Genomic DNA, 61,006 nt, shown 5'->3' with positions numbered 1-61,006 from the left:
ACTCTACACACCTCCACTCTACACACCTCCACTCTACACACCTCCACTCTACACACCTCCACTCTACACACCTCCACTCTACACACCTCCACTCTACACACCTCCACTCTACACACCTCCACTCTACACACCTCCACTCTACACACCTTCACTCTACACACCTACACACCTCCACTCTACACACCTCCACTCTACACACCTCCACTCTACACACCTCCACTCTACACACCTCCACTCTACACACCTCCACTCTACACACCTCCACTCTACACACCTCCACTCTACACACATCCACACCTCCACTCTACACACCTCCACTCTACACACCTCCACTCTACACACCTCCACTCTACACACCTCCACTCTACACACCTCCACTCTACACACCTCCACTCTACACACCTCCACTCTACACACCTCCACTCTACACACCTCCACTCTACACACCTCCACTCTACACACCTCCACTCTACACACCTCCACTCTACACACCTCCACTCTACACACCTCCACTCTACACACCTCCACTCTACACACCTCCACTCTACACACCTCCACTCTACACACCTCCACTCTACACACCTCCACTCTACACACCTTCACTCTACACACCTCCACTCTACACACCTCCACTCTACACACCTCCACTCTACACACCTTCACTCTACACACCTACACACCTCCACTCTACACACCTCCACTCTACACACCTCCACTCTACACACCTCCACTCTACACACCTCCACTCTACACACCTCCACTCTACACACCTCCACTCTACACACCTACACACCTCCACTCTACACACCTCCACTCTACACACCTCCACTCTACACACCTCCACTCTACACACCTCCACTCTACACACCTCCACTCTACACACCTTCACTCTACACACCTTCACTCTACACACCTCCACTCTACACACCTCCACTCTACACACCTCCACTCTACACACCTCCACTCTACACACCTCCACTCTACACACCTCCACTCTACACACCTCCACTCTACACACCTCCACTCTACACACCTCCACTCTACACACCTCCACTCTACACACCTCCACTCTACACACCTTCACTCTACACACCTACACACCTCCACTCTACACACCTCCACTCTACACACCTCCACTCTACACACCTCCACTCTACACACCTCCACTCTACACACCTCCACTCTACACACCTCCACTCTACACACCTCCACACCTCCACTCTACACACCTCCACTCTACACACCTCCACTCTACACACCTCCACTCTACACACCTCCACTCTACACACCTCCACTCTACACACCTCCACTCTACACACCTCCACTCTACACACCTCCACTCTACACACCTCTACTCTACATTTTCCAAGTTCTAGTCCGTCCTTCTGTATTCAGTCGTCAAGGCTACGACAAAAATATTTGGGAAAACCCGATCAGAAAAATATCTTTTGAGAGAAAATTATCTGCCCCTCTTAAGTCCATTTTGGTCTAGAAAAAAATCAGTGAACCGTGACCCACAGTTGACCCTTGATGGCTTCTTATTGAGCTTTTGCTCCATAGAATCGTCTTACCTCCCCTTGAATTTAGGAGTTTTTAAATTAAATTTTAATGAAGAAAAAAACGAATGTCTAATCAGATTAAAATAGATATTCTTGCATTGTAATCGGAGAAACTGAGAAGATTTTCACAAGCCACAGGCAAACAGCGTGAACTCAATCAGAAGGTATCAACTAAGTACAGGTTGGGAGGGAGGGGCAGGTGTGGGGTGGGGGGGGGGGGGAGTGCGACTGTCCGCAGACGTCGAGGTCTCGTCTGCTGTCGTCCACACGGCTTACCCGCCCCATCTCCTAATTAAATATTCATGAGCTTCAGCCTTATTTTCAATCTGGGAATCACAAGATTGGTGGATCATTGGTGGCATGGGGGTTAGAAGTTAAGGTAGTTGGTCGTAGTTGTCTCAATGTTTATGGTAGTTGTGTCAATCTATGTGGTAGTTGTCTCAATTTTTATGGTAGTTGTGTCAATCTATGTGGTAGTTGTCTCAATGTTGTGTGTGGTAGTTCTGTCAGTTACTTAGCTGAACTTAAAAAGTAAAGTTCCCTTTTAAACCTGGCGGTCTATAGAGCAAGTGAAGTAGAGTTCACTTGATTCTGTGAGTTAGGTACCCATCAGAGTTGGGTGGTCTCAGGGACGGTCTACTGACTTGAACCCGGATTCAAACTCGAGACTCACGGGTTAGCAGTCCAGCCCTCTACCATTAGACCACTCCTTCCCTGAGCTGAACTTGCAAAGAGTTTAACGCCCATCGCTGTAGGGACGGGGGAACGGGAGGGGTAGACAGGGGGGGTGAGGGGAGACAGAGGGGGGGGGGGGCAGGTGCGTCATGACGTCATCTGAGATCTGTGAATCTTTTATTATCACGTGACAGTTATTTGAATCAAACAGTCAACTACTGATGACTGTATCAAACAGTCAACTACTGATGACTGTATCAAACAGTCAACTACTAATGATGTAATTTGAATGTGGTCTGACACAGATGTCTTATGACTGTCTTGTGAACCAGCTGTCTTGTGACTGTCTCATGTCTTAAATCCATTATCCCAGGGCTTGTTTAGGTTAGCAGCTGCTTTCATTAATTAATTAATTTATTTATTTATTCATTAATTAACCACTTGGCGATGGTAAACACTTCTATTCATTAGCCTTACGAACTCCACCCCGCCAGCCCTGTTCCACCCCTGCTCCACCCCTCTCTCCTCCCTGCCCTCAGCTGTTGTCCTGGGGTGATCACAAGGTGACTATGACGTCACACAGATGACCATATGACGTCACACAGATGACCATATGACGCCACACAGATGACCAAATGACGTCACACAGATGACCATATGACATTCTGTAGTGGACACAGTGGGAGGGCATAAGTCCGTTGGCACTCCTGACCCTAACTCATCCCACACCAACACTCCCCAACATACACACATCATACACACCACACACATGCCACACACACCACACACACCATACACCACACCACACACACCACACACACACCACACACACACACCACACACACACCATACACCACACCACACACACCACACACACACACCACACACACACCACACACACACCACACACACACACCACACACACCACACACACCATACACCACACACACACACCACACACCGCCACACAAACCACACACACACACCACACACACACCACACACACCGCCACACAACACACACACACACCGCCACACACTCCACACACACAACACACACACACCACACACACACCATACACCACACCACACACACCACACACACACACACCACACACACACCACACACACACCACACACACACACCACACACACCACACACACCATACACCACACACACACCACACACCGCCACACAAACCACACACACACACCACACACACACCACACACACCGCCACACAACACACACACACCGCCACACACACCACACACACCGCAATACACACACACACCATAAGATAAAGTTATCGAAAAGACAAAAAAGACTAGATTTAACAATTTAATCTAATGGTACAGTACTTTATCAAGAAAAGTACTTTGACGTCAGCGCAGTACTTTATCAAGAAAGACGTCTTTGGGACTGGAGGCAATGTAAGCCGCAATAAATGTCACATCCGTTAAAGTATTGCAATAAATGTCACATCCGTTAAAGTATTGCCACATTCAAACAATGTCTCTTGTCATCCAGAGCTATTCGCACATTCCCCTGGATGTTTAATCGGCCGTGGTGCGCATGCGTGGATTTGGCCGCCATATTAGAGAACAGCTTTCATTTCTAGCCGAACAAAGAGCCACATATGTCAGGCTTACCGCGGGATGTCTGGTGGTTGGGTCTAGGGAGGCCGATTTTTCCTAGCACCTAGCATCATCTCACCTGGCACCATCTCACCATCTCACTTAGCACCATCTCACTTAGCACCATCTCACCTAGCACCATCTCACCTAGCACCATTTCACCTAGCATCATCTCACCTGGCACCATCTCACCTAGCACCATCTCACCTGTCACCATCTCACCTAGCATCATCTCACCTGGCACCATCTCACCATCTCACTTAGCACCATCTCACTTAGCACCATCTCACCTAGCACCATCTCACCTAGCACCATCTCACCTAGCACCATCTCACTTAGCACCATCTCACCTGTCACTATCTCACCTAGCACCATCTCACCTAGCACCATCTCACTTAGCACCATCTCACCTGTCACCATCTCACCTAGCACCATCTCACCTAGCACCATCTCACCTAGCACCTAGCACCATCTCACCTGTCACCATCCCACTTAGCACCATCTCACCTAGCACCATCTCACCTAGCACTTACCATCATCTCACCTAGCACCATCTCACCTGTCACCATCTCACCTAGCACCATCTCACCTAGCACCATCTCACCTAGCACCTAACACCATCTCACCTGTCGCCATCCCACTTAGCACCATCTCACCTAGCACCATCTCACCTAGCACCATCTCACCTAGCACCATCTCACCTAGCACCATCTCACCTGTCACTATCTCACCTAGCACCCAGCACCATCTCACCTAGCACCATCTCACCTAGCACCATCTCACCTGTCACTATCTCACCTAGCACCATCTCACCTAGCACCATCTCACCTGTCACTATCTCACCTAGCACCATCTCACCTAGCACCATCTCACCATCTCACCTAGCACCATCTCACCTAGCACCATCTCACCTAGCACCATCTCACCTGTCACCATCTCACTTAGCATCATCTCACCTAGCACCATCTTACCTAGCACCATCTCACCTAGCACCATCTCACCTGTCACCATCTCACCTAGCACCATCTCACCTAGCACCTAGCACCATCTCACCTAGCACCATCTCACCTAGCACCATCTCACCTAGCACCATCTCACCCAGCACCATCTCACCTAGCACCATCTCACCTAGCACCATCTCACTTAGCACCATCTCACCCAGCACCATCTCACCTAGCACCATCTCATCTAGCACCATCTCACCTAACACCTAGCACCATCTCACCTAGCACCTAGCACCATCTCACCTAGCACCATCTCACCTAGCACCATCTCACCTAGCACCATCTCACCTAGCACCATCTCACCTAGCACCATCTCACCTAGCACCATCTCACCTAGCACCATCTCACTTAGCACCATCTCACCTGTCACCATCTCACCTAGCACCATCTCACCTAGCACCATCTCACCTAGCACCATCTCACCTAGCACCATCTCACCTGTCACCATCTCACCTAGCACCATCTCACCTAGCACCATCTCACCTAGCACCATCTCACCTAGCACCATCTCACCTAGCACCATCTCACTTAGCACCATCTCACCTAGCACCATCTCACTTAGCACCAACTCACCTATCACAATCTAATCTGACACCTAGCATCATCTCACCTGGCATCATCTTACCAGGCACCATTACATGACCATCATTAACATAACAAGAAATCGATCATTAGAAGAATCAGGAGGCGGTTTGAAACTTGATATTTGTGACATTTGAAACTTGATGAAATAGCTGACATCAAGAATACCTGACAGATGTAACAATCAGACCGGCAGCTTGAAATATGACCGGTAGACCTGGCCGGCAAATTCCGGTTATTTATCTAGAAATCGAAATTCTAATAAAACTAATTTCGTTATCTTCAGGCCAGAGATGTGAAGCATCGATTGTCGTGCGATTTCATTGTGTGTGGGGCTCCCACACCCGACCCCACACATAGCCCACACCCGACCCCACACATAGCCCACACCCGACCCCACACCCGACCCCACACATAGCCCACACCCGACCCCACACATAGCCCACACCCGACCCCACACCCGACCCCACACATAGCCCACACCCGACCCCACACATAGCCCACACCCGACCCCACACATAGCCCACACCCGACCCCACACCCGACCCCACACATAGCCCACACCCGACCCCACACATAACCCACACCCGACCCCACACATAACCCACACCCGACCCCACACATAGCCCACACCCGACCCCACACATAACCCACACCCGACCCCACACATAGCCCACACCCGACCCCACACCCGACCCCACACCTGACCCCACGTATAGCCCACACCCACGTCCCCCACACGTTCTCTTTCCCCCCCCCCCTCCCCCTCTCCCGCCCCACCACATCACTGCTCTCGAGTTTCAGTGAAAAATTGCGATTCTGGCTGTCTGTGATTGTAGCTGTCCTGTCTGTGATTGTAGCTGTCCTGTCTGTGATTTTAGCTGTTCTTTTTATGATTGTAGCTGTCCTGACTGTGATTGTAGCTGTCCTGACTGTGATTGTAATTGTACTGACTGTGATTGTAGCTTTCCTGTCTGTGATTGTAGCTGTCCTCTTTGTGATTGTAGCTTTCCTGACTGTGATTGTAGCTTTCCTGTCTGTGATTTTAGCTGTTCTCTTTATGATTGTAGCTGTCCTGACTGTGATTGTAGCTGTCCTGACTGTGATTGTAGCTGTCCTGACTGTGATCGAGCCCTTGGTGCCAGATTCAAAGGATCGTGGCTAGGACTGGCCAACACGCTTAGTTGACCTAAGTGACCTCGACACTTGACCTATGTAACCTCCAATTTTGACCTAAGTAACCTTGACACCAAAGTTTCTGATTTATAACTATTTCGCCATTGTCTAGCCACTAAAGGCAATCTTTTCTCCCCCCCCCCCCCCCCCACCCACAGCGCCAGGCGACCATGACCGTGATGACCCGAGGGCCAGAGGTCATCACAAGTTTGCTCAAAGACGTCAAGCACAAAATGGAGAACATGCTGAGTAAGAAGGAAAAGGCTGTTTTGGTAGGTGAACCCGTGACCCCAACAATTGTAACATGACCCCCATGACCCGAGCAAATGATTGCGATAGGACAACCATAACCCCATTGCACCTGTGCGAAATGTGTGGCATGTGTGTGGTAGATTGTGTGGGGGCGTGTGTGGTAGATTGTGTGGGGGACGTGTGTGGTAGATTGTGTGGGGGATGTGTGTGGTAGATTGTGTGGGGGATGTGTGTGGTAGATTGTGTGGGGGATGTGTGTGGTAGATTGTGTGGGGGATGTGTGTGGTAGATTGTGTGGTAGATTGTGTGGGGGACGTTTGTGGTAGATTGTGTGGGGGATGTGTGGGGGATGTGTGTGGTAGATTGTGTGGGGGACGTTTGTGGTAGATTGTGTGGGGGATGTGTGTGGTAGATTGTGTGGGGCATGTGTGTGGTAGATTGTGTGGTAGATTGTGTGGGGGATGTGTGTGGTAGATTGTGTGGGGGATGTGTGTGGTAGATTGTGTGGGGGATGTGTGTGGTAGATTGTGTGGGGGATGTGTGTGGTAGATTGTGTGGGGGATGTGTGTGGTAGATTGTGTGGGGCATGTGTGTGGTAGATTGTGTGGTAGATTGTGTGGGGGATGTGTGTGGTAGATTGTGTGGGGGATGTGTGTGGTAGATTGTGTGGGGGATGTGTGTGGTAGATTGTGTGGGGGATGTGTGTGGTAGATTGTGTGGGGGATGTGTGTGGTAGATTGTGTGGGGGATGTGTGTGGTAGATTGTGTGGGGGCGTGTGTGGTAGATTGTGTGGGGGATGTGTGTGGTAGATTGTGTGGGGGACGTTTGTGGTAGATTGTGTGGGGGATGTGTGGGGGATGTGTGTGGTAGATTGTGTGGGGGATGTGTGTGGTAGATTGTGTGGGGGATGTGTGTGGTAGATTGTGTGGGGGATGTGTGTGGTAGATTGTGTGGGGGATTGTGTGGGGGATGTGTGTGGTAGATTGTGTGGGGGATGTGTGTGGTAGATTGTGTGGGGGACGTGTGTGGTAGATTGTGTGGTAGATTGTGTGGGGGATGTGTGTGGTAGATTGTGTGGGGGATGTGTGTGGTAGATTGTGTGGGGGACGTGTTCGGTAGATTGTGTGGGAGATTGTGTGGGGGACGTTTGTGGGAGATTGTGTGGGGGATGTGTGTGGTAGATTGTGTGGGGGATGTGTGTGGTAGATTGTGTGGGGGATGTGTGGGGTAGATTGTGTGGGGGATGTGTGTGGTAGATTGTGTGGGGGATGTGTGGGGTAGATTGTGTGGTAGATTGTGTGGGGGACGTGTGTGGTAGATTGTGTGGGGGATGTGTGGGGGATGTGTGTGGTAGATTGTGTGGTAGATTGTGTGAGGGACTTGTGTGGTAGATTGTGTGGGGGATGTGTGTGGTAGATTGTGTGGGGGATGTGTGTGGTAGATTGTGTGGGGGATGTGTGTGGTAGATTGTGTGGGGGATGTGTGTGGTAGATTGTGTGGGGGATGTGTGTGGTAGATTGTGTGGGGCATGTGTGTGGTAGATTGTGTGGGGGATGTGTGTTGTAGATTGTGTGGGGGCGTGTGTGGTAGATTGTGTGGGGGATATGTGTGGTAGATTGTGGGGGGGACGTGTGTGGTAGATTGTGTGGGGGATGTGTGTGGTAGATTGTGTGGGGGATGTGTGTGGTAGATTGTGTGGTAGATTGTGTGGGGGATTTGTGTAGTAGATTTATGGGGGATGTGTGTGGTTGATTGTGTGGGGGACGTGTGTGGTAGATTGTGTGGGGGATGTGTGGGGTAGATTGTGTGGGGGATGTGTGGGGTAGATTGTGTGGTAGATTGTGTGGGGGATGTGTGTGGTAGATTGTGTGGGGGATGTGTGTGGTAGATTGTGTGGGGCATGTGTGTGGTAGATTGTGTGGGGGATGTGTGTTGTAGATTGTGTGGGGGCGTGTGTGGTAGATTGTGTGGGGGATATGTGTGGTAGATTGTGGGGGGACGTGTGTGGTAGATTGTGTGGGGGATGTGTGTGGTAGATTGTGTGGTAGATCGTGTGGGGGACGTGTGTGGTAGAATGTGTGGGTGATGTGTGTGGTAGATTGTGTGGGGGATGTGTGTTGTAGATTGTGTGGGGGCATGTGAGGTAGACTGTGTGGGGGATGTGTGTGGTAGATTGTGTGGGGGCGTGTGTGGTAGATTGTGTGGGGGATATGTGTGGTAGATTGTGTGGGGGACGTGTGTGGTAGATTGTGTGGGGGCGTGTGTGGTAGATTGTGTGGGGGATGTGTGTGGTAGATTGTGTGGGGGATGTGTGTGGTAGATTGTGTGGGGGACGTGTGTGGTAGATTGTGTGGGGGCGTGTGTGGTAGATTGTGTGGGGGATGTGTGTGGTAGATTGTGTGGGGGATGTGTGTGGTAGATTGTGTGGGGGATGTGTGTGGTAGATTGTGTGGGGGATGTGTGTGGTAGATTGTGTGGGGGATGTGTGTGGTAGATTGTGTGGGGCATGTGTGTGGTAGATTGTGTGGGGGATGTGTGTAGTAGATTGTATGGGGGATGTGTGTGGTAGATTGTGTGGGGGATGTGTGTGGTAGATTGTGTGGGGGACGTGTGTGGTAGATTGTGTGGGGGATGTGTGTAGTAGATTGTATGGGGGATGTGTGTGGTTGATTGTGTGGGGGACGTGTGTGGTAGATTGTGTGGTAGATTGTGTGGGGGATGTGTGTGGTAGATTGTGTGGGGGATGTGTGTGGTAGATTGTGTGGGGAAAGTGTGTGGTAGATTGTGTGGGGGATGTGTGTGGTAGATTGTGTGGGGGATGTGTGTGGTTGATTGTGTGGGGGACGTGTGTGGTAGATTGTGTGGTAGATTGTGTGGGGGATGTGTGTGGTAGATTGTGTGGGGGATGTGTGTGGTAGATTGTGTGGGGGATGTGTGTGGTAGATTGTGGATTGTGTGGGGTATGTGTGTGGTAGATTGTGTGGGGGATGTGTGGGGTAGATTGTGTGGGGGATTTGTGTGGGGGCGTGTGTGGTAGATTGTGTGGGGTCTGTGTGTGGTAGATTGTGTGGGGGATGTGTGTGGTAGATTGTGTGGGGGCGTGTGTGGTAGATTGTGTGGGGTGTGTGTGTGGTAGATTATGTGGGGGATGTATGTGGTAGATTGTGGATTGTGTGGGGTATGTGTGTGGTAGATTGTGTGGGGGATGTGTGGGGTAGATTGTGTGGGGGATGTGTGTGGTAGCTTGTGTGGTAGCTTGTGTGGGGGATGTGTGTGGTTGATTGTGACTCTAACTTTCACTGCAGGCGCTAAAGAAAGTGGCCGAGGAATCCCTCCGACAGTACGGTCCATACAGCGAGTCTATCACCTTCAAAGTAAGTTGCTCTTATGTGTGCATGGCTATGTTCGTATGTGTGCATGGATATATTCGTATGTTTGCATGGCTGTGTTCGTATGTGTGCATGGCTATGTTCGTATGTGTGCATGGATATGTTCGTATGTTTGCATGGCTATGTTTGTATGTGTACTTGGATATGTATCCACTGTGTGGACAGGATTTAATTAAATGTGTCTTGTTCTAATTTAATTATATCGTAGTTTTGGTTTTTATCTCTGTGTTGCTATAGTGGATATAGTTTTTCTCTCACAGAAGGTTCCCTACTAATCCCCATTATGTTCCCCACTAATCCCCACGATGTTCCCCACTAATCCCAGGATGTTCCCCACTAATCCCCAGGATGTTCCCCACAAATCCGCAGGATGTTCCCCACTAATCCGCAGGATGTTCCCCACTAATCCTCAGGATGTTCCCCAGGATGTTCCCCACTAATCCCCATGATGTTCCCCACTAATCCCCATGATGTTCCCCACTAATCCCCACGATGTTCCCCACTAATCCGCAGGATGTTCCCCACTAATCCTCAGGATGTTCTCCAGGATGTTCCCCACTAATCCCCATGATGTTCCCCACTAATCCGCAGGATGTTCCCCACTAATCCTCAGGATGTTCCCCAGGATGTTCCCCACTAATCCCCATGATGTTCCCCACTAATCCCCAGGATGTTCCCCACTAATCCCCAGGATGTTCCCCACTAATCCCCATGATGTTCCCCACTAATCCCCATGATGTTCCCCACTAATCCCCCAGGATGTTCCCCACTAATCCCCACGATGTTCCCCACTAATCCCCATGATGTTCCCCACTAATCCTCAGGATGTTCCCAACGATGTTCCCCACTAATCCACAGGATGTTCTCCACTAATCCCCAGTATGTTCCCACTAATCCCCAGGATGTTCCCCACTAATCCGCAGGATGTTGCCCACTAATCCTCAGGATGTTCCCCACTAATCCCAATGATGTTCCCCACTAATCCCCAGGATGTTCCCACTAATCCCCAGGATGTTCCCCACTAATCCTCAGGATGTTCCCCACTAATCCCAATGATGTTCCCCACTAATCCCCAGGATGTTCCCCACTAATCCCCAGGATGTTCCCCACTAATCCCCATGATGTTCCCCACTAATCCCAGGATGTTCCCCACTAATCCCCATGATGTTCCCTACTAATCCCCAGGATGTTCCCCAGGATGTTCCCCACTAATCCCCATGATGTTCCCTACTAATCCCCAGGATGTGAGCTACTACAACGCCAAGAAGATTGTCATCGACACGGACCTAAAGAACATGGAGAACGCCTCCATCAGTGCCATCAAGGAGACGATCCACTACCTGCCCACAGACTCCAGCAACCCGTGGCCATTTCAGACACAGAAAGGCCGGCAACTCTTCAACACCAACTTTAGCTCCATTCACGTGCCGACAAACATCTACGACAAATGTAAGTCAGATCTTAAGCCTTGGTGTTTCGTATGTCGTGACATTATGTACCTGATTCACCCCCCCCACCTCCCCCACTTGTTCTGCCTGTCCCAGCCCCCCCCCCTCCCCTCCCCCCACTGATGCCCTGCCTGTCTTAGCCCCCCAGATCCTGAATGGTGTCAAGTGGAGCGCGAACATGACTCAGCAGTTTATCACCAACAGTCGCGCTGACCCCAGCCTGGCCTGGCAGTATTTTTGTAGCTCGGACGGTTTTTTCCGGATCTACCCAGGTACGTCACTACAGGTCTGCTACACATCAATCTAGAACATTCTCTGTACGTCACTACAGGTCTGCTACACATCAATCTAGAACAATCTCTGTACGTCACTACAGGTCTGCTACACATCAATCTAGAACATTCTCTGTACGTCACTACAGGTCTGCTACACATCAATCTAGAACATTCTCTGTACGTCACTACAGGTCTGCTACACATCAATCTAGAATATTCTCTGTACGTCACTACAGGTCTGCTACACATCAATCTAGAACATTCTCTGTACGTCACTACAGGTCTGCTACACATCAATCTAGAACATTCTCTGTACGTCACTACAGGTCTGCTACACATCAATCTAGAACATTCTCTGTACGTCACTACAGGTCTGCTACACATCAATCTAGAACATTCTCTGTACGTCACTACAGGTCTGCTACACATCAATCTAGAACATTCTCTGTACGTCACTACAGGTCTGCTACACATCAATCTAGAACATTCTCTGTACGTCACTACAGGTCTGCTACACATCAATCTAGAACATTCTCTGTACGTCACTACAGGTCTGCTACACATCAATCTAGAACATTCTCTGTACGTCACTACAGGTCTGCTACACATCAATCTAGAACATTCTCTGTACGTCACTACAGGTCTGCTTCACATCAATCTAGAACATTCTCTGTACGTCACTACAGGTCTGCTACACATCAATCTAGAACATTCTCTGAACCAAGGGACACAATCCAAAAAATATTTTTCCTTATACCGTCTGTTGTCAGTCACCTGTCCAAAATGTCATATATATATATATATATATATATATATATATATATATATATATATATATATATATATATATATATATATATATATATATATATATATATATATATATATATAATATATGTGTGTGTGTGTGTGTTTGTGTTTGTGTGTAACATGGAAAACATTTTTTACCGTGGCGCCTTTTTTGTGGTTCCGCCACTGTTTGTGACGTTATTCATGTGATTCAAACGTTATTGTCGCGTGATTCAAATGTTATAGTCACGTGATTCAAATGTTATAGTCACGCGATTCAAATGTTATAGTCACGCGATTCAAATGTTATAGTCACGTGATTCAAATGTTATTGTCACGTGATTCAAATGTTATTGTCACGTGGTTCCCATCTCTCTCCAGCCATGAAGTGGCCCAGTAACGTCAACGTTATAGACACCTACGACTGCAGAATGCGGAAATGGTGAGTTCATTGACCCCTTCTTGACGTCATTTGGCCGGTTTTAATCTGGTTCAACTTTTTTTCTCATGTGTGACACTCATCTTGGCCCTCCCCTCCCCCCCTCCCCCTCCACCAGGTACATCCAGGCGTCCTCCTCCCCCAAGAACGTCCTGATTCTGCTAGACGCCAGCGGCTCCATGAAGGGCCTGAGGTTTGTCATCGCTACAAGTACTGTCAGCAAAATACTCGAGACGCTTAGTGATGAGGACTACTTCAACATTATAACGGTGGGTGTCACCTTTATAACGGTGGGTGTCACCTTTATAGCGGTGGGTGTCACCTTTATAACGGTGTAACGGTGGGTGTCACTTTTATAAAGGTGTGTCACCTTTATAACGGTGGGTGTCACCTTTATAACGGTGGGTGTCACCTTTATAACGGTGTAACGGTGGGTGTCACTTTTATAAAGGTGTGTCACCTTTATAACGGTGTAACGGTGGGTGTCAACTTTATAACGGTGGGTGTCACCCTTATAACGGTGGGTGTCACCTTTATAGCGGTGGGTGTCACCTTTATAACGGTGGGTGTCACCTTTATAACGGTTGGTGTCACCTTTATAGCGGTGGGTGTCACCTTTTTAACGGTGGGTGTCACCTTTAAAACGGTGGGTGTCACCTTTATAACGGTGTAATGGTGGGTGTCACTTTTATAACGGTGTAACAGTGGGTGTCACATTTATAACGGTGTAACGGTGGGTGTCACCTTTATAACGGTGTAACAGTGGATGTCTGGTGTCACCTTGATAGCGGTGGGTGTCACCTTTATAACCGTGTAACGGTGGGTATCACCTTTATAACGATATAACGGTGGGTGTCTGGTGTCACCTTTATAGCGGTGGATGTCACCGTTATAGCGGTGGGTGTCACCTTTATTACGGTGGGTGTCACCTTTATAACGGTGTAACGGTGGGTATCACCTTTATAACGGTGTAACAGTGGATGTCTGGTGTCACCTTTATAGCGGTGGGTGTCACCTTTATAGCGGTGGGTGTCACCTTTATAACGGTGGGTGTCACCTTTATAACGGTGTAACGGTGGGTATCACCTTTATAACGGTGTAATAGTGGATGTCTGGTGTCACCTTTATAGCGGTGGGTGTCACCTTTATAGCGGTGGGTGTCACCTTTATAACGGTGGGTGTCCATTTTATGGCATTCATTGTGTCACCACCACAGCGTATCACCACTGTGTCACCAGTCGCAGCTCTTATCCCCAGTTCTCTGACGAAGCCCGCTATGTTGACGAGTGTTTCAACGACACCCTCATCTCTGCCAACGCCGACAACATCAAACTGCTGGAGGAGAAGATCGACAACATCATGCCCCGCGCCAACGCCAACTTCGAGAAAGCTTTAACCAAAGCCTTCCAGCTGTTCTTAAAGGTACGGTTAGTGCAGGGGTTCTCAACCTTTTTTTACTGTAGAGCACATTCTAAAATATCGGTAGGGTGGCGGGCACCACCTATTTTAAATCGACAAACTCCTCCCAGAGGCTTAGCGACCCTTCCCGTCACCCGGGGACAAAACTTTCGATTTGTAACCCCACCCCCTAAAATTTTCGATTTGCACCTCCCCCCCCCCCCCCCCCCCCTCAAACTTTCGATTTCCATCCCCTTCAACCTTTCAATAAGTTTTATGAAAAAAATTCTGTCTCTGTTTAATAGTGAGAGGCGGGCACATGCGAATCGTTCGGCGGGCGCCATGGCGCCCGCGGGCACGGGGTTGGGAACCCCTGGGTTAGGGGAACTCTTGACCTAAGCCTTTCAATAAACACTCACATTGTGTCTGTATTTAAGTCCCTAACTTTGTCTGTATTTAAGTCCCTAACTTTGTCTGTATTTATGGACCCAACTTTGTCTGTATTTAAGTCCCTAACTTTGTCTGTATTTAAGTCCCTAACTTTGTCTGTATTTAAGTCCCCAACTTTGTCTGTATTTAAGTCCCTAACTTTGTCTGTATTTAAGTCCCTAACTTTGTCTGTATTTAAGTCCCCAACTTTGTCTGTATTTAAGTCCCCAACTTTGTCTGTATTTAAGTCCCTAACTTTGTCTGTATTTAAGTCCCTAACTTTGTCTGTATTTAAGTCCCCAACTTTGTCTGTATTTATGGACCCAACTTTGTCTGTATTTAAGTCCCCAACTTTGTATTTAAGTCCCTAACTTTGTCTGTATTTAAGTCCCTAACTTTGTCTGTATTTAAGTCCATAACTTTGTCTGTATTTAAGTCCCTAACTTTGTCTGTATTTAAGTCCCTAACTTTGTCTGTATTTTAGTCCCTAACTTTGTCTGTATTTGACCCCTGACAGGAGGAGGCAGAGTTCGGAGGTCAGACGCTGTGTAACAGAGCAATTATCATCGTCACTGACGGAGCGCCGGAAAATTTTGAACAAGTTTTTTATAGATTCAACTGGCCTCACAAACTGGTCAGTTGTCTTAGACGTTTTGTTTAGAGATTAGATGACCACTTGGTTGTCTTAGACGTTTTGTTTAGAGATTAGATGACCACTTGGTTGTCTTAGACGTTTTGTTTAGAGATTAGATGACCACTTGGTTGTCTTAGACGTTTTGTTTAGAGATTAGATGACCACTTGGTTGTCTTAGACGTTTTGTTTAGAGATTAGATGACCACTTGGTTGTCTTAGACGTTTTGTTTAGAGATTAGATGACCACTTGGTTGTCTTAGACGTTTTGTTTAGAGATTAGATGACCACTTGGTTGTCTTAGACGTTTTGTTTAGAAATGATCCGGTTGGTGACTGAAAATTCTCACTCAAGATATTAGACTTAATTGACTAAAATGACTATATCTGTTGAATTCATGAAAAAAAGTATTATTAATTATTAATATACTTTATATATTTTGAAGATATTTTGTCTTACGATATTATGAATTCAAGATATTTTGACCTCTGACTGAAGATATGTTGACACATGACTAAAGATATGTTGACTTATCACTAGAGATATTTTGACTTATGTCTGGAGATATTTTGACTTATGTCTGGAGATATTTTGACTTATGACTGGAGATATTTTGACTTATGTCTGGAGATATTTTGACTTATGACTGAAGATATTTTGCAGACTCGTGTTTTCACATTTCTCATCGGCAAGGAAGTCCCAGAGAATCGGCAGACCAAATGGATGGCGTGTGTCAACAAAGGTGTGTGGTCGTGTGGGTGTGGTTGTGTGTGTGTGGTTGTGTGTGTGTGGTTGCGGTGTGTGGTTGTGGTGTGTGGTTGTGGTGTGTGGTTGTGTGTGTGTGGTTGTGTGTGTGGTTGTGTGTGTGTGTGGTTGTGTGTGTGTGGTTGTGTGGTTGTGTGTGTGTGGTTGTGTGTGTGGTTGTGTGTGTGTGGTTGTGTGTAGTTGTGTATGTGTGGTTGTGTGTAGTTGTGTATGTGTGGTTGTGTGTGTGTGGTTGTGTGTGTGTGTGTGTGTGTGGTCGTGTGTGTGTGGTTGTGTGTAGTTGTGTATGTGTGGTTGTGTGTGTGTGGTTGTGTTTGTGTGTGGTTGTGGTTGTGTGTGTGTGGTTGTGGTTGTGTGTGTGGTTGTGTATGTTTGGTTGTGTGTTGTGTATGTGTGGTTGTGTGTGGTTGTGTGTGGTAGTGTATGTGTGGTTGTGTATGAATGATTGTGTGTTTAGTTGTCTGTGTGTGTGTGTGTGCTTGTGTGTGTGGTGTATGTGGTTTCGTCTGAGTTTGTTGTGTAATGCTCTATGTCAATAAAGGTGTGTGGCTTTTGGTGTGTGTTTGTGGGGGTGTGGTGTGTTTAAGTGTGTGTTTAAGTGTGTGTTTACTGAAGTAATTCGACCATTTTCTATTCAGGGGAGTTTACTCACATATCAACGCGAGCAGACGTTCAAGAAAATGTTCAGGTAGATTTTCTTCTGGTACATTCGAAACGATGTATTCTAAAAATAGATCTATATATCTGTGGGGTTTATTTATTTTTTTCTCTCTCTCTCTCTCCCTCTCTCTCTCTCTCTCCCTCTCTCTCACCCATGTTATCAGCTAGACCTGTGGGTTACCACATTTCTCTCACCCATGTTACCAGCTAGACACGTGGGTTACCACATTTCTCTCACCCATGTTACCAGTTAGACCCGTGGGTAACCCCCCTCCCACCTGTGACTGTTGGGTTTGTTAGCGTGCCACCCTGCCCTACATGCACCCCATCTCCTCAGCTGTTGTCCCCGGGTTTATCAACAATCGAAAACAAAATGGCATCAGATTCAGCCATTTTAGTTTGGGGGACATTTAAAAGGGACAAACTTTGGGGGACATTTAAAAGGGACACACTTTGGGGGACATTTAAAAGGGACAAACTTTGGGGGACATTTAAAAGGGACACACTTTGGGGGGCATTTAAAAGGGACAAACTTTGGGGGACATTTAAAATGGACAAACTTTGGGGACATTTAAAAGGGACAAACTTTGGGGGACATTTAAAAGGGATAAACTTTGGGGACATTTAAAAGGGACAATTTGACCGGATCGAAAGGTCAAGGTCAGGTTTTCCAATCGATCGAGGCCCAAAAAACTTTGTCCTGTCCAACAACAGAAATACATCAAACTTTGCCCAACAGAAATACATCAAACTTTGCCCAACAGAAATACATCAAACTTTGTCCAACAGAAATACATCAAACTTTGCCCAACAGAAATACATCAAACTTTGCCCAACAGAAATACATCAAACTTTGTCCAACAGAAATACATCAAACTTTGCCCAACAGAAATACATCAAACTTTGTCCAACAGAAATACATCAAACTTTGCCCAACAGAAATACATCAAACTTTGTCCAACAGAAATACATCAAACTTTGCCCAACAGAAATACATCAAACTTTGCCCAACAGAAATACATCAAACTTTGCCCAACAGAAATACATCAAACTTTGTCCAACAGAAATACATCAAACTTTGCCCAACAGAAATACATCAAACTTTGCCCAACAGAAATACATCAAACTTTGCCCAACAGAAATACATCAAAGTGTTGAGCCGGCCCCTGGCACTGAAGAAGGTCGAACATAAGGTGTGGAGCTCGGTCTACCTGGACTACATGACCGAGAAGAATCCCATCAAGATCCCCATCTCACGACCTCACCATCTGGACGCTAACTACGACGACCAGTCGACATACGAGGTGAGAGTTCCTGGTTCAAATCCCACCCAGACGTCAACCAACTCACAAAATACACATACATATATCATAGACTCACATATACAGAAAGATACACATACATACATTCATACAATACATACACATATATACACATACATACATACACAAATAGCCACACAAATAGGCGCACATACAGAAACATACACACATACAATATATACACATACATACTTAGACCTACACAGTATCCGCCCCCCCCCCCTTTTTTTAAACATTACATGTCCGTACCTACAACTTTAACTTGATCTTTAGAATTGTCATTTGTTGATATAAACTTGTTGTTCGTGCACTTGATATAAACTTGTACATGTAGCCTACTTGATATAAACTTGTTGTTGGTGCACCTGATGTAAACTTGTTGTTCGTGCAACTGATATAAACTTGTTGTTCGTGCACTTGATATAAACTTGTTCATGTATTTGATATAAACGTGTGGTGTGCACCTGATATAAACATGTTGTTGTTGCAACTGATATAAACTTGTTGTTGGTCCACCTGATATCAACTTGTTGTTGGTGCACCTGATGTTAACTTGATGTTGGTGCACCTTATGTTAACTTGATGTTGGTGCGCCTGATGTTAACTTGATGTTGGTGCACCCGATGTTAACTTGATGTTGGTGCACCTGATGTTAACTTGATGTTGGTGCACCTGATGTTAACTTGATGTTGGTGCCCCTGATGTTAACTTGATGTTGGTGCACCTGATGTTAACTTGATGTTTGAAATGTCCCTAGGGTCTAGGTCTAGTGATGTCCTTCTCGATGCCCGTCTATGACGTCAGAGATAAAGTGGTAGGAATTATTTTCTTATTTTAATTCTTTCTTGAAATTTTAGGAATTCTTTTCTCATTTTAATTCTTTCTTGAAATTTTAGGAATTCTTTTCTCATTTTAATTCTTTCTTGAAATTTTAGGAATTCTTTTCTCATTTTAATTCTTTCTTGAAATTTTAGGAATTCTTTTCTCATTTTAATTCTTTCTTGAAATTTTAGGAATTCTTTTCTCATTTTAATTCTTTGTTGAAATTTTAGGATTTCTTTTCTCATTTTAATTCTTTGTTGAAATTTTAGGAATTCTTTTCTCATTTTAATTATTTGTTGAAATTTTAGGAATTCTTTTCTCATTTTTATTCTTTCTTGAAATTTTCTAAATTTGTAATTCTATCTAACACTTTATTTTTATCTTTGTAAATTTTAAAATTTATCAAATACTTTCTGAATAATAATTTTTAGAATTTAAATGTTTCAACAAATCAGAATTTTCTTTATCTACTAGACGACCCGTTATTCTCGAATAGCCGGAGGTTTTGGGAGTAATCTATAAATGACGTCATGTTTGTTTGACAATTTTTATCTTTCCCCTTCCTTCCCACTGTCGCATATCTTTACAAAAAGTCAGACCCCACATTCAAAAAGACGTCACACCTCTGGCAACATGTTTTTGTCTTTTAAAAACTTCGATTTCTGCTGAGCATGGGTCTGATCACGCTATCCCTTTATATGCTGATAACTCTACTTCACCTGCCCCGTGTCCCGCCAAGTCCCTATAGGCAACGTTATCATTCACATCTATAAAAAATATTTAATATAGACACCATGTGTCTCGAACCCGTACCACCCGTATGGCAACTATTACACTATCATCTCAGCTAGCTGGTATTACGTAACTCCCGAATTCTTTTGGAATGGTTCTAGGAACAAAAACTCTTCGTAGACTCGAATCTAATGTCTAGGGTTAAATACAATTACGAAGATCTTCTGAAACCAATAAAACTTTTAATCAATCTAAAACCTTCTTAAAAGCAAACAAGTCTAAATAATAAAATACTATGCAAAAAATATAAAATAATGAAAAACCGAACTTACAATTTCAGAAATAAAACACTTAAGATACTGACATTGGATAAGATACCTAAGTTATCACCACAACCAACACGTTATTAAAATAAAACACAGAAAAAATACTGAATACACTGGAACTTGGAGATAATTACTGCTTAATCTCTCTCTCTCTCTCTCTCTCTGTGGGTGTCTATTGGGCTCCTCGTGCTAAGAAAATTCCTCCTTTATGTACTACTCTAAAATTATGGGATGTTGACACCAATGTTAAGGACCATTGGTGATGGAGCCACAGCACGAGTCACACGAACACAGTTGTGAATACTATCACATGAGTCTAGTGGAAAAATAAGACTTAAGTAGGTCACACTGGGCACTTCCGATTATGTGCAAAATGAGTGGGATACTTCACGTAGGGTCAGCGTAATAAACGTGAGTTACGCGAATAGGCCCTATTGTTTCAAATTAAATTCTATCCCAAATAAGCCAATTCCATAGCTAAACAAACAAAGATTTATATAAAATAACTGAAATAGTTAAGTATAGAAACTCATTATTGACATTGATTCTAGATCCAGATAACGGTAGATCTAGATATCTAGATCTAGATAACGGTAGATCTAGATATGTAGATCTAGAATCTACGGCTGGCTTAAGCCTAGTGTTACGGTAGCTCTAGACCAGGGGTCTCCAAACTACGGCCCGCGGGCCGAATGCGGCCCGCGAGGTCCTCTCATCCGGCCCGCGGAGATCTTTTTGTCCACGGAAAAAAACGTTTGTTAGTGATGGCTGAGGAACTTTTGCTCAGAAAAATCACGACATGCCTGGAAGAAACTGGCCCCCGAACTGAAATTCGATAGTTAATGCGGCCCTCGGACTGAAAAGTTTGGAGACCCCTGCTCTAGACCTAGATAAAGAATACAATCCTTGAATTTTTTAATTACATGATCTGTGAAGCTAAACAAATTTCATAAAAAACGTTGTAATAACAAACTTTTATGTAACCATGCACTAAAAAAAGTAAAAAATAAATTATACACTACTATTTAAATAACTATAAAGAAAAGCGTGGGTCATTTTAGTATCTATTGGATACCTTACTAATATTGAGGGGATGACATCAAAATGTCCATACCATCAAAATGTCCATAACATCAAAATGTCCATAACATTAAAATGTCCATACACCAGGGTGAGCTAGAAGAGGTGCCAGACAGAAACTTGATCGGAGTTGTCGGGACTGATATCAGGATCAATGACATCATCAAGATGTTGCCTACGTTCAAGGTGAGTGTCTGTCTTTCTGTCTGTTTGTGTGTGTGTCTGTGGGATATCATCAAGATGTTGCCCACGTTCAAGGTGAGTGTCTGTCTTTCTGTCTGTTTGTGTGTCTATGTGATATCATCAAGATGTTGCCCACGTTCAAGGTGAGTGTCTGTCTTTCTGTCTGTTTGTGTGTGTGTCTGTGGGATATCATCAAGATGTTACCCACGTTCAAACAAAACTTGTATCCAACAATTTTGTATTTTTGTTTTTGATGTTTAAACTACTCATACCTTAACTGTAATTTAAAAAAATAATCTTTAATTTAAAAAAAATGATAATGTTAATTAACTTGTAATTAATTATGTTTTAGCTGGGCGTTCATGGCTACGCTTTTGGTATTACCAATCACGGCTACGTCTTATTTCATCCAGATTATCGGCCTTTTGTAAGTTCCATAACTCATGCATTATTTCATCCAGATTATCGGCCTTTTGTAAGTTCCATAACTCATGCATTATTTCATCCAGATTATCGGCCTTTTGTAAGTTCCATAACTCATGCAAATCTTATTTATCGTGTATAATTCTTTACATCTTATATTCACCTTTAGAAGTCCCATAAATTGTGAGACCAATATAATTGTAGAATTTATTGCCCATAAGCACTGTCATTGACTCAATTGCACATGAGCACTGTCATTGACTCAATTGCACATGAGCACTGTCATTGAATCAATTGCACATGAGCACTGTCATTGTTCCCCCAGCACAGCCCCACCCCTCCGAAGGGCGAAGACCTCCGCAACCAGGAGCGCCCTCTGAGGATCCGCCCCAACTACAACTCCATCGAGCTGTCCGAGGTCGAGCTGACCCTACAAGACGGCCCGGGTTGGGACAAGGATCATCCTGTAAGTTGTGTGTCTGACATCTGTCATGTGACATCTGGTCATGTGACATCTGGTCATGTGACATCTGGTCATGAGACATCTGGTCATGTGACATCTGGTCATGTGGCATATGGTCATGTGACATCTGGTCATGTGACATCTGGTCATGTGACATCAGGTCATGTGACATCTGGTCATGTGACATATGGTCATATGACATCAGGTCGTGTGACATCTGGTCATGTGACATCTGGTCATGTGGCATATGGTCATGTGACATCAGGTCGTGTGACATCTGGCCATATGGCATTTGGTCGTGTGACATATGGTCGTGTGACATCAGGTCGTGTTGGTCTTGTGACATCAGGTCGTGTTGGTCGTGTGGCATTTGATCTTGCGTAATTTGGTCATATAACGTATGTTCGTATAGATCAAGTGTTACATCACATAGCAGTGTAGTGTGGTCCTGTTGAACAAATCAGACACGTAGAACAAGCAAAGTTTTATTCACTTTTTGTCCAGCTACACCTTGTCCAGCACTTATTGCCAGCAAATGTCTTTGTTAACCAACTGTCATTAACTGTTGACCAACTGTCATTAACTGTTGACCAACTGTCATTAACTGTTGACCAACTGTCATTAACTGTTGACCAACTGTCATTAACTGTTGACCAACTGTCATTAACTGTTGACCAACTGTCATTAACCTTTGACCAACTGTCATTAACTGTTGACCAACTGTCATTAACTGTTGACCAACTGTCATTAACTGTTGACCAACTGTCATTAACCTTTGACCAACTGTCATTAACTGTTGACCAACTGTCATTAACTGTTGACCAACTGTCATTAACCTTTGACCAACTGTCATTAACCGTTGACCAACTGTCACCAACTGTTGACCAACTGTCATCAACTGTTGACCAACTGTCATCAACCTTTGACCAACTGTCATTAACCGTTGACCAACTGTCACCAACTGTTGACCAACTGTCATTAACTGTTGACCAACTGTCATTAACCTTTGACCAACTGTCATTAACCGTTGACCAACTGTCATCAACTGTTGACCAACTGTCATTAACCGTTGACCAACTGTCACCAACTGTTGACCAACTGTCATCAACTGTTGACCAACTGTCATCAACCTTTGACCAACTGTCATTAACCGTTGACCAACTGTCACCAACTGTTGACCAACTGTCATCAACTGTTGACCAACTGTCATCAACCTTTGACCAACTGTCATTAACCGTTGACCAACTGTCACCAACTGTTGACCAACTGTCATCAACTGTTGACCAACTGTCATCAACTGTTGAACAATTGTCACCAACTGTTGACCAACTGTCATCAACTGTTGACCAACTGTCATCAACTGTTGACCAACTGTCATCAACTGTTGATCAATTGTCACCAACTGTTGACCAACTGTCACCAACTGTCACCAATTGTCACCAACTGTTGACCAACTGTCATTAACCTTTGACCTCTTGTTGCAGCTACGACGTTATCTTTTGACCAGCAAGTCTGGCGGCTACAACATGACGCCGGCTAGTGTGTTAAGTCACACCAACGAAATGGTAGGTCAAGGTCACACAAACGATATGGTAGGTCAAGGTCACACCAACGATATGGTTGGTCAAGGTCACACCAACGATATGGTTGGTCAAGGTCACACTAACGATATGGTTGGTAAAAATAATAATCATTAAAAAAGTTTTAAAAAACCCACGTTTTCTGATTGAACTAAAAAGTAGAAAATAAATGCTATAGGCCCTACATCACAATAATGCAAGCGATCACTCTACTATAAGCGATGAAAAACGTGGGGCGCCGAAGTAAAAGTTATATTACTATTGATTAGATAATACTATTGACTTTTATTAGGGAGCTTGTAGAGAGTCAACAGTATTAGAAACTGTAAGAAAATCACGGCGCCCCACGTTTTTGCTCGCTTATAGTAGAGTGATCGCTTGCATTATTGTGATGTAGGGCCTATAGCATTTATTTTCTACTTTTTAGTTCAATCAGAAAACGTGGGTTTTTTAAAACTTTTTTAATGATTATTATTTTCTACTTTTTAGTCTTTGTCTGTTTGTTTGCATTAAAATCTTGCTATCGATTTTATCTTTTCACTTTTTTTGGGTAAACGAAGACAACTCGTAAAAAGACAACTCGTAAAAAGACAACTCGTAAAAAGACAACTCGTAAAAAGACAACTCGTAAAAAGACAACTCGTAAAAAGACAACTCGTAAAAAGACAACTCGTAAAAAACACGTTGTTTGAATACGTTACTGACTAGAACACATAGATTTGAACCCGTGTCGAGTGGGATAGCAATCGTGTGCCCAACCACTCGACCATATCGTCTCCCCCAAACTGGCCTACCTCCTGTAAGTTTAAACTCGGTTCAAGCTAAATTCTCTGCCCCTAAGCCTGTGGCGACATGTGATCGTTCGCTTCACTGCGCGCGAGGTACGCGTCGCTGGTTTTTTTTCTAATGGCTAGCAGAGGAGAATTATATATATAGATTATATAGCGGTCTAAAATGCTCAATAAAATGTTTCCATTGATCAATTTAGTAATAATAACAATTGAATATTCAATGGTCATCCAAAAGAAAGCTTCCCTGAAAATTTCAGCGCGCTAGCTAACTGGGAAGTGCCAGAAATTTCGATCGCAAGATTTGATTGGAAAGACAAACAAATAAACACACAGAGAAAGCAAGTTAAAGAAAACGTGGGAAAAATGTAGAAATTTATATTTATAAGAGTATTTCTAGAGTATTATATATATATATATATATATATATATATATATATATATATATATATATATATATATATATATATATATATATATATATATACACATAGCCGTCCCGGCCAGGCCCTGCACTGGCCTATGTGAAAAACCCCATCTTTAAAGGACCGTGACATGTGTTTTTGGTAATCAGCTGGCTTCAAAACTGTTAAATGATTAAAAATAATAATTAGTAAACAGAACGTTCAGTGTATAAAATAAATAAAAGGCAGCATTTAAAGTACCTACCACATTGCACTTTATCAATCCACGCTAATTATGTAATTATTTTTTTCCCAACACCAAAAGAAAGTAATAAAAAGTAAATTTTCCCCGATGTAACAGTTTTTTAAAAAGGGAAGTAATTGTGTTTTTCTTATTTATCCAGGGATGTGATGAGTGCTAAATGACTTAAAGTAAATAATGTTCAGACACAATAGATTTTTTTGGGAAGGGCGATACATTTTCTTTAATTTTTTTAACGCAATGTCATCAATTAACACTGTAAGTTTGGAAAATGAAATGTGTTTTATAACACCTTAAATAATAATTTTTTATATCATACCTATCTGTAAAGGACCATGACATGTATGTTTAGTAAGCATTATATACCCGGCATTGCCGATCCTAACCAAAACCAATCAAAACCAAAACACACACAAAAAAGAAACGCAAACATAACACATAAATTGAATGTAATGATGCATTGTCTTCATGTCTTGACCCACGTGCCAACTACGAACCGTATCTGTCAGGTAGAAGTGCCTGCAATTTCGCTCGGACGTTTCGATCTAGACAGACAGACAGACTGACGAGGAATTGAGTAAAATAAAAGCTTGTAAAAACATGAATTTCTGAATATTTTTTAGCGACTGAATCTAACGATTTACTTAAAAAAATTGTATTTCTGAATATTTTTTAGAGACGTGCGAAAGAAAGAAAAAACAATTACTTGTTTATGGAGGTAGCCGACACATTCAGGTAATTGGGAAAAAAACAAAGGTTAGAGGTTAGGGGTTAGGGTTTAGATGTTAGGGTTTAGGTGTTTAAGGTTAGGGGTTAGTGTGTAGGGGATAGAGGCAAGTGGTTAGGGTAAGGGTTGGATTATAGGTTAGGGGTTAGGGGTTAGAGGTTAGGGTAAAGGTTGGGTTAGGGGTTAGGATTAGGGGTGGGGTCAGCGGACAGTGTTTAGGGATAGGGGTTAGGGATAAGGGTTAGGGTTAAGGATGAGTATTTAGATTACTTAGAGTCAAAATGTAGAGCAAGAAAACTCATGTACAATTGCGCTCTGTCAACTCATGTACTATTACACTCTGTTGGGTGTGGGTGTGTATTCAAATGTTCAAAAATATTTCAACAATGGACACGAGCGAGAAAAGTCTCAAAGGTATTTGAGAGGTGCATAAATTAATTTAAAAATCTTGCACGGCGTAGTTACAATTAATATGGTTATAAAATCCTGTCTTTCTGGTTATATTTGGACTTTACTAAAGATTGGACGTATTTGATGTTTTTAATATTTTCGGTAACTAAATAAAATTTAAAAAAAAAGCAAAAACAATTTGGTTTTCACGTGTAATGGCGACATAAACAATGGCATCCTGCTATTGGATAGGCCGGCATAGATTTTATTGTACACATTGTAAGCTAAAAATAGAAAACTCGGTCATGGGGTTTTAAATTTGCATTGTTATTTAAAAACTTGATCTGCAAAGTTTTGTAAACAAATAGTTATCGATCACTAAGTTACTGTACAGCCAATCAATATTTGTCTTACGAAAGTGAAACATCCGGTTTAAACTTAGGCTTGATGAAAATAAATAGAGATGTAGCCTTAAACTCAACAAATTATTTTCAAGTTCTCTGGATTTGCAACTTCTATAGCATTTATTCTAAAAATATAAAATTTCTAAATTAATTTTAGGCTTAAGTTTTTATTTTTTATTTTTTTTTACGGTCTAAATCTAAAAAGCACGTTTTTACTCCATGTCAACAACATTATAGAAGGAATCTCGTCAACTCGCTCGCCTCCATTGAATTGGTTGTTAATTTCTGTTTGTATGTTCCCTCCTCTATATTGGTGATTGTTCTACTTTATGTTTGTATGTTCCCTCCTCTAGACTGGTGTTTGTTATACTTTATGTTTGTATGTTCCCTCCTCTAGACTGGTGTTTGTTCTACTTTCTGTTTGTATGTTCCCTCCTCTATATTGGTGTTTGTTCTACTTCCTGTTTGTATGTTCCCCTAGATTGGTGTTTGCTCTACCCGAAGGCTATGGTTCCCGATACATTAAATTAGATGACAGCAGTTTACGGAGTTTTGACCGTAAGTTCTAAGATCAAATTATGTGTTCAATGTTGCAGATTGTATCATGTCTGAAACTAAAGATTGTTAAAATAATTGACACCCCCACCCCCACCTCGCCTCACCCCACCCACCACACCATCTTGTTTCTGATAGAACTGTGCAAGGATCAAGCCAAGTCCAAGTACAGCAAATTTTACTTCTCAGCCTGGTAAGTCACGTCAGTCAGTTGGTCATTCAGTTGGTTGGTCAGTCAGTTGGTCAGTAAGTTGGTTGGTCAGTCAGTTGGTCAGTCAATTGGTCTGTCAGTCAGTCAGTTGGTCAGTCAGTCAATTGGTCAGTCAGTTGGTCAGTCAGTCAATTGGTCAGTTTGTCAGTCTCTTGGTCAGTCAGTTGGTCAGTTGGTCAGTCAGTCAGTTGGTCAGTCAGTCGGTTGGTCAGTCAGTCAATTGGTCAGTCAGTTGGTCAGTTTGTCAGTCTCTTGGTCAGTCAGTCTGTTGGTCAGTCAGTCAGTTGGTCAGTCAGACAGTTGGTCAGTCAGTCAGTTGGTCAGTCAGTTGGTCAGTCAGTTGGTCAGTCAGTTGGTCAGTCAGTTGGTCAGTCAGTTGGTCAGTCAGTCAATTGGTCAGTCAGTCAGTCAGTTGGTCAGTCAGTCAGTTGGTCAGTCAGTCAGTTGGTCAGTCAGTCAGTCAGTTGGTCAGTTGGTCAGTCAGTCAGTTGGTCAGTCAGTCGGTTGGTCAGTCAGTCAATTGGTCAGTCAGTTGGTCAGTTTGTCAGTCTCTTGGTCAGTCAGTCAGTCAGTTGGTCAGTCAGTTGGTCAGTCAGTCAGTTGGTCAGTCAGTCAGTCAGTTGGTCAGTTGGTCAGTCAGTCATTCAGTTGGTCAGTTGGTCAGTTGGTCAGTCAGTTGGTCAGTTGGTCAGTCAGTTGGTCAGTCAGTCAGTTGGTCAGTCAGTTGGTCAGTCAGTCAGTTGGTCAGTCAGTCAGTTGGTCAGTTGGTCAGTCAGTCAGTCAGTCAGTTGGCCAATTGGTTGAGTTCAATTAAGGACATGACGTTTAGAATAAGTTGTTAAATAGATCATTAGATCATTTTTAATGATCTTTTTTATACGGACTGGTTTCTATTTCAGGATCTATTGCTCTGATGGAGAACATTATTTTCAAATGAAAGATATTTGCCAGAACATATCCATTGAGGCTCTATGTAAGTCATTACACCACTGACACATCATTGACACCATCACTTACACATCACTGACACATCACTGACACATCACTGAAAAACCACATCACTGACACATCACTAACACATCACTGACACATCACTGACACATCACTGATACATCAAATAATTGAAACATCAAAACACATAACATCACATCATTAACACATCGACACATCACATCACTGACACATCACATCACTGACATATCACATCACTGACACATCACATCACTGACACATCACATCACTGACATATCACATCACTGACACATCACATCACTGACACATCACTGACACATCACTGACACATCACATCACTAACACATCACATCACTGACACATCACTGACACATCACATCACTGACAGATCACGTCACTGACACATCACATCACTGACAAATCACATCACTGACACATCATAGACACATCACATCACTGACACATCACATCACTGACACATCACATCACTGACACATCATAGACACATCACATCACGGACACATCACATCACTGACATATCACATCACTGACACATCACATCACTGACATATCACATCACTGACACATCACATCACTGACATATCACATCACTGACACATCACATCACTGACACATCACTGACACATCACATCACTGACACATCACATCACTGACATATCACATCACTGACACATCACATTGCTGACACATCACTGACACATCACTGACACATCATTAACACATCGACACATCACATTACTGACACATCACATCACTGACACATCACATCACTGACACATCACATCACTGACATATCACATCACTGACACATCACTGACACATCACTGACAGATCACGTCACTGACACATCACATTAATGACACATCAAATCACTGACACATCACTGACACATCACATCACTGACATATCACATCACTGACACATCACATCACTGACACATCACTGACACATCACTGACACATCACATCACTGACACATCACTGACACATCACTGACACATCACATCACTGACACATCAATGACACATCACATCACTGACACATCATATCACTGACACATCACATCACTGACACATCACTGACACATCACATCACTGACACATCACTGACAAATGACAAATTCACGTGATCCCCAGGCGATCAAGAGCACATGCTCAGGTTGAGGAAAGACATGGACATTGTTCTGGAATATTCTAAAGTCTGGGAGGGTGTGCAGACTAGTCACATCACAGGCAACACCAACAGAAAGTTTATGTAAGTGGACAAAAGTTTATGTAAATTGACAAAAGTTTATGTAAGTGGACAAAAGTTTATGTAAATAGACAAACGTTTATGTAAGTGGACAAAAGTTTATGTAAATAGACAAACGTTTATGTAAGTGGACACAAGTTTATGTAAATTGACAAAAGTTTATGTAAGTGGACAAAAGTTTATGTAAATTGACAAAAGTTTATGTAAGTGGACAAAAGTTTATGTAAATAGACAAACGTTTATGTAAGTGGACAAAAGTTTATGTAAATAGACAAACGTTTATGTAAGTGGACACAAGTTTATGTAAATTGACAAAAGTTTATGTAAGTGGACAAAAGTTTATGTAAGTGGACAAAAGTTTATGTAAATTGACAAAAGTTTATGTAAATAGACAAAAGTTTATGTAAGTGGACAAAATTTTATGTAAGTGAACAAAAGTTTATGTAAGTGGACAAAAGTTTATGTAAGTGGACAAAAGTTTATGTAAGTGGACTACAATCAAACCTTTGTGTCAATTTTGTGGATACAAAAGTTTATGTAAGTGGACAAAAGTTTATGTAAATGGACAAAAGTTTATGTAAGTGGACTACAATCAAACCTTTGTGTCAATTTTGTGGATACAAAAGTTTATGTAAGTGGACAAAAGTTTATGTAAGTGGACACAAGTTTATGTAAATTGACAAAAGTTTATGTAAATTAAACAAAAGTTTATGTAAGTGGACACAAGTTTATGTAAATTGACAAAAGTTTATGTAAATTAAACAAAAGTTTATGTAAGTGGACAAAATTTTATGTAAGTGGACAAAAGTTTATGTAAGTGGACAAAAGTTTATGTAAGTGGACAAAAGTTTATGTAAGTGGACAAAAGTTTATGTAAGTGGACAAAAGTTTATGTAAGTGGCCTACAATCAAACCTTTGTGTCAATTTTGTGGATACAAAAGTTTATGTAAAGGGTTAGAAGATAAAATGGATTTACATTCTTTTGTTTGATTAAAAAAGCAATTGCACATTATAGAGAGAGTGACAAGTGACATGTCAGTTGTATTTGTCAGGTCCGAGTATGACATGTGACATGTCATTTGTATTTGTCAGGTCCGTGTATGACATGTCAGTTGTTGTATTTGTCAGGTCCGAATATGACATGTCAGTTGTTGTATTTGTCAGGTCCGAGTATGACATGTCAGTTGTTGTATTTGTCAGGTCCGAATATGACATGTCAGTTGTTGTATTTGTCAGGTCCGAGTATGACATGTCAGTTGTTGTATTTGTCAGGTCAGAGTATGACATGTCAGTTGTATTTGTCAGGTCAGAATATGACAAGTGTTGGGTCAACTCACGGGAGGACACAAGGTCTGAGGAAAAACAACGCTGCTTCGTGACGACACATCGAGACAGGTAGGTGTCTTAGTTGTGTGAGACAGGTAGGTGTCTTAGTTGTGTGAGACAGGTAGGTGTCTTAGTTGTGTGAGACAGGTAGGTGTCTTAGTTGTGTGAGACAGGTAGGTGTCTTAGTTGTGTGAGACAGGTAGGTGTCTTAGTTGTGTGAGACAGGTAGGTGTCTTAGTTGTGTGAGACAGGTAGGTGTCTTTGTTGTGTGAGACAGGTAGGTGTCTTAGTTGTGTGAGACAGGTAGGTGTCTTAGTTGTGTGAGACAGGTAGGTGTCTTAGTTGTGTGAGACAGGTAGGTGTCTTAGTTGTGTGAGACAGGTAGGTGTCTTAGTTGTGTGAGACAGGTAGGTGTCTTAGTTGTGTGAGACAGGTAGGTGTCTTAGTTGTGTGAGACAGGTAGGTGTCTTAGTTGTGTGAGACAGGTAGGTGTCTTAGTTGTGTGAGACAGGTAGGTGTCTTAGTTGTGTGAGACAGGTAGGTGTCTTAGTTGTGTGAGACAGGTAGGTGTCTTAGCTAGCTGTGTGAGACAGGTAGGTGTCTTAGTTGTGTGAGACAGGTAGGTGTCTTAGTTGTGTGAGACAGGTAGGTGTCTTAGTTGTGTGAGACAGGTAGGTGTCTTAGTTGTGTGAGACAGGTAGGTGTCTTAGCTAGTTGTGTGAGACAGGTAGGTGTCTTAGTTGTGTGAGACAGGTAGGTGTCTTAGTTGTGTGAGACAGGTAGGTGTCTTAGTTGTGTGAGACAGGTAGGTGTCTTAGTTGTGTGAGACAGGTAGGTGTCTCAGTTGTGTGAGACAGGTAGGTGTCTTAGTTGTGTGAGACAGGTAGGTGTCTTAGTTGTGTGAGACAGGTAGGTGTCTTAGTTGTGTGAGACAGGTAGGTGTCTCAGTTGTGTGAGACAGGTAGGTGTCTTAGTTGTGTGAGACAGGTAGGTGTCTTAGTTGTGTGAGACAGGTAGGTGTCTTAGTTGTGTGAGACAGGTAGGTGTCTTTGTTGTGTGAGACAGGTAGGTGTCTTAGCTAGTTGTGTGAGACAGGTAGGTGTCTTAGTTGTGTGAGACAGGTAGGTGTCTTAGTTGTGTGAGACAGGTAGGTGTCTTAGTTGTGTGAGACAGGTAGGTGTCTTAGTTGTGTGAGACAGGTAGGTGTCTTAGTTGTGTGAGACAGGTAGGTGTCTTAGTTGTGTGAGACAGGTAGGTGTCTTAGTTGTGTGAGACAGGTAGGTGTCTTAGCTAGCTGTGTGAGACAGGTAGGTGTCTTAGTTGTGTGAGACAGGTAGGTGTCTTAGTTGTGTGAGACAGGTAGGTGTCTTAGCCAGTTGTGTGAGACAGGTAGGTGTCTTAGTTGTGTGAGACAGGTAGGTGTCTTAGTTGTGTGAGACAGGTAGGTGTCTTAGTTGTGTGAGACAGGTAGGTGTCTTAGTTGTGTGAGACAGGTAGGTGTCTTAGTTGTGTGAGACAGGTAGGTGTCTTAGCTAGCTGTGTGAGACAGGTAGGTGTCTTAGTTGTGTGAGACAGGTAGGTGTCTTAGTTGTGTGAGACAGGTAGGTGTCTTAGTTGTGTGAGACAGGTAGGTGTCTTAGTTGTGTGAGACAGGTAGGTGTCTTAGTTGTGTGAGACAGGTAGGTGTCTTTGTTGTGTGAGACAGGTAGGTGTCTTAGCTAGTTGTGTGAGACAGGTAGGTGTCTTAGTTGTGTGAGACAGGTAGGTGTCTTAGTTGTGTGAGACAGGTAGGTGTCTTAGTTGTGTGAGACAGGTAGGTGTCTTAGTTGTGTGAGACAGGTAGGTGTCTTAGTTGTGTGAGACAGGTAGGTGTCTTAGTTGTGTGAGACAGGTAGGTGTCTTAGTTGTGTGAGACAGGTAGGTGTCTTAGCTAGCTGTGTGAGACAGGTAGGTGTCTTAGTTGTGTGAGACAGGTAGGTGTCTTAGTTGTGTGAGACAGGTAGGTGTCTCAGTTGTGTGAGACAGGTAGGTGTCTTAGTTGTGTGAGACAGGTAGGTGTCTTAGTTGTGTGAGACAGGTAGGTGTCTTAGTTGTGTGAGACAGGTAGGTGTCTCAGTTGTGTGAGACAGGTAGGTGTCTTAGTTGTGTGAGACAGGTAGGTGTCTTAGCTAGCTGTGTGAGACAGGTAGGTGTCTTAGTTGTGTGAGACAGGTAGGTGTCTTAGCCAGTTGTGTGAGACAGGTAGGTGTCTTAGTTGTGTGAGACAGGTAGGTGTCTTAGTTGTGTGAGACAGGTAGGTGTCTTAGTTGTGTGAGACAGGTAGGTGTCTTAGTTGTGTGAGACAGGTAGGTGTCTTAGTTAGTTGTGTGAGACAGGTAGGTGTCTTAGTTGTGTGAGACAGGTAGGTGTCTTAGTTGTGTGAGACAGGTAGGTGTCTTAGTTGTGTGAGACAGGTAGGTGTCTTAGTTGTGTGAGACAGGTAGGTGTCTCAGTTGTGTGAGACAGGTAGGTGTCTTAGTTGTGTGAGACAGGTAGGTGTCTTAGTTGTGTGAGACAGGTAGGTGTCTTAGTTGTGTGAGACAGGTAGGTGTCTCAGTTGTGTGAGACAGGTAGGTGTCTTAGTTGTGTGAGACAGGTAGGTGTCTTAGTTGTGTGAGACAGGTAGGTGTCTTAGTTGTGTGAGACAGGTAGGTGTCTTTGTTGTGTGAGACAGGTAGGTGTCTTAGCTAGTTGTGTGAGACAGGTAGGTGTCTTAGTTGTGTGAGACAGGTAGGTGTCTTAGTTGTGTGAGACAGGTAGGTGTCTTAGTTGTGTGAGACAGGTAGGTGTCTTAGTTGTGTGAGACAGGTAGGTGTCTTAGTTGTGTGAGACAGGTAGGTGTCTTAGTTGTGTGAGACAGGTAGGTGTCTTAGTTGTGTGAGACAGGTAGGTGTCTCAGTTGTGTGAGACAGGTAGGTGTCTTAGTTGTGTGAGACAGGTAGGTGTCTTAGTTGTGTGAGACAGGTAGGTGTCTTAGTTGTGTGAGACAGGTAGGTGTCTCAGTTGTGTGAGACAGGTAGGTGTCTTAGTTGTGTGAGACAGGTAGGTGTCTTAGTTGTGTGAGACAGGTAGGTGTCTTAGTTGTGTGAGACAGGTAGGTGTCTTTGTTGTGTGAGACAGGTAGGTGTCTTAGTTGTGTGAGACAGGTAGGTGTCTTAGTTGTGTGAGACAGGTAGGTGTCTTAGTTGTGTGAGACAGGTAGGTGTCTTAGTTGTGTGAGACAGGTAGGTGTCTTAGTTGTGTGAGACAGGTAGGTGTCTTAGTTGTGTGAGACAGGTAGGTGTCTTAGTTGTGTGAGACAGGTAGGTGTCTTAGTTGTGTGAGACAGGTAGGTGTCTTAGCTAGCTGTGTGAGACAGGTAGGTGTCTTAGTTGTGTGAGACAGGTAGGTGTCTTAGTTGTGTGAGACAGGTAGGTGTCTTAGCCAGTTGTGTGAGACAGGTAGGTGTCTTAGTTGTGTGAGACAGGTAGGTGTCTTAGTTGTGTGAGACAGGTAGGTGTCTTAGTTGTGTGAGACAGGTAGGTGTCTTAGTTGTGTGAGACAGGTAGGTGTCTTAGTTGTGTGAGACAGGTAGGTGTCTTAGCTAGCTGTGTGAGACAGGTAGGTGTCTTAGTTGTGTGAGACAGGTAGGTGTCTTAGTTGTGTGAGACAGGTAGGTGTCTTAGTTGTGTGAGACAGGTAGGTGTCTTAGTTGTGTGAGACAGGTAGGTGTCTTAGTTGTGTGAGACAGGTAGGTGTCTTTGTTGTGTGAGACAGGTAGGTGTCTTAGCTAGTTGTGTGAGACAGGTAGGTGTCTTAGTTGTGTGAGACAGGTAGGTGTCTTAGTTGTGTGAGACAGGTAGGTGTCTTAGTTGTGTGAGACAGGTAGGTGTCTTAGTTGTGTGAGACAGGTAGGTGTCTTAGTTGTGTGAGACAGGTAGGTGTCTTAGTTGTGTGAGACAGGTAGGTGTCTTAGTTGTGTGAGACAGGTAGGTGTCTTAGCTAGCTGTGTGAGACAGGTAGGTGTCTTAGTTGTGTGAGACAGGTAGGTGTCTTAGCCAGTTGTGTGAGACAGGTAGGTGTCTTAGTTGTGTGAGACAGGTAGGTGTCTTAGTTGTGTGAGACAGGTAGGTGTCTTAGTTGTGTGAGACAGGTAGGTGTCTTAGTTGTGTGAGACAGGTAGGTGTCTTAGTTAGTTGTGTGAGACAGGTAGGTGTCTGTAGCAACTCCAGACTTGAAAAGAATCGAATGAAATAAATGAACTCTTTGTCCTCTGAATGTCCTCTGAATGTCCACTGAATGTCCTCTGAATGTCCTCTGAATGCCCTCTGAATGTCCACTGAATGTCCTCTGAATGTCCTATGAATGTCCACTGAATGTCCACTGAATGTCCTATGAATGTCCACTGAATGTCCTCTGAATGTCCTCTGAATGCCCTATGAATGTCCACTGAATGTCCACTGAATGTCCTATGAATGTCCACTGAATGTCCACTGAATGTCCTATGAATGTCCACTGAATGTCCTATGAATGTCCTCTGAATGTCCTATGAATGTCCTCTGAATGTCCTCTGAATGTCCTATGAATGTCCTATGAATGTCCTCTGAATGTCCTCTGAATGTCCTCTGAATGTCCTATGAATGTCCTCTGAATGTCCTATGAATGTCCTATGAATGTCCTATGAATGTCCTCTGAATGTTTTTGTCTCTGTTCCAGGTACGGCATCAAGAACATCTGGATAGGAACCAGCACCGGCTTGACCAGCGTCCTGAGCAGCTCCCAAGACCCTCTAGAACCGTAAGGCACCCTTTCACTCGGAGCATCTTCATTAGAGCTAGTCTTTGAACTTTAGCACTCAAACATGAAATACACCACACCTTGCTCAGACTTTGTTGATTCTTGCCTAGACCATGTTGATTCTTGCCTAGACCATGTTGATTCTTGCCTAGACCATGTTGATTCTTGCCTAGACCATGTTGATTCTTGCCTAGACCATGTTGATTCTTGCCTAGACCATGTTGATTCTTGCCTAGACCATGTTGATTCTTGCCTAGACCATGTTGATTCTTGCCTAGACCATGTTGATTCTTGCCTAGACCATGTTGATTCTTGCCTAGACCATGTTGATTCTTGCCTAGATTTGATGTAGAACTGGATACCATCCAGAGCTTTTACTACCAGATGGCTGTGGACGCCTGGGAAGAAGGCTACAGATTTGTCTTCACTGGTCCGGTTGTCATGTCTCAAAGTAAGTCAAGTTTGAATAGATGGCCACTGTATCAAATACACCTGACCCATGACCCTATATGCCTGACGTTTTACGTTTTTTTATAACAGTGACGAAACTTATGCTTTGGCTAATTGGTAAATAATCTTATAGAACCAAATTTGACTGATCTCACATTAAAAAATAAGTATAAAAACATTTATAGCAAAAGGCTTTTAAATTCACTGAAAATAAGAAAATAAAACTAATTTGCTTTCTTTAATAAAAGCTTTTGTTGCTAAAATGTATAAAAGATCTCACGAACAACCGAAGCTTTTATTAAAGAAAGCAAATTAGATTTATTTTATTATTTTCAGTGAATTTAAAAGCTTATTGCTACTAAGGTTTTTTTTTTATATTTATTTTATTTTCTATCTTTTTAGTTATTCCTAATTTATGACGTCGACACGACTTAAAATATTTATTTCAAAACACAATCTTTAGCTCGCGATATCTGAAAGACGATTATCTGATGACGAAAGCACCCGTCCGTATTAGGGTGTCGCCTAAGATTTTAAACTTCATTATAGTTCAAGTTCTGTTATTGAATATAGTAATCTATCAAGTAATTAAATTGTGTTATCTTCCCTTAGTTTCGAAACCGTTTAATTAATTTTAATGACTAATTAAACATCTAATTAAATTTAAAAAATGATAGACTTGGATTGCCGTAAGAACTGAACGTATCTGGAAAGTTTGAACGAAATCGATGCATTAGAAATGGGTCTAAACTTACAAGAGCTGCCACAAACCCTCAAACAAACTACAAACAAACAAACAAACAGACGTTGCGAACTCAATAAAAGCTTGTAAAAAACGTGACTGTGCCAAGGATTTAGACAGTCTCTCTTGTCTTAGGGCCGATTGACATCAACACGAGCTACGTCACCATAGCAACGGCTGAGCTGGTGGGACTCAACAGATCAGCCCAAGTGCCGGCAGCCGTCGTGGCCTTCACCATGCAGTACAGCGCCTTCTACGACATCTTCGAGCAGCAGGTCTTCTCCTGCACCAACAACTGTCAGTACACCTGTAAGGACACAGAGGTGAGCCTCGCTCGTGGGGTCAGGGGTCAGCCTCGCTCGTGGGGTCAGAGGTCAGCCTCGCTCGTGGGGGGTCAGAGGTGAGCTTCGCTCGTGGGTCACCCTCGCTCGGGGGGGGGGGGGGTCAGAGGTCAGCCTCGCTCGTGGGGTCAGGGGTGTGTCAACTCTAGATTGTATCCTGGGTCATTGTTTTAGTCTACTCCGCTTATACTTCCCCCCCCCCCCCACCCACTCCCCAATTATTGTTATTTCTTGATGTTTCTTGTGTTAGGTTTGAATACAAATACTTCACATCTTAACATTGAATGTTATGAATGTTAACATCCGAATGAATATTAACCTTTGTATGAATGTTAACCTTTGTATGAATGTTAACCTCTATACGAATGTTAACCATGAATGTTAACCATGAATGTTAACCTTTGTATGAATTTTAACCTCTGTATGAATGTTAACCATGAATGTTAACCTGTGTATTTCTCTGTGCAGAACTTCCTGTGTTACCTAGTGGATCACAACGGTTACATTTTGATTTCTTCAGAACACGACAGAAATGGGGTAGGTGGCAAACCATCACATTTAGAAATAACAGGCCATGTTTCACAAGGCGACCTCTAGAACAGGTTTCACAAGGCGACCTCTAGAACAGGTTTTACAAGGTCATGCAACCTCTAGAACAGGTTTTACAAGGTCATGCAACCTCTAGAACAGGTTTTACAAGGTCATGCAACCTCTAGAACAGGTTTTACAAGGTCACGCGACCTCTAGAATAGGTTTTACAAGGTCATGTCACTTCTGGGACATGATGTCAGTGATGTCATGCTTGTGACGTCATACATTTGTAAAATTCCAAAGTTTAGCTGAACATAATGCCACACAGCCAAAGTTTAGCTGAAGATAATGTCACACAGCCATAGTTTAGCTGAACATAATGTCACACAGCCAAAGTTTAGCTTAAGATAATGTCACACAGCCATAGTTTAGCTGAACATAATGTCACACAGCCAAAGTTTAGCTGAAGATAATGTCACACAGCCATAGTTTAGCTGAACATAATGTCTCACACAGCCAAAGTTTAGCTGAAGATAATGTCACACAGCCATAGTTTAGCCGAAGATAATGTCACACAGCCATAGTTTAGCTTAAGATAATATCACACAGCCATAGTTTAGCCGAAGATAATGTCACACAGCCAAAGTTTAGCTGAAGATAATGTCACACAGCCATAGTTTAACTTAAGATAATGTCACACAGCCATAGTTTAGCTGAAGATAATGTCCTATCTTTCAGACCGGGATGTTCCTGGGTCAACATAATGGACGGCTCATGAGGGCGCTGCTAAATGACAACATATTCAAAGTGTGAGTAGTCGCCCTTAGTGACATGACAGTCGTCATTACATGTCACTCTTCATGCCATATGAAATCTGAAGACATCACATCAATCATTGGCATCACAATGAAATCAACTTCATATGTCATCTGAGTTACATCTAAATGACATGAAATGAATGACACCATCATTACCACATAATTCGTTTCATTTTAAAGACTTACCACTCACCCACACACCACACCACCCACACACCACATCACATCACCCAAACACCACCTCCCCCACATACCACCTCACCCCCACATAACTTCACTCACACACCACTTCACCCACACACCACACCACCCAGAAACCACACTACGTCACCCACACCACTTCACCCAAACACCACCTAACCCACACACCACTTCACTCATACACTACCTCAACCACACCACTCACCCACACACCACCTCACTCACACACCACACCACCCAGAAACCACATCACCCAAACACCTCCTCACCCACACCACTCACCCACACACCACCTCACTCACACACCACGTAACCCACACGCATACCATTTTTCCCAACAGAATCCAGATTACAGATTATCAAAGTACTTGTGAAATCAAAGTCGACATGAAAAAATCCAGTGCATCAAGTAGCACCAGAAATGTAAGTTATAGACAAAGACATTTACATGCACACATAGACCAGGGGCGGAACTACAGTGCCGCCAGACCCCGCAATGCGGGGGGGGGGGGGGCCTACGCCATTTAGGGGGCCCAGAGCCGACAATAATTAAAAAAAAAAAAAAAAAAAAAAAAAAAAAAAATTTATAGTAATAAAAAAATTAAATTATCTTTTATTTTTTGACTTTTGGTTGTTTTGTAAAAAATTACCGTAGCTGCGGTTGGATTATCTTTATTCTATAGATACCACCCCACGCTTTTGTATATTCTTTTTCCCTTTGCTTTTAAACCACTGTGAAAGCCGAGTCTTTCTCCTACAATTAAACTTATCAAAGATAAGCAAATGTTCCAACCACTTCCATGACTTATTTCCCCTTTTTTTTTAAAAAAATAGTCAAATAGGGGTGATCATAAGCTCCTTTTAATAGATTTGTTATAAACAAATTAAAAAACCATTTACTTCTCTTAATTATTTTTTTTTATAAGTAATTACTAAAGAATGACATGCTATAAAAAGAAAATGTACAAATCAATAATATTTAAAAAATTAATAATATAAATACAAAAAAAAAAACCATAAAAATAAACATAACACGAGACACCATTACTTATACAAAGCTTTAATGTTTTATATCATTTTTGACCGACTGAAGGCTAAGATGGTTTCTATCAGAAATTAATTAAAACTGATTTTTACAAAACACACTATTGCACTAACTCACTTGACATGAAGTTGAAATTTTTTTAAATTGATGTATCTCAAATCCCGAACAGGCCAGTATAATGAGTATCTTATGTTCGTATATTGTGATTGTATATATACCATATCATATATAGGCCTATATATATATATGTATATATATATATATATATATATATATATATATATATATATATATATATATATATATATATATATATATATGGGGGGGGGGGGCTAAAAAATTTTTTTGCGGGGTGGCCCTTTTTTTCTAGTTCCGCCACTGACATAGACAAAGATATTTACATGCACACATAGACAAAGACATCTTGCCTTTGATTGAAACAAATATAAAACCTCATTAACAATAAACTTTTTAATGTACTGAAAGAATGAGATCGAAAATGTATTTCCTATAATAAAAACTTCGGTAGCTCATGCGATCTCTTACATATTTTAGCGACCTAAGCTCTTATTTAAGACAGCTAATATTAGTTTTATTTTCATATTCTCAGTGCATTTTTAAGTTTATTATTATAAAGGTGTTTAAGTTTTTTTCACTTTTTAATAATTTATTCTAAATAAAGTATATACTACATAAGCCCATAAACATAAACAAAGAAAACATTGTGAACAAAATAAAAGCTTTTTAAATGTGACCACAACTATCTTTGTTTCAGCCACTTCAGATGATTTCCAGATTCTTTTTCTGGCTGATTTCTGAATTCGTCTTGTAAGTCCTTTGTTTATTCATGTGTGGTAGTTCTATACCCACATGTACATTCAAGCATTTATTTATATATACATTACATTATGATGTATACTTACATTTACATAAACAATAATGTCAGTCGCTGGGTAGTGTTTCATTCCGTCAGTTATCGTTTTACAGCGTGACATAGAAGCAATGCTTGTGTGTTCTGTGAATCCTACTCAAACTAAATATCATCAATTTAACAGGGAATTCTATGTTCGATACACAATATTTTGATCTTTTTTTCAGATTTTTATCGGACTGGAATGTCTTGAGTTTTTTGCCTTCAGTTGGTGGAGGTAAGCCAGACATTGCTGTCAACACCACATTGTTGTCGCCACATGATTGTGTTGTCGCCACATGATTGTGTTGTCGCCACATGATTGTGTTGTCGCCACGTGATTGTGTTGTCGCCACATGATTGTGTTGTCGCCACATGATTGTGTTGTCCAGCCCTCAACTGACCACTACCGTTGTCCACAGACAAAGAGCAGTGTGAGAAGAACGTCGACGCCGAAGACCACCTGGCCAAGTTCCTGCTGTGTAATTTCGTCATCGACATAGATCTGAACGAGCGGTTCGAGGGCGACTACGTCTTCAACCAGCGTCAGTGCTCCAACAGTCTCAAGCGCTACATGCTCAACCACCAGGAGCTGCAGGCTAGGAACAAAAGCCAAGCCTTCGCTGACTGCGTCTCTCAGTGTAGCTCCAAGACTAATCAGTAAGTGGGACATGACCTACATAAACCACAAAGTGGGACATGACCTACATAAACCACACATTGGGACATGACCTACACAAACCATAAAGTGGGACATGACCTAAATAAACCACAAAGTGGGACATGTCCTACATAAACCACTAAGTGGGACATGACCTTCATAAACCACAAAGTGGGACATGACCTAAATAAACCACTAAGTGGGACATGACCTACATAAACCGCAAAGTGGGACATGACCTACATAAACCACCAATTGACGATGTCTCCAGGTTCTATGAGGCCAGGTGGATGAACGAGACCAACATGATGTTTGTTGTCATGGACGTCAGCTGTGTCAGCTGTTCCAACGACAGCGCCGAGAACAGCAGCCACCTGCTGCACTACAGCAGCGACGACCAGCTGTTTTCCTTTGACATCCGGCCGGTGGAAATTATTTATATCCTTCCAAACTACAGGGCCACTGACTCGACTATAGGTTTACAGTACTGGACTTGTAGCTAACTCTTTAAATCTTAAAGGATGGGTGGGGTATCTTAAGGGATGGGTGGAGTATCTTAAGGGATGGGTGGGGTATCTTAAGGGATGGGTGGGGGTTATCTTAACTGAATGGGTGGGGTATTTAGCTTCTAAAGCATCATGTCGTTCATATGTGATTTATATCCCGGCAGAAAGTACTTAACGGCAACACCTAACAATTTAAAAATTCCTCTCAAACAATGGGGCCCCTGACATTGGGGCCCCTGTAAAGTTTGCTTCCTTGTTTAAAACGTCAAGTCCCCATTGAAACCTGGCAGTTTAGGGCGTGTTCAGGGCTATGTCTCGCCACATTTACTACACCTACTATACCTACTTCACCTACTACACCTACTATACCTACTACACCTCCTATACCTACTATACCTCCTATACCTAAATTGAGTAATATTCAGAACTAATTAGTACATTGTTTTATTTTGTTAATCTTACGTTAAATTAATCTGTAAACATTTCAACTTCATAACACATGCCTCCCAACGGGCCAGCCCTGAGATTTTTTAACTTAAAATAATCAACTTAAAACAATTAACTTGATACAATTATGTTAAAAAAATTAATTAAAAAATAATTAACTTAAAATAATCTTCTTAAAATATCTACTTGTAAGAATAAATTAACTTAAAATAACAAACTCAAAACGATAAAATATTAAACTGGAAGTGATCTCCCCTAAACTTTCTCGAATATTCTTGTATAACACTACTTCACGGGGGGTAGCAACTCGGGATATAGACAATATTTTTAATCAATTTTCAATTAGTTCTACTTTTAAAAAATAGAATAGAATCTCATACAAAAAAGAATTGCACACCAAGTGAACGACAAATAATATGTGTATAATAGTGCGAAATGTTATCTATATACTACTAAAACTCAACTTTGTTTACGTGTTTGAATATTTATTTGTTTGTTTGTTTGTCTGATTTCTTACTGTAAGGAAACTGCTTTATATGGGGGGGGGGGGGGGGGCTGTAAAATAGTATGTAGGTAGAGAATAATTTTTGATTGCAGACAGACTTTTAATCACACATTTATTTAAAGACGTTAATTAATTTATTGATTTATTCATAGGTAGATTAACCACATTTTTTAAAAAAAGATTTGAAAAACCACTACACTCGACGGAAACAGTGACGTCACATGATATGTTTATTTTTTTACATCAATAATGGCGGCCTATCGAAGAAGATTGTGTTCCCATTCCAATGTTTAACGCGTTCTAAAGCTAATTTTCTGTCGGCTTTAACTTTAACAATACGTCCGTTTGCTGTATTTATTACGTTCCAACACTTTTCAACTGTCTTTTTCATTTATTTTTACGATAATTTCTCTAGATCTACAATCTGTCCAAGAAAGTTATTTATAGATCTAGAATCTAGGTCAAATCAAAGATTTATTAGTTATAAATACAATCCACAAAAAAAACGAGACTTAAGCAAAAAACAGTGTTCTTAAAAACGCTGTTAATTACAAACTAATTTAAAGCCGTTAATTAATTTATTGATATATTCATGGGTAAATTAACCACATTATTATAAAAGTTTAAAACAAAGACTTTAGTAATAGTAAAAAGATTTATTTTCTTTGAACAACAATGTTTTCAATTATTTTTCCAAAGGCCAGAGGCGTAGCGAGGGGGGGGGGGGGCGGGGGGGGACATATGTCCCTGGGCGCCGACCTTAGGGGGGGGGGGCGCCAAATTGAAAGTTTGAGGGGGGGGGTGCAAATGAAAAGTTCGAGGGGGGTGCAAATCGAAAATTTGCTCCCGAGGGGGGCGCCAAATTGAAAGTATGTCCCCGGGCGCCGGGAAGGGTCGCTACGCCTCTGCCAAAGGCCTACATGTGAATGATAAGGTTGACTAGCGGGACACTGGGCAGGTGAAGTAGGGTTGAGTAAGTCACCTGTGACGTCAGTATATGAAGGGATAGTCCGAAATCGTTGTTTTCGGTGTTTTTAAAAGATAAAAAACATATGTTTGAATGTGGGGTCTGTTTTTTTGTGACGATAAGTGACACTGCAGTAGCGTAGCGAGGGGGTAGGGGCGGGGGGTACATATGTCCCCTAGGGGGCGCCAAAATGGGTTGGAAAAATAAATTGAAAGGTTGAGGGGGGTGCAAATCGAAATCTTGTGGGAGGGGGGGGGGGGGTGGTGCACATCGAAAGTTTGAGGGGGGTGCATATCGAAATCTTGCCGGGAGGGGGGGGGTTCAAATCGAAAAGTTTGTCCCCGGGCACCGGGAAGGGTCGCTACGCCTCTGAGTGACAGACGTGATGTTTTTTATGGATGACCCCCGAAACCCACAGTTATCCAACGGATGACGGGTAGTCTAGTTAGTATTATAAATTCACATCCGTTTTTTTTTTTTGAGGAATCGGAAATAGCGTAAATTAATACTTCCAATCAACGGAAATTACTCAAAATTTGACAGAAGGCGGAGAATTAGATCTTTTTCTTACATGTGAAATTTCATTTATCTATCTGAAATAGTATTCAAGTTATCGGCTTTTAAAAAAAAAAAAACTTAAAGTAGATTAAGTTCCACTTCCGGTTATCGGAAATCGCTGAAAAGTTGATATAGATCTACACAATTGATATAATACTTATATATGAAATTTCATCAACCTAGGTGTAACGGTACTCAAGTTATCGTGTTCACAGACACACACACACACACACACACACACACACATACGGACAAAATTGCAAAACTGTGTTTTTCCGACTCAAGGCGGGGTAAAACGACTTCGATTTTTTGCACGATTACATTACTTCCTCTTTACTTCGTATACAAGAAAGTAAAATTGTATCTTCAAATTAGCATAATATACCTGCTACATTGAACAGAACTAGACAGACCAGAACTGCACAGAACAGAACAGAACTGGACTGGACTGGACAGAACAGAACTGGGCCTAACAGAACGAAATAGAATAGTCCATGCGAACCGTTAGCAGAAAAGCACACAATACTTCAGCTACTGGACTAAAATCTGAAAGCCAGAAAGTAAACTATATTACGGAACAAAATAGAATTGTGAGAACATTTGAAGTAAGAAAAAAAAAATGTTTTATAAACAAAGAACGGTCGAAACGAAGAAAAGATTCTAAAATTCTTGTATTTTGCCTGGATAGTAAAATTTGACAATTGCTTGGTACAAGTTTTTATTACAAGATTTTTGTATTATTTATATCCTCATGCTTTGTCTTTTGTCGTGCTTGGTAGCCGATAGAAACTGACAAGCGAAATTTCAACCACTATTAATAGACCAATTACTCGCAAACTTGGCACGTGGTAAGGGTCCAATGACGATGCAGTGTGACATTAAATGTGACGTAATAGTTTGCTTAATTGCTTTTTAAAGAATTAATTAACATTCGAAATTTAAAGTACTTTTTCTCGCGGTATTATACGCAAAATGTTTGTGTTAATTTGGTGTGCACATGTTTTTAGTTATGTAATTCTATTGTTTTAAAATTTTTAAAGATTTGAAATTGTTAAAAGTAAAAAATAGCAAATTTCCATACAATAATTCGCTAAAAATTAGAAAATAAATTATGTTCTTTAAATGTATAATAATGCACCTCGATTAAAAAATTGTAAATTAAAGTTTGGGTCATTTTTTTATCTTTTTAATCCTCCACTCAAATTTAAGAAGCGACCCTACGCTTTTCTTTTTAGTTTTTTAAATAGCACTGCATTATTAGATATTTAAAAAAAAGTTTTCTACTTTTTAGTGCTTTATTATATAAAAAATTGTTTTTAAAACGTATCTGTATTAATTTTTAAGATTTATTTCTTAAAACTGGGGAACGGGACAATTTTTCTGCAGACATATTTCCTGCTGGTGAGAAAAATCAGGTGTCCGTTATATTGTTAGTATGAGCTACACTTTATAAACATAGGTGATTGTCTGATTGCTTCATGTGGTATTCTAATGCCTGAAGTGTCCGAGTTGTAGCCTTGATGTGTCGATTTGTAGCCTTGATGTGTCCGTGTTGTAGCCTTGATGTGTCCGTGTTGTAGCCTTGATGTGTCTGTGTTGTAGCCTTGATGTGTCGATTTGTAGCCTTGATGTGTCCGTGTTGTAGCCTTGATGTGTCCGTGTTGTAGCCTTGATGTGTCAGTGTTGTAGCCTTGATGTGTTCGTGTTGTAGCCTTGATGTGTCTGGGTTGTAGCCTTGATGTGTCCGTGTTGTAGCCTTGATGTGTCCGTATTGTAGCCTTGATGTGTCCGTGTTGTAGCCTTGATGTGTCCGTGTTGTAGCCTTGATGTGTCCGTGTTGTAGTCTTGATGTGTCTGTGTTGTAGTCTTGATGTGTCCGTGTTGTAGCCTTGATGTGTCCGTGTTGTAGTCTTGATGTGTCCGTGTTGTAGCCTTGATATGTCCGTGTTGTAGCCTTGATGTGTCCGTGTTGTAGCCTTTATGTGTCCGAGTTGTAGCCTTGACCAGCCGACACACGATGAAGCCACACAGTGTCAGATCCCATTCAACTTTTCCACACAGATGAAGCGCATCGACAGCACTCGCACAGGAACATCACTCTGTCTGGATTCTGCCAATGATGTAAGCACATAACTTCATGGTGTAAGCACATAACTTCATGGTGTAAGCACATAACTTCATGGTGTAAACACATAACCTCATGATGTTAGCACATAACTTCATGGTGTAAGCACATAACTTCATAATGTAAGCACATAGCTTCATGATGTAAGCACATAACTTCATGATGTAAGCACATAACCTCATGATGTAAGCACATAACCTCATGATGTAAGCACATAACTTCATGATGTAAGCACATAACCTCATGATGTAAGCACATAACTTTATGATGTAAGCACATAACCTCATGATGTAAGCACATAACTTCATAATGTAAGCACATAGCTTCATGATGTAAGCACATAACTTCGTGATGTAAGCACATAACTTGATGATGTAAGCACATAACTTCACATTCACATGAACCTGCCAACACACAATTTGACTACAGCTTCCACCACACCCTCTCACTCTTCGTCACACACAGCTAAAATAAATGTCTGCTAGTTACATTTATATATATATATATATATATATATATATATATATATATATATATATATATATATATATATATATATATATATATATATATTACTAGCGTACCCGTCTCCGCGCGTTGCCGCGGAGATAGAAGAAAGTCTGACAATTATCAAAGAAGGGGTTTTATCAACGCTTTACCAATCCTATATTCTTAGATATGTTACCTTGTTTTCTAAAACACCCCGAATTATAATAATAAGCTATATAATATAGATATATAATACTATAATACCCCATCTTATGCATAATCTATCGCATTGTTTAAAACGAACGTAGGCGCTATAGCGCTCACAGGATAGCCCGGGTCGCCAAATAGCAACCTGCCGGGGCCCTTACGAACGCATCTGATTTAAGTTAGTGAACGAATATAATTCCCCATGTTATCCATAGTCTATCACACTGTTTAAAACGAACAAAGGCACTATAGTGCTCAAGGGATAGCTCAGGGCGCCAAATTGCACCCTGCCTGGGCGCCGGCGAAATCGCCTGATTAAATTTAGTGAACAACTATAGCTCCCCATCTGATACATATTATATCGCACTGTTTAAAACGAACATAGGCGCCACTGCGCTCACGGCAAAGCCCGGGGCGTCAAATCGCCCATGCGAAATTGATTTTTTCCCCAACAGAAACTTTCGCGGGAGTATTCTCATCAATTCCCCAAAGTTTCATGGCACTCAGATGAACGTTGTTAAACCGCTTCGGACCTTAAGAGAAAAATCACACCCTCCCGGGGCGCCGCCCGTGAGGAATTGTAACTGTTTTCGTAGATACTTATCCAGAAGTACTCTCAACAAATTCGCAAAATTTCATGGCGGTCAGACAGACAGACAGACAAGCACACACACACACACATACATACTTGTTATATCTATCAGCTGGCTGGTAGTGTGTCAGTCCTTCCTTCCTTTCTTCCATCCACACGTCAGCACTATAGATTCTATCCAACCATCAGCACTATAGATTCTATCCACACGTCAACACTATAGATTCTATCCACACGTCAGCATTATAGATTCTATCCACACGTTAGCACTATAGATTCTATCCACACGTTAGCACTATAGATTATATCCACACGTCAGCACTATAGATTCTATCCACACGTCAGCACTATAGATTCTATCCACACGTTAGCACTATAGATTCTATCCACACGTTAGCACTATAGATTCTAGAACCATAAACACCACATGCCGTGATTTTACTTGCATTGCCTTATTATAAGTTATGGAGCAGGGTCTATTTAAGTAACGACTTAACTTTTTTGATTGTTGGCAAAGTTTTTACTTTTTTTGCATACGTCAGCAAAAGACATCACATTTTATTTTATTTTTACAGACCGAAACCATTTGTGGTGGATCAACAGCCTTCACCTTCAACAGTGTGTCACTTTCTCTTTTACTATCGGCCTTGATGGTGTTGTACAGCTTGTAGCATAACTCGATGGTGTCACCACGAGAATTCGTGTCACCTCAAGAATTCGTGTCACCTCAAGATCGTGTGTCACGCTCATGTCACATGAAGAGCGCGTGACACTGACACGTCAGAGCTGGTGACGTCAGAGCTGGTGACGTCAGAGCTGGTGACGTCAGAGCTGGTGACGTCAGAGCTGTTGACCCAGCTCAAAACACATTGACCAATGTGTGGCCTCTAACGTTTTGATGATGAAGTTTGTCTTAGCATTATCCACGGATCTTACATTTGTGTCCACGTCATCATCCGAACGTACATCAGTGAAGTTTCCAACATCATCTCTATTTACATCTAATGTCGTTACTGCCTTCAACTTTTGATAATGGCCTTTCTTCTTCTCGTCGTGACTGTCATCTTTAGATTTTTTTTGTAGCCAACTCTACAAGTCCATAGACCAGCCCCTTATTGAACCGCTTGTATAGTTTGATCCATGTTTCCGTAGCAGTAGAGTTCTAGCAGGAGTTACTTTTTCTTTGAGTCCCATCAAAGTTGTCTTTCCTAAAATTCTCATCTCTTGGCTTGCATATCTCCACAGACCACGCCCCCCCCCCCACCCTCAGTACGCTATAAAGTACCAACACCCCCCCCCCCCCCCCGTTACGCTATAAAGTACCAACACCCCCCGTTACGCTATAAAGTACCAACATCCGCCAGTAAAGTACCAACACCCCCCCAGTAAAGTACCAACACCCCCCCCCCGTTACGCTATAAAGTACCAACACCCCCCCCCACCCAGTAAAGTACCAACACCTCTAGTATGATTGTTAGCTAACTCTTCCTCAACACAAATAGTCCTTATTTAGGCTATAACACCACTCAACCACCCAACCACTTAACCACCCAACCACTTAACCAACCAACCATCCAACCACCCAACCACTTAACCACCCAACCACTTAACCAGACGAAGTTAGAGTGTTATGTTAGGATAAGTGCACCACCCCTGGTTGTGATTTGATACACCCCCCCCCCCCCCCGTCTACAACAAGTCGGCAGCTCAAGATACCCCCGGGCCAGCAAGCAAATCTTGATATTAAATTTTGTTTCAATCGTTTCAAATGCCAGTTATGTCATTGTGAACTACACGATCTAACGTATCAACAGATGTGCTTTTAAGTTGTGATTTGAATTTTTAAAAGACAACACATGAAGAAGAAAACACATTTTAAAATCAAAACTAGTTTAAACACCAATACTCGCTCGAACCTGTAAAACTAAAAGTATAATTTAAATCTAGAGGCTAATATATTGTAAAAAATGAAAAACTATTTGACTTTGTATTTGCTTCTGTGAAACTTTTGCTCATAACTTAAGTGCAATTTTCTGCGGAGGCTAGCGTCATCTCCCTTTTATGTCATGGTGTCTGGTTCTCTTGTCAGTATTTGTGTCAGTTATACGATGTCAGTATTTGTTTCAGTTATATGATGTCAGTATTTGTGTCAGTTATATGATGTCAGTATTTGTGTTATGTCATTTATATGATGATGTCAGTCTTTGTCCCAGTTAAATACTAGTGTCAGTATTTATGCCAGCCTTAATTATTGTTTATGTCAGCTTGATGACTTGGACAGCTATACATACATTTTTATTCTTTACGTCCTCGTGTCCCGCCTTGCAGAATACTTTCAGTGGATAGCTGGTAACTGGGTGGCTCGTAAGTTAACTGGGTGGCTCGCAAGTTAACTGGGCGGCTCGCAAGTTAACTGGGCGGCTCGCAAGTTAACTGGGTAGCTCGCAAGGTAACTGGGTGGCTCGCAAGGTAACTGGGTGGCTCGCAAGTTAACTGGGTGGCTCGCAAGTTAACTGGGTGGCTCGCAAGTTAACTGGGCGGCTCGCAAGTTAACTGGGCGGCTCGCAAGTTAACTGGGCGGCTCGCAAGTTAACTGGGTAGCTCGCAAGGTAACTGGGTGGCTCGCAAGGTAACTGGGTGGCTCGCAAGTTAACTGGGTGGCTCGCAAGTTAACTGGGTGGCTCGCAAGTTAACTGGGCGGCTCGCAAGTTAACTGGGCGGCTCGCAAGTTAACTGGGCGGCTCGCAAGTTAACTGGGTGGCTCACAAGTTAACTGGGTGGCCCGCAATGTGTTGTGCTAATTATAATTGATTTTCATCTTATTTTTCTCTCATATCACCTGTGTTTCTTTCAGACATTTTTCTTCGGGATGGGGGTGACTTGAACTTTAGTTGGGTGGGGGGGGGGGGATATTTCCTATAAGAGGGGACATATTTCCGATAAAGGGTGAGGGGTGGACACTGGCTAGAGCAAATGTTTGCTTTATAATGTTTGCTTGTTTTGTTTTGGGGTCGCACCCTCGAAGAGATGCCTGAAAGAAACTCTGCATATAACTAGCCCTATTTCTTTCATACACGTTTTCTTTCCACCCTAGTTCTTGCCCCCCCTAGCCCCGACACTACACACGCTTTAGCCAGATACATCGTGCAGCTCATTTTGTTTGTCCTACCTGATACTCCCATAATTCAGCACTGGCCTAGTTGATCTACACTTCTTTAGTTCGACACTGACCTAGTTTTATCTACTCCCGCAACTCAAGATTGACCTAGTTACTACTGACCTAGTTTTCTCTACTCCCACAACTTGAGATTGACCTAGTTACTACTGACCTTGTTTCTCTTCAATACTGACCTAGTTTTTCCCTGATAATTCAACTTTGACTTAGTTTCTCTTTACTCAACCGTTCGATCCAGCAGAGTACGTAGCTGTTGTTTGTGACAAATGACATTGTGTTTGTGACAAATGGCATTGTGTTTGTGACAAATGGCATTGTGTTTGTGACAAATGACATTGTGTTTGTGACAAATGGCATTGTGTTTGTGACAAATGACATTGTGTTTGTGACAAATGGCATTGTGTTTGTGACAAATGACATTGTGTTTGTGACAAATGACATAGTGTTTGTGACAAATGACATTGTGTTTGACTCGATCTATTTTCTCATGTTTTTGTTTGGTCAAGTGCCTTTTTCTCATCCACGTGTTACACACGTCTTAAGTAGGTCACGTGTTAGACACGAGGTCCTAAGTAGGTCACACAAGTTTCAACATCTTCTTCTTCATCTTTTTCATCCTCTTAATTAATGCAGCTTTGTGGGACCAGTTTTGTTTTCAGTTTCTGTTCTGACCAATTCAACCTTTGCTAATCTGCTACATGTATGAATATCGTTCAATCGATTCAAGTGCTAAAACGTATGTTTGTTGGTGCGTCGAACAGGTTCTATTATTTAAACTCTGATCAGACATTCATTGATTAACAGTTTTTACTAATTAATCTAAAGCTGTAAAAAGTAAAATAATTTGCTATCTGCCTAACCAACCATTCGCCACATGGACAAATGATACAAGTTTTATCGACATCATTTGGGGCTCTACAAATATGACTCTCTCAATTTGTGACTCAAATAATTGTGACTCAATTTGTGACTCAAATAATTGTTACTTTTGTGAATGTTATGTATAACATAATTCTTATATTCATTATAAAAAATACATATCTTCTATTCAAGTATGCTACCTTATGAGTATTTCTTCAAGCTTGACTTAATAAAAGTTGATAATATTTTATTACACATATTTATATGAACCTTTTATTTGATTTTTTAAACGTTATTAAATTTTAAAATAGCCTATTTGGTTCATTATAAATAATTTATTTGATATTAAGTTTTAATGAACTATTTGTGAATTATCAATTGAAGTTAAAATTTCATTGTTAAAATTTAATGTATTATAAATTATTTATTTCATTCTCAATATTTTTTCTGAAATACTAAATTGATTATATATTAATTAGTTGCTTGAGAATTTCTTATTTAATTATACAATATCCATTCGCTTACAGAAGTTAGTTTTCATAATTTGTTTATGATTACATTTTATGATAAAATTTTATGATTACATTTTTTAAAATAAACCTCTGCTGGCGGATTAAAGTTTTCATATTTCAAATTTGTGAGACTGTCAATTCATGTGATTCAAATGTAAACTGTGACTTGATATTTGTCCTATTACATGCTCAGTGAAATGGCAGAAATTTTCGTCTTCTTATTCCATGTTAAACTCTTGAATCAAACTCAATAAACTATCAAAACCTGGCGGGATTGTGTTGTTCTAGCAGTCTGACATTCTTTTTTACTGGGTTTTAGGACATGTGTAAATGACATGTTTAGGACGTGTCTAAATGACATATTTTGTACAAATTTTAGACAGTTATTGCACGAATCGAAGAGAAAAAACTGTGAGTGGATTTTAAATGCTCTAAAAAATTAAATAAAAAACTTTTAAAACTTAATCACAAAAAGCATCTATAAAAACAAGCTTTAAAATTTTCTTGAAAAAAAGATAAAACAAGTATAAATGATTTTTAAAATACACTGAATGTTTTTTGGAGCGGACTGAAAATTCGGTAAAATAAATAGTAATTTCGTTTAGAACATTTAGATTTCAAATACCCTGTAATTAAAAAAAAACAACACATGTATACTACTAAAACTGAGCTCATATTGACAAGTTTGTTTATTTTTTTTAAAATATAATTTTCTCAAACAGTTAATCAGAAAATCTTCACTAGTATAGTATAATAGTATTTAAAAATATGTACTTAATTAAAAAAAAATTCTGTTAAATATGATATAAACAAATCTTTATTTAAAGACGTAAATAAAATTATTGACATACTCGGATTTGAAAACACTTTTTACCATACAAAACAAGGAAAACGACTACGTTTTTCAACCAGACGTAGATAGGTTGACCTCGGCAGAAAGTGCGAAAATATGTAATACACTCATACTCGAGCCGTGGGAGAGAGAGACTAAGTTGAAAATGTGAAATGCACTCGAAGTAATTAAAATTGGATTCAAAGTCATGTCTATATCCACCATAGAGTTATATAAGAATATTCGAGAAAGTTTAGGATAGATTACTCCCGCTTTATTTTTTTCGGTCTTACAAAATAAGATGACATCTCGGTAAGTCGCGCATTTTAAAAAATAGAATATAATCTCGTAGAAAAAAAAAGTGCACCAAGTGAACGGCAAACAATAGTGCGGAATATTAGTACTTTATAAGTTCATATGCTTTTTTTTTTTAGAAATCGGAAATGGCGTAAAGTGATTCTTCCGGTAAACGGAAATTACTCAAAATTTTTAAGAATGCAGAGAATAAGAACTTTTTCTTGTATGTGAAATTCGTTTATCTATCTGAAACAGTACTCAAGTTATAGGCTTTTGAAAAACCAAAATTAGATTAAGTTCCACTTCCGGTTATTGGAAATCGCTGGAAGCGGATACAGTATTAAAAATTTAATATAATACTTATATATGAAATTTCATCAACCTAGCTGAAACGGTACTCAAGTCAGGAGTGTAGCGACGGGGGGGGGGGGCGGACCGCACCGGGTGAGACCATTTAGGGGGTGACACCAAGGCAAAAAATAGCAAAATATATAGAGAAAAACTCGAGGGGGGTGCGAATCGAAAGTTTGAGGGGGGGGGGTGCAAATCGAAAACTTGAGAGGGGGGTGGAAATCGAAAGTTTGAGGGGGGGGGGGTGCAAATCGAATATTTGAAAGTTTGTCCCTGGAAAGGGTCTCTATGCCTCTGGGGGGGGTGACACCATTAAGTGCCGCACCGGGTGACACCCGACCTCGCTACGCCACTGACTCAAGTTATTGTGTTCACAAAGACACATACACACACACGGACATAATTGCAATGTCCAGTTTTTTATACTCGTTTATGTATAAAGCGCCGAAATTTCGATAAATCTGGATTAGAATTTTCCCCCGATTAAAATAAGTCCCCTATACTCCGTTTATGATGGTGAACTGAAAAGTGAAACGGTGAAAACTGTCGAAATTTCATGCGATTTTTGCGTACGATTACAATACTTCCTCTTAACTCTTTATGCGAATAAGTAAAAAGGAAATAAAAACATTACATTATCTATCTATCTATCTATATACTACTAAAACTCAAGCTTGTTTACATGTTTGAATATTTTTTATTTTTTTTGTTTGTCTGATTGAATACTGGAGAGAATCGGCGCTATGTGGAGAACTGTAAAATAGTAAGTAGGTAGAATACATTTTGTGTTTTCAGATAGACTGTTAATCACAAATTTATTTGAAGACGTTAATTAATTTATTGATTTATTCATAGGTAGATTAACCACATTAATTTTAAAATTTTCAAACAATGGCTTTATTTTGAGTGAATAGTGACGACACATGATTTGTTTACTTTTTAGTACAATAAAATGGCGGCTTCCATCATAGACTTTGTGGCCCATTCAAAAGTTTAACGCGTTACAAAGCTAATTTTCTGTCGGCTATAACTTTAACAATACGTCCGTTTGCTGTATTTATTACGTTTCAACACTATTATCAAAGTTTTAACACTTATTTTTATTTTATTATACAATACAGTTCTCTAGATCTACAGATCAGCTGTCGAATGAAGAAAAAGTTATGAATCTGGAATTCTAGATTTAGATCTAAATCTAGATTCTAGGTCACAAGACTTAACGTAAATTCTAGATCTAGAATCTATTTAAGGCCTTAATTATTTATATAAATCTTTGTTTAGCTTCAATGAACATCTAATTCGAGAATACATGGGATTTATCTATCTAGATCTAGGTTCTAGATCTAGATATAGTAGGATTACTCGCTAACTTGGAGGCGTGGTCGGTTGCTAACAACGGCGTCTGGACCGGACGCATGACTTCCGACCAATTTTAGGCCATGTTTACCACGAGAAAAATGCTATAGGTGGCCATGGCTAGATATGCCAGAAAAGCAGTTTAAAATTTGCTTTGGAGATTGAAGGCTAAATTTTGAAGTCGGTGTCATTAAAATTAATAGAACTTTTAAAAGGTCACATGTGATGTCAGTATATGAAGGGATAGTGTGGTCAGACCCATGCTCAGCCGAAATCGGTGTTTTTAAAAGATAAAAAAAACGTCTTTTTGAATGTGGGGGTCTGGTTATTTTGTGATAAGTCAAAGACGTGATGTCATTTATGGATGACCCCCGAAACCCACAGTCATCCAAGGTATGACGGTTAAGTCTAGTATACTACTAAAACTCAAGTTTGTTAACATGTTTGAATATGTATTTTTTTTTGTTTGTCTGATTGACTACTGCAGAGGATCTACGCTATGTGGAGAGCTGTCAAATAGTATGTAGGTAGAGAACAATTTTTGTTTTCAGACAGACTGTTAATCACAATTTTTTTAAAGAAGTTAATTAATTTATAGATTTATTCATAGGTAGATTAACCACATTAATTTTAAAAGTTTAAAACATTGACTTAAATTTGTGGGAATAGTGACGTCATATGATTTGTTTAATTTTTAGTACAATAAAATGGCGGTCCAATACAAGATTTAGTTGCCGATTCAGATGTTTAACGGGTTCTTAAACTAATTTTCTGTCGGCTATAACTTTAACAATACGTCCGTTTGCTGTATTTATTACGTTTCAACACTGTTATCAATGTTTTAACACTTCTTTTTATTTTATTATACAATACATTTAATTTGAAATAATTCTAGATCTAATTCTAGGGCTGATTCGCGTAGATTGTTACGCCGCTTATAAGTAAAATATATAAGTTATTAGCTTCTCGAGAGTATGAGCCTAGATAGCTAAGAGGTTAGCACATTAGCTCACCATGCGGGTGGCATGGGTTCTAGACATGTCAGAGGGTTTTTTTGTTTGTTTTTTTTAAATTGTGGATGATAATGTTGCCTTTGCCTATTGGAACTTAGCGGGATACAGGGCAGGTGAAGTAGAGCTCACCTGTTTCTTTGCCCTCAGTATATAACGAGGATAGTTTCGTCAGAGCCATGCTCGGCCGGAATCTTTTTTTTTTTTTAAAGATAAAACATGTTGTCTGAGACTTGGTGGAACACTGGGCAGGTGAAATAGTGTTGGGTAGGTGTAAAGTTCACCTGTTATGACAGCATATGAAGAGATAGTGTGGTCAGACCCACGCTCAGCCAAAATCTGTGTTTTCGCAGACAAAAACATGTTTGAGTTGGGAGGACACTGGGCAGGTGAAGTAGAGTTGACCTGTTTTTGTGACCTCAGCTTATGAAAAGATTATGTTGTCAGACCCATGCTCAGACGAAGTCAGTGTTTTTAAAAGACAAAAACGTCTGAGGTGTGACGCCTTTTTGAATGTGGGGTCTGGTTATTTTGTGATGATTAGTGACAGACGTGATGTCATTTATGGAAGACCCCCGAAACCCACAAACTTCCGCAAGCGTTCAGGTAACTTGACTCGTGTATGCTAAACACACCAGCCTCCCGCGGTTCTAGCTGGACTTTATAAATAGACGTCCCAATATCTGAAATAGGATCGTATTGTGCAACGGGAAACTGTATCGTCTAGTATAAATTAAATTTGTATAATATACATACAATAAAATACTTTAAAATTTTAAAGCTTTTAAATGCACAGAAATTCGTAAGGAAAAACAATTCCATTATACAAACAAACACAAAAGCAAACACAAACATGAACACAAACACGATGCAAACACAAATTAAGCGCTAATACAAATGCAAACCTAAACGCAAATAATAGCGCAGACCATAAACACAAACTTAAATGCAAACATAAAAGCATAGCGCTTATAATATATCGCACTCTTTAAAACAAACATTTGCGCTATAACGCTCACACGATAGCCCAGGGCGCCAAAATCGAGCCTGTCTAACATTACTTTTTTAATATACAAAAGTATGACGTAACACGATCTCAACCTCCCCTAACCCTCATCACGCGTCACAACATTACGGATTTACTCCTCCCTCCCCCCCCCCCCCCCTACGAGTGCGACGTTATTTATGCTAGACCCTTTAGTAAAAACAGTCCGTATAGTATTTTTTCTTTCACAAACAAAACAAGGTCGGAGTCACGTTGAGTTCAGTTTTTTTAATATGTAGGCCTATTGTAATAGCCTATAGCATACGTATTGCAGGAACAGCTATTTGACATTGATTGTGACGTTATTTTTCCCCCCAAACAGTACCAAACACGTACTTGGGGTCATGGTGAGGTCACAAGAGCCATCATTGTTACAATGAGGGGCGGGTTGGTCTAGTCCTCATTGTCACCTTTTGCAAGGATTTCATTAGTAATTTGAGATTGCAAAATCAAATAGAATCAGAGAGAAACTGTTGATTCAGGTGGGTTAAAATACCGATAGATAAATTAGGCTATATCGTTAGCTAGATAACCAGATGTTTCATTTGAAGAACTGCATTATTTTAGATTACTTTCCCCTGTTTTTGATAACAGCGGAAAATTTGGAATTAGAAAAAACACAAAATAAAAATTGTGTTCTGAAAAATTCGGAAATTCGCAGAAATTCTGAATCTTGACCTACATTAAATCTTAATCTAGCACCGTCAGGCCTAGCGCAATCGACCAACTAAAAAGAACCGCATATTCGATTGTCCGTTTAACCGAAGTACTGTAGTTCTCGATTTAAATACAAATATGCGGAATGTCGGCAGTTACCGTAGAGGTCAGTTCCATTGTTTTTTCTAGTTTTGAAAACTTCGTAAAAAATCTGCAAAAATCGAAAATCGGCGGGAAAAAATCGGCGAAAATGAAATCAGCGGCGGAAAAGGAAAAATCGGATTTCCAGTAAAAATCGGAAAAGTGGCATCCCTGTTGTAAGTTTTAAGTGGTCGTCGCTCACTTGTCAATGCAGATATTCGCTGACTGTCAAGAAATTGAATTCGTTCCCCTTTTAGGGTAGACAATCAGTACATAAGTATCTTCACTTACCTTTAAAAAATGAGTCATGTCCCTTTTCAAAATCACATTCACGAGTACTAAGTAGCTAGTCATTGAGTTCTACCCTACAACAAACTGATCTCATTCACGTCGAATCAACGACCTTTGTTACATATTTTACCTAAGGGCTTAAGTCAAACTGCATAAAACTTGCAAACCTATTCGTCCGAATATTGCCAATCGCTGATCTAATTGGCGATGGCATTGATATTGTTTCAATATTTCAATAATACTTTTATAACAACATTCTTCAATTTCAAAGTTTATTCAAGATTAAAATACAGTCACAAATTGTTAATATTCTTTTTTTTTTTGTTTTTTGTTTGCATAAAGCACTTGTTAATATCACAGCAAATTTATTAAGATATTTCAACATTTGACAACAACTTAAATATTTTGGGGGCCAAACAAACTTCCCAACTATGTGTCAATTCAGTTTGGTACAAAAACAAATGATGCGCCCTTTTACACAGGTTGAGAAACTGGTTGGCTGGGTTGGTCAACTGGTTGCCTGGGTTGGTCAACTGGTTGCCTGGGCAGCCGCCTTAGCAAACGGGTTGTTGTTGGCCTGACTGTAGGAGGTGGGTGGCACAGCGGTGGGGAAGTAGGCCGGAGGAGGAGACATAGCTGGGGGGACGGGTTGGTAAGGGGGCGGTGGTTGGATGGGTCCGCTGGAGTAGTAGGCGGGGGGAGGGGCGGGGTAGGTGGTGTAGGTGGTCATGGGGTAGCTGGTTTTATCTGAAAAACATTCAGTAAAAATTTTCAATTGCTTTCAGACTAAAGTAAAATAAAATAGTATTTTAACTAAATTAGAAGACCCGGTTACCCTTGGGATAACGGTCACTCTGCACACCAACACTCAGCTCGTTTACCTGCTTTAACACCCTTCCATACCCACACTCCCAAACTCAAACGACCACACCCAACCACCACACACATAAATCTATACATACATAAAAACACACACACACAGGCGTAGCGAGGGGGGGGAGTGCGGACCGCACCGGGTGACACCATTTAGGGGGGGGGGGGGTGACACCAAGGCAACAAATAGTAAAATATATAGAGAAAAATTTGAGGGGAGGGGGTGCAAATCGTAACTTCGAGGGGGGGGGGGAGGGGATGCAAATCGAAAATTGAAAGTTTGTCCCCGGGAAGAGTCGCTTCGCCTCTGGGGGGGGGGGGGGGGGGTGACACCATTAAGTGTCGCACCGGGTGACACCCGACCTCGCTACGCCACTGCACACACACACACACACACACATATATATATATATATATATATATATATATATATATATATATATATATATATATATATATATATATTTATTTATTTATTTATTTATTTATTTATATATATATATATATATATATATATATATATATATATGTATATATATATATATATATATATATATATATATATATATATATATATATATATATATATATATATATATATATATATATATATATATATATATATATATATATATATATATATATATATATATATATATACATGTATGCATTTATGGATGTATGCATCTACTTATTTATTCATTTATGCATTTTTGTACTTATGTATTATATATTTATTTATGTATATTTTAGCTATCTATTTTATTGAGTTTTTGATGGATTGATTAATTAATTGATTGATTTACTTTATTATGGTGGTCATTATTTAAAAGATTTCGAAGTTTTAACACCCCCCCCCCCCCCCACCCGGTAATTGGGTTCCATTTAATGAAGAAGAAACTCAGTTAAAGTATTTGTTATTCGATTGCATTGCAAATGCGGGTTTTAGTATTTAATAAAGAACGTTTAAGAAAATAATAAAACTTTATTTAAATGTTTAGCATTGCAAGGCCTGCAACAACATGTTGCCCAATTCCTTCGTTGGACTAAAGGCCTTAGAAAATGGAGATATGGAGGGGGGAGGGGAGTTAAAACTAGGCGCTTGAGGAAAGACGTTTAGAAGGGGTGGGGCTCTAGACAATTTATGTTTGTGAAAGTTATAAATAGATACAATTCTTGTAGCAATAGATTCATTAAAATCTAGTTTTATAACAATTGAAAGCTTGTTATTATACGTTTTTTAATAAATACTATATTTTCTACATCTTAGTATAAATCGTTTGTAAAAATGAAGAATATATTCGATACTGAGGTTTTAGAAGCACTTGCTACATACGGTCGTAAA

The 61,006-nt window shown here is 41.2% G+C and overlaps 2 protein-coding genes across 2 annotated transcripts; one reads left to right on the top strand and one right to left on the bottom strand.

The window, feature by feature from the left end:
* Positions 1 to 6,790: 6,790 nt before the first annotated feature.
* Positions 6,791 to 42,367, top strand: LOC131933513 (voltage-dependent calcium channel subunit alpha-2/delta-3; the record flags this gene model as incomplete). The annotated part of the gene is given in 32 exon segments (XM_059290260.1): positions 6,791 to 6,904; positions 10,191 to 10,259; positions 11,516 to 11,723; positions 11,863 to 11,994; positions 13,168 to 13,228; positions 13,344 to 13,494; positions 14,483 to 14,647; positions 15,570 to 15,686; positions 16,347 to 16,425; positions 17,087 to 17,136; positions 18,248 to 18,412; positions 19,188 to 19,244; positions 21,481 to 21,576; positions 21,926 to 22,000; positions 22,322 to 22,462; positions 23,944 to 24,024; positions 26,170 to 26,228; positions 27,496 to 27,572; positions 27,708 to 27,762; positions 28,680 to 28,753; positions 29,909 to 30,026; positions 31,330 to 31,419; positions 36,085 to 36,165; positions 36,507 to 36,616; positions 37,493 to 37,680; positions 38,167 to 38,235; positions 38,968 to 39,038; positions 39,590 to 39,671; positions 41,069 to 41,121; positions 41,392 to 41,441; positions 41,626 to 41,863; positions 42,136 to 42,367. Coding segments are annotated over 32 exon segments (3,408 nt in total), but the record flags the coding sequence as incomplete, so codon positions are not given.
* Positions 42,368 to 59,088: 16,721 nt separating this feature from the next.
* On the bottom strand, positions 59,089 to 59,535 carry LOC131933514 (cysteine and tyrosine-rich protein 1; the record flags this gene model as incomplete). The annotated part of the gene is given in 1 exon segment (XM_059290261.1): positions 59,089 to 59,535. A coding segment is annotated over 1 exon segment (218 nt), but the record flags the coding sequence as incomplete, so codon positions are not given.
* Positions 59,536 to 61,006: the final 1,471 nt, after the last annotated feature.

The sequence above is a fragment of the Physella acuta genome, unplaced genomic scaffold (genome assembly GCF_028476545.2).
Source record: "Physella acuta isolate Inbredline_101_S28 unplaced genomic scaffold, ASM2847654v3 ptg002537l, whole genome shotgun sequence".
In the NCBI taxonomy this organism is placed as follows: domain Eukaryota; kingdom Metazoa; phylum Mollusca; class Gastropoda; family Physidae; genus Physella; species Physella acuta.
Note: the sequence above shows the minus strand (reverse complement) of the source record. Positions and strands in the feature narration are given on the sequence as shown.